Source organism: Mesoplodon mirus (genome assembly GCF_964341445.2).
Source record: "Mesoplodon mirus genome assembly, chromosome: 3".
Classification (NCBI taxonomy): Eukaryota; Metazoa; Chordata; class Mammalia; order Artiodactyla; family Ziphiidae; genus Mesoplodon; species Mesoplodon mirus.
In genome coordinates this window covers 141,500,722-141,561,669 of record NC_138978.1, presented here as the reverse complement: position 1 = coordinate 141,561,669, position 60,948 = coordinate 141,500,722, and the positions used below count along the sequence as shown (strand labels likewise).

General features: G+C 49.9%; 6 pseudogenes across 6 annotated transcripts in view; all 6 read right to left on the bottom strand.

The window, feature by feature from the left end:
* Positions 1–272: 272 nt before the first annotated feature.
* On the bottom strand, positions 273–1,943 carry LOC309799273 (dipeptidase 2-like; annotated as a pseudogene). The gene is made up of 5 exons: positions 1,832–1,943; positions 1,467–1,608; positions 1,096–1,165; positions 799–975; positions 273–419 (listed from the first exon to the last, which is right to left on the bottom strand). The product of its transcript is annotated as a dipeptidase 2-like (transcript).
* Positions 1,944–12,325: 10,382 nt separating this feature from the next.
* On the bottom strand, positions 12,326–15,174 carry LOC309799272 (dipeptidase 2-like; annotated as a pseudogene). Its single transcript has 8 exons — positions 15,050–15,174; positions 14,762–14,945; positions 14,266–14,435; positions 13,885–14,004; positions 13,520–13,661; positions 13,149–13,218; positions 12,852–13,028; positions 12,326–12,472 (listed from the first exon to the last, which is right to left on the bottom strand). The product of its transcript is annotated as a dipeptidase 2-like (transcript).
* A 124-nt stretch (positions 15,175–15,298) lies between these two features.
* Positions 15,299–27,238, bottom strand: LOC309799271 (dipeptidase 2-like; annotated as a pseudogene). Its single transcript has 10 exons — positions 27,114–27,238; positions 26,826–27,009; positions 26,330–26,499; positions 25,949–26,068; positions 25,584–25,725; positions 25,213–25,282; positions 24,916–25,092; positions 24,402–24,536; positions 19,555–19,577; positions 15,299–15,461 (listed from the first exon to the last, which is right to left on the bottom strand). The product of its transcript is annotated as a dipeptidase 2-like (transcript).
* A 124-nt stretch (positions 27,239–27,362) lies between these two features.
* On the bottom strand, positions 27,363–39,285 carry LOC309799270 (dipeptidase 2-like; annotated as a pseudogene). The gene is made up of 10 exons: positions 39,161–39,285; positions 38,873–39,056; positions 38,377–38,546; positions 37,996–38,115; positions 37,631–37,772; positions 37,260–37,329; positions 36,963–37,139; positions 36,449–36,583; positions 31,602–31,624; positions 27,363–27,525 (listed from the first exon to the last, which is right to left on the bottom strand). The product of its transcript is annotated as a dipeptidase 2-like (transcript).
* A 124-nt stretch (positions 39,286–39,409) lies between these two features.
* LOC309799269 (dipeptidase 2-like) lies at positions 39,410–51,055 on the bottom strand (annotated as a pseudogene). The gene is made up of 9 exons: positions 50,900–51,055; positions 50,447–50,573; positions 50,014–50,143; positions 49,649–49,790; positions 49,278–49,347; positions 48,981–49,157; positions 48,467–48,601; positions 43,619–43,641; positions 39,410–39,572 (listed from the first exon to the last, which is right to left on the bottom strand). The product of its transcript is annotated as a dipeptidase 2-like (transcript).
* Positions 51,056–60,497: 9,442 nt separating this feature from the next.
* Positions 60,498–60,948, bottom strand: part of LOC309799267 (dipeptidase 2-like) — a 2,858-nt pseudogene continuing 2,407 nt past the window's right edge. The window contains exon 8 of the transcript in view: positions 60,498–60,644. The product of the transcript in view is annotated as a dipeptidase 2-like (transcript). The remainder of the gene's footprint in view (positions 60,645–60,948) is intronic.

Below are 60,948 nucleotides of genomic sequence, written 5' to 3'. Positions count from 1 at the left end.
TTGTGGTACTCACAACTTCACGAATTTTGTCAGAAAGATGTGAAAAAAAGTCAGTCAACCAACGGTTCTGATAGTGGATATTTTCTTTATGTGTTTGACATAAAGCAGTGTCTGACAGCCTCCCTGATACCCATCCGTATCGCAGTTTTGATTCTGTGGCTCCAGTTCCACATGGCACCAAGGTGCTGTGTACTGTCCATTCTTGGGTTTTTGGGTGCTGTACCTATTGCCAATAGGTGGGTCAAACCACTGGGGCTCTTCTGAAGTCCTCCCTAAATTTGGACCAGCTTCAGCTCCAAATCCGAGTTTTCAGAGAGCCCAGGGTGAGGCTCGCCTGCCACAGTAGACACGTTGGCTAACGGGTTGCACTGCAGCACCCACTCGGACAAGGGCACCATCACGATGCCACCGTTCTTCCTCTGCAGGGGCGGACCCGTGGACAGTCAGCTTGGCCCCCAGCACAGCCAGCTGCCTGTTCACTCTCTCGGCCCCTGTGAGGAAGGTGTTCAGCCCTGGCTTTGAGGTCAGAGTCATCTCCTCTCTGGGTTTGTGTGAATGGAGGAGCCGCAGCCCTGGTCTGGGTGGTGTGTTGGCCCTGGGTTTCCGGGTTTGGAGGAGTATCTTACCACCTAGACCCCCACCTAGGGCTGAAGAGTTCAGGGGCTGTGGACCGTGGGTTTTGGGGGCAGAAGATATTTAACCTGGCGTTTGAGGAAATGGAGGGAGAAGAGGCTCAGGTTCAAGGGCTCCTGGTTTGAATCTCTTGCTTTAGGTTTGAGGGCCAGGGCAGTCTCTCACCAGAAGCTGCAGGATATCATCAGGAACATTGCGAGTGTTCTTGCACATACCCCGGGCAGCTGAGTGGGAGAAGATGACAGGTGCCTGTGACACTTGGAGGGCTCGCCGTGCCGCAGCATCCGAGACATGGGCCAAGTCCACCATCATGCCCAGGCGGTTCATTTCTGCCACCACCTTCTGCAGGGACAGGATGGGGAGAGGGCATGAGGGCTGCATTTATCTTGTGTGTATTTATCTGTAGGGAACAGGCAGGGCTGTACATTCATGTGGGGCAGGGTATGGAAGCCGGGTCCTTACCTCGCCAAAGCTGGTGAGCCGACTGACATTGCTGTAGAAGGGGTGGATACCCTTTGCTGAGCTCTGTGCTCTGCAGGATGGCCAGGAGGCAGTCTGACTGGTGGCCATGACTTGGCTACAAGAGCGTAGAAAGAGGTTGTGTCGAACCGTCTACACCTGCAACTCCCTGATGCAAGAGGAGGGACCCAAACTGGGCTGTGCCTGGCAGTAGGAGGGCCCTTCTGGGGATTCAGTCTTGTTCTGCAAACCTCCATTCCCCTCCCAACCCCAGGTTCAGGGCTGGATCCCAGGGATAAACTTGCTTTGGGCCCCAGCGTGATCTTGGGCAGATCCCTGCCTCACTGGGCCCTTACCATCTGCACTGTGCTCACCAGGGCGTGTTGCAGGTGTGGGTGAGTGTCACGTAGCGCACACCCAGCGCATAGAAGGTACGCAAGATGGAGAGGCTCCTGTCCAGTGAGTGGCCGCCCTCCACACCAATGAGGCTAGCCAACTTCCGGGTATTGTTGAGAGCTGGGGGCAGGTAGGTCAGATGATCATTTTCAGAGGCAGGGGTAGCTAACTGAAGTCCCTAACACCTACCACGACCAGTCTCTTTACCATTTTGTTTTGTTTTTTTGGCCGTGCCACGCAGCATGAGGGCTCTTAGTTCCCCCACCGGGGATCCAACCCGAGGCCCCTGCAGTGGAAGCGTGGAGTCTTCACCTCTGGACTACCAGGGAAGTCCCCCGGCTACCTTTAACTGAGGTCACAAGCTCCAGCTCAGAATAGGAGGCACACATGGGGCAGATGAGGTGAACTTGCTCCAGGGTGAGGCGCACAGCATCGCGTTCGTGGGTCCGGCATGGGACGTAGGCTCACCAGAACTGAGGGAAGGCAAGGGCTTAGTTTGGGCTTTGGAGCTCCTTGGGCTTCTCATAGCCTCCTCAGCTGGCACAACACTCAGTGTGCCCAGAAGTCCCATGTAATGCGTTGCTTTTTCTGTGGTACTTGGATGCCCGTCAGGTTGGCTCACTGTGACCCCTGTTCCCCCAGCATCCATGGCATGGCACTTTCTAGGTCACTATGGTAACTTAGTTCCAATGTGACTAACCTGTGGTCTCTGAGGCCCCCAAACTGCCCCACATTCCCCAGCAGCCATGGTGGCACCTTGTGTGTCCCTGGGCACCCACGAGATCATTTTTCAGCCCGTCCACGCTGGTCTGGCCATGGCTGAAATTGCGCAGATTAACATCCTGTAGCCCGTGGTGGTAAAACAGCCTCAGGACCAGGGGCATGTCGTTGTGGCTGGAGGGAGGTCAAGGCAAATAGGTGGGCTCCTTAGGTCTTGGGATGAGGCAGGACACATTGCCTGGCCTGGGCCAGCCTGTGGGTCCCCCACCTCCCACTGTCACACAGACTATACTAGGAGCAGCTGAGGCCTGGGCTGAGGGGTTCCCACCAGGGAGGGGATGACAGAGAAGGGGAAGGGCATCCATAGATGATGGAGAGGACATCCAGGGGTGGTGGGAGGGAGCCTCCCCACTAGCTCTGCATGCTCCGGACCTCCTGCCCTGCCCGGGGCCAGGCTAGGCCCCCAGCGGCCCCCAGCAGCCGCCACACACTGCAGCCACCCGTCCACAAGCGGGAAGTCCTGCATCAGGGCCCGCGTGCGCTCCCGCGGACTTGGGGTTCTGGAGGTGCCCGGCGTGGTCTTCACGGGTAACCGGCCGCAGCAGCAGACCCAGCGGGAGCAGCAGACACAGCAGAGGCCGCTGGCTGAGTGCGCGGGGACCATCGAGGCGGGCAGAGGCGGGTCTGAGAGGGGCGGGCAGTGGGGTTCTGCCTGTCGACACAGGGCACCCAGCGTCGCGGCCTCGCGAGGGGGGCGGTTTGAGGGAGGGGATACAGAGTCTCAGGACCCTCGCAGAGAGCCGCGATCCGGGAAGCCCAGAAGCCACAGGGCAGCAGTGCCCTCCCGCCCCCTGCTCACAGGCAGCTCCTGCGGGCTAAGCTGGCCTCTGCGGAGAGCCCACTCGCCTCCCATCGTGGGTTCCCTCCACCCCTGCCCCTCTTCCCACTCCCACTGCTCCGAGGGGGCGCCCTAGGTTGCTCTCCCCGGCCTGTAACCTTCCTGTCCAAGCTGGGGTGCTTCTCTCAGAGGGCCACCTTCAGCCCGAGGCCTCCCGGGAGCACACCTCATCCCCATCTGCCTGCAGCCGGCCCCACCCACCCTGAGGGCTGCGTGCCAGTGCCTCTGTGGCCACAAGTGCTCTGGGCTCCCGGTTTCCCGGGACTGGGCCATGAGGGCTTGTGTGGGGGAAGAGATAGTTTCTGGAAATGGGGGGGTGGGGGGTAACCATGTGAGCTCTGGATTCAGGAAGGGGTCCTCTGCCCCCGACCTTCTCTCTCCACCTACTTGACTCCCCAACCTGCATGACCATTCTCTGGGGACTTCAACTAGCGCCTGGGAACTATCAGGAACCTCCCCCACTTCTGTCAGCCAGCCTCAGGAAAGAGCGCCCTCAGGAGTCGCTACACCTCCCCAGGGCCTGAATAGAGGGACTTTGGGGATGTGAACTGAACGACCTTCTGGGGAGAGTCAGCGACCCTTTTACTCAACAGAGCAGGAAGCCAGTCAGCAGGCTATTTGAGTGGAAGGAAATGAAGTGATTTCCATGGCAGCAGAGTCCCCACCGCAGCAATCTTCCTCCCAGAGCTGCTGGCTGACCTTCTGGCCAGGATCCCTCCTACCTCAGCGTGGAAGGCCCGGCCTCGTGGAGAAGTATAGGTTCTGAGGAAAGACCTGGCACCTGGGTTCTGCTGCTACACTTGCCTTATCTCGTGGCCCTTGTGGCTCTAGCTTTCCCAGAAACCTCAAGGGCTTAAGTGCCTGTGCTTACTCAGAGGCTGCACGCCATTCCCCATTGCCAGCCTCAGGCCCTCCCCCTAGCTGCCTCCTCTAGAGACCCCCTCTCCTCAACACACACACACACACACACACACACACACACACACACACACACACACACTCACTCTCTCTCTCTCTCTCTCTCTCTCTCTCTCTCTGGGGATGTGCCTTCTCACAGAAGCTCAACCACAGAGATGCTTTAGGGACTGTGCCCAAACTCCTTCATCCCCAGCCTCTCAAGTTTTTGCTGTGATCCCTGGCACCCCCTGGAGCTGTTCCACCTTTGGAACCTTTCCCAGGTGGCAGGAGTGCCTAGCACAGGGCTAGTGACCTAAGTCTGAGCACTGGCGACCCTAGAAATGTGTTACACACAAACATTTTATTGAGCAGTAAGGGACCCCACTGGGGACAGAAAGGGCTGGCAGTAAAGGAGCATGTGAACCTCGGGGCAGGGTGCATGCTGCTTGACTCTCCATCCTGTTCTTGCTTCAGGGAGCAGGTCCACCATGCTCCAATCGCCGGTTTTTGGGTCTGGAGCAGCCCAGCTCTTCGTCCGAACTTTCTGAAGAGTGCTTTCGTTTGGGCGCACGTCTGGGGACTGGCTTCACTGCTTCCACCTTTGCTGGTGGGGCCAAAGGAACATCCCCGTAGGCCCGGTAGCCACCAACCAGGCAGTATGTCTCCCCATGCCAGCCCAACTGCGTTTCTCCACACCCTCGGTAGAGGACATGGTAGTGCCCGGGTGTGGGAGGACAAACGGGAGCCACTGCTGCTGCAAAGAAAATCAGAACTGATCAGTCACTTGTGCTGTGCACAGTCTCCTGCCACAATTTCCCCCTCTCATGTCTCTCCCAGTTTCTGGCTGAAGACCTTTAATCTACTTGACATCCAAAACACAGCCTTGGCCCATCACCTCTATGAGTCCCTAGAGAAGGGACACTGGCTGCAAAAGCAATCCCTAGCGCCTACGGCTGCAGCAGATGAGGAAGTCTCTTCACCGTTTCCAGGGAAAACAGTAGAACCCGAAAGAAATTGCACTCATGATCCTCTCCATCTCTCCCTTCCACAACAGAGAAAACATTTCTTGCAGTCTGTCACTTCTGAGGCTTTAATGGAAATGTCTTTCAAGTTTTGGAAAGAAATAATCTAATACAAATTTGTTAAGAACCCCTCTCACCTTGGCAACCCCTCTTGGGCCCCAGTTATACCGCCTGTTTCAACCACACTGAACTCTAGCCCTCTGGTACTTTTATCTAGATTAGAACAAGGCTAAATACTGAGGCAGAGTGATCAGGAGACTCAGAACCGGGGTCTGGGTACCAAGTCTAGGCTCACATCAACGCAGCCTCCTGGGACACCATCTCCTCAGCCCTCCCGTCTCATTAGCACTTCATCACCACCCCCTTCATTCTTCCGGTCTTCCCATCAATATGGCACCACCCTGTCCCCGAGTACTCAGCAACTCAGTATGGGATGTGTCTGAGAGGACCGATAGAGATGTCTGCATGACAGCACAGAGGTGCCTGGGTTTGAAGGTGTGCTTCTAATTGTGGCCCTGTTCCTCAAACTGCTCCATTTACCGTTTGCCAACAAAAATGCACTTGTCTTTTGCTAAGAGGCCATTCAGGAAAGGGTCTGAATGGAAGCATCCTGTAGCCCAAAGGGGAAGGCTACATTATAAAGCTTAGAACCGTCCTGCACACTTGTCCAGGGATGACCTTTCACTTGTCCTCAGCAGTGAGCCCTGTGGGTCCCTGAAGGTGTCCCAGGTCACTGGTATTACTTACATGTGGGAGTGTGCTCAGTTGTACATAGTTGGCAGGCCCCACAAAAACATGTGCCAGCCAGGTGAGGTGGATTGTATCCCATACCTCCTGTGGAGGTGGCCGGTCTGGGTGTACCTGCTGCACTGCCCAGCCAGGGAACAGAGCACAGGGTTGAGTATATATAGCCTATGAAGTCAGACATTGTCTCTGATAGTCAGAGAAACTTCCCTACCAGTCCTCCACCAGATACGAATCTGTTTGGTTGTCAGTTACCATGGAATCTGTTACCGTGGAATCTGTGAGAAGGCCTGTGAGGGCATCACTACCCAGTGAGGTCATATATGGAACCTGTGACTTGAGGGGCAGGCTTCAGGAGGAGGGGCAGTTTTTTGGAGGAGAACAGGGTAGAGGCAGAGGTACTCTGCCTGGCCCCTCACAGCTGGGCCTCCCCACCAATGCTGTAGTCTAGTAGACACCCCAGGTGGGGCGTGCTGGTGGTCTGGCACAGCCCCAGGGGCCACAGGAGGGCAAGAGAGACCCACATTCTGTGATTGGCTTGAGAGGCAAGATTAAGGTAAGAGACAGCTAGGTTGTATGGCACTTAGCCTAAGAGGCAGAGATTTGTGTGGACAGGGGAATCAGGGAAGGCTCCTTTGCAGTGGGCCTGAAGGACAAGTGAGATTTGGACCCATGGGGAAGAGAGGGAAGACATTCCAGTTTGGAAGAATAAAAGCAAAGACACACTCTTCTCGACCTTGTCCTGCCCCCAATATAAATTCATCGCACCCTGAAATTTTTACAACTGAGGACTTAAAGAAACCAAGAGGTTAAGGGGCCTTCGCAGTGGTACACAGGTAGTGGAGAGGTGTTCTGCTCAATGGTTAGGTTCATGTCGGGGCTCCGGGTTTACAGCTGATAGGAATATGAGGACAAGCTCCTGCCATTTCAAACATTTCCAAGTGATACTGAGAGAGATGTTAAAGGTGCAAAATGCGGGTGCTGAATGACCTCACAAAGTGGGAATGGTGGGCCCATTTGAACATGAAATTGAAAACAAATTCATGACAAAAGGACATAATACAAAATGACAACATAATCACTCCAGGCCCCTCTCCCCTAGAAGTAAAAGTCATTAGAATCCTCTGTCTCTCCACCATGAAAGGATGAGATAAAGACTCAGCAGCAGCCCCCGTGAGAAACATGGTCAACAGTGTGAAGAGGTGTTACTCAGACGATTTGGTCCGCCTCAGAGAAGGAAAGAGACAACTCTGCCCTTAGCCTGATCAGGCCCACAGGAAGCAAGCACATTTGGGGCAGCCTCTGATAGTGTGGCAATGAGAGAGAACCTTCTTTAGGAGGGGGACTCCCTGTTGCCCGACCCCCACCCTGAAAAAGCAAAGATGGGACATTCGTTTAATGGGGCTGTTGCAGAGGCGTTGTTCCCAGGAGGTAGAGACTGCTTCGACTACCATTTTAGAGGTTGGGCCACCGTGGTTGAGAAGCACAGCACCTTCTCTTCCTAAACTGCTTGAATCAGCGGGTACACGTTAGGACAGACGAAGTCAGGCCTCATTGGAGCGGACTGCCTTTGGGAGTGGTAGAATGTAAACTGTGAAAGGGAATGCTCTGGAGGAGGTTTGTCATGGCAGGTGGGCCAGCATGAGACCATTCAGATTCTCCACGGCTCCAGAGATTACTTGACTGGGAGCATCCCTGTGATGTGGCGGGGGGACTCCTACCTTAACAGGACCTGGCTGGGCATCTGGGGAAGGCGGAATAAACGGTTTATTAACTTACGAGAGCGAGAGACTCACAAAAGCACCGAGAAAGACTTGTACCTGGATTCTTGAGCCAACCCTAAGAAAACTTATCTAGATCTGGAGTAGGGCTCGGGAGGCTGCACTTTTAAGCTTCCTGGGCAGTCCCACCACAGTGGTCCATGGATAGAGTGACCAAATTATTGTGAGTTCTTGGTTGCTTTGGGGAGTCAAAGTGGGCAATATTAAAAACTGCAGCAGGCATACGTATAAACAGGGAATATTCAAGGCAAACAGAGGTGTATAGTTATTCTGTGCATGAATCAGGTTTGGGAAAAGCTAGCCTGGTGGTTAAAGAACACAACCCTTATGACAGACAGACCAGATTCTGTCCTACTTACTTGTGTGATTTTTGACCAAGTTCTTTTATCCTTCTGACTGTTTCTTCATATGGAAAAGAGCGATGGCTGTACATTTAGCACAATATTCTCTTTTGGCAAAAGTTGCTCTGGGTCCATTTGTGTTCTCCGCAACTGAATCCTTTCCAGTGTGCAAGCATTTTTAAGTTGTTTGGTGAAGTATTACATTGGACTTTCAACTGTTCATTACTTTGGGCAAAGCTTATGTAGTGCTGCAGAGACTAGAACCCAGGCAGAGGTAGTGAGAGGATGTTATAAGCTTATTCTGCCGGTTGATACAAAAGTTTAACCTTTTCTCCTCTTCCTCCACCTGCCGCCAAGACATGAGAAAGAAGGCAGAGCCTGGAAATGCACACCAGGCAATACTTCTGTGTCAGTTTGCCTTTTATTCCTCTGCCAGTACTTCCCAGAGAGATTTCACCAAAAGTGCCTAAGCTTGCCATGGCCATTGTTGTGAAGGAAGTTTCTCTCTATTGCTAGTCACATCCCCTTTTCCTTCTCCTGGGGGCTTAATGGATGTTTGGGGGCAGGAACTAAAATTTAAACTAAAAGGTAAAAAACAAAAAAACAAAAAACAAAACAAAAGAAAAAACAAGTGTTCTTTTTGTAACATCTTTATTGGAGTATAATGGCTTTACAATGGTGTGTTAGTTTCTGCTTTATACCAAAGTGAATCAGTTATACATAAGTTCCTATATCTTTCCCTCTTGCATCTCCCTCACTCCCACCCTCCCTATCCCACCCCTCTAGGTGGTCACAAAGCACCGAGCTGATCTCTCTGTGCTATGCGGCTGCTTCCCACTAGCTATCCATTTTACGTTTGGTAGTGTATATATGTCCATGCCACTCTCTCACTTTGTCATGGCTTACCCTTCGCCCTCCCCATATCCCCAAGTCCATTCTCTAGTAGGTCTGTGTCTTTATTCCTGTCTTACCCCTAGGTTCTTCATGACATTTTTTTTCTTAAATTCCATATATATATATGTGTTAGCATACGGTATTTGTCTTTGTCTTTCTGACTTCCTTCACTCTGTATGACAGACTCTAGGTCCATCCGCCTCATTACAAATAGCTCAATTTCGTTTCTTTTTATGGCTGAGTAATATTCCACTGAATATGTGTGTCACATCTTCTTTATCCATTCATCTGACGATGGACACTGAGGTTGTTTCCATCTCCTGGCTATTGTAAATAGAGCTGCAATGAACATTTTGGTACATGACTCCTTTTGAATTCTGGTTTTCTCAGGGTATAGGCCCAGTAGTGGGATTGCTGGGTCATATGGTAGTTCTATTTGTAGTTTTTTAAAGGAACCTCCATACTGCTCTCCCTAGTGGCTGTACCAATTTCCACTCCCACCAACAGTGTAGGAGCGTTCCGTTTTCTCCTCATCCTCTCCAGCATTTATTGTTTGTAGATTTTTTGATGATGGCCATTCTGACCGGTGTGAGGTGATACCTCCTTGTAGTGTTGATTTGCATTTCTCTCATAATTCGTGATGTTGAGCATCTTTTCACGTGTTTGTTGGCCATCTTTGGAGAAATGTCTGTTTAGGTCTTCCGTCCATTGTTTCATTGGGTTGTTTTTTTTGATATTGATCTGCATGAGTTGCTTATATAGTTTACAAATTTATTTATGTTTATATTTTTTGGAGATGAATCCCTTGTCAGTTGCTTCGTTTGCAACTATTTTCTCCCATTCTGAGGGTTGTCAGAGTCCAGAGTCTTGAGTGTTCCCCCAGTATCCAACTTGGACAAGTGTACAAATAGTGGTGGTCTAAATGATGTAGAGAGATGAATAGTGGAAGTAAGTATTGAAGGTAAAATTAATCGTTCAGTAACATCACATAATTAATTTTAAGTGTCCATGTTATACTTGGGCAGAGTTGTTCAGTTGGCAATTAGTTAAGTTTGTAAGAGACTCAGGAGAGAGAGATGTAAGTTTTAGGTCAAGATCTGTGATATATATGGTGGCTGGAATCACAAGAGTAGATGAGACCATCTATCAAGGGCAGAAGAGAGCTTCTGAGAAATACACATCTCTTGGCAGAGGGCAGAGTGAGAGTGCCCAGTGAAAGAGATAAGGATGTCCAGAGGCAGGAGGAAGAAGTAGCAGGTTAAGATGCTACTGTTGTGAAGGTGAAAGATTTTTCTGAGATGCCAAGTTTGATCAACAAAATCAACTATTGCTGAAAGGTGACAGAATGACCAAACAATATTCACTCAGTTTAATCACAAACTAAATGTTGGTGAATGCAATTCCAGTGCAGATAAGTAAGAAGAAAAGAGCAAAATTGTGTGAGTCACGAGGTACATAAAGATAAGAAAATACAGACAATGAGAATAAATACAAGTTTTGATAAACTGCACTGTGAAATTAGGAAGAGAGAAAAGGTAACTAGAGAATTACTTGGCATCAAGCAAGAGTAATTTTTAATGGGAGGGAGGCAGCTTTTTAATGGGAGGGGGCCAAAATACAATCGCTAAAGAGGAAAACCTTAACAATACCAATGAGGTGGGAAAATGAATGGAAGATACTGAGGAAGTGAGACTAGGTATTTATACACTATGTCGAAAAGCTCTTCTTGGACGTAAAGAGAAGAAGGTAGTTTGGGGTGTTTTTGCTTTATAGTCTGTGTTTTCTCTGTGAAATAAAAGTTTGATGGGAGGTGATGTCACCTCGAGATAGCACTCATCAAATATCCTATGTGCTTATCTACATTTTTCATCCTCCTTTGTAGTTCAACTGTTTTCCTTTGATTCGTTGTGGCCAGTGGCAAAGAAGCAGAATCAAGTGTATCACTTCTGAGCTGAGGTCATTAGGAGCCAGTGTCCCTCTTGTCTGGTCCTCTGCTATTGTGACATGGGAGGTCAAATAGTCCAGATGAGGTGGCTGCAAGATGGATCAGGACCATGTGATCTGTAAGGGCTTTACTCAGTAGAGAAATAACGTACTCGTATTTTCCACTGAGATTCCTGTGTTCAATAGATCTGCCTGTGAGAGCTCAGAGAGCATAGCGAAGGCTGAAATGACAAAGAGGGAGAGATGTTGGTAACAGATGGAAGGCGCCTGGCAGATAATATATTAAATGGTAAACAAAGCTGCTGGAGTAAGAGAGAGAGTATATAAGAGATGAGAAGAAGGCCAACTGTATGTAGTATCTGACGCTAAGGAGTGAGGAGAGAAACAACTGAAAACTAAAAATAAAAAGAATGATCAGAAAGAAGCTAGGTGGTATGCCAACAGAAATCATAAGATTGCTATAAAACATAAAGGAAGGTAGTTTTAAAAGAAGCACCATCTAATGGAGTCAGTTGTTTCCCAAAGGCAAAATGCTATGGGAACTGAAAATAAAGCATCTGATTGGATGGCTAAACTTTTATGAACAAAAGTGGAACCACTTCAGGAAAGTCATGGGAGAAGACGCTGTGTTACAGTGGGGAGAGTAATCAATATATTGTGAGGAAAGGTGCCTTCATTTGCAAGAAATGCCAATTAAGAAGTGAAGACAGCATTTAAAGGGAAGGGATAATGTAAGAAAATTAAAAAAAAAATTTAAGGAAACTTGAATAACTCGTAGACAAAGAGGGAGGTATTAGTGAAAGACTGAAAATCAGAGAAAGCTATCTTAAGTTGTTGTTATGGACTGAATTGTGTCCCCCGAAAAATTATATGTTGAAGCCCCTCCTAAGTTGACTGTAGAAGATAGGAGATAGGTCCTTTAGGGAGGTAACTGAAGTTAACTGAAGTCATAAGGGTGAGGTAATAATCTGACAGGGACTGATGGTGTCCTTATAAGAAGGGGAATAGATTCCAGAGATCTCTCTCCCTCTGCTCGTAGAGGAAAGGCCGTGTGAGGACACTGCAAGAAGACAGCCGTCAGCAAGCCAGGAAGATTGTTCTCACCAGAAACCAATTCTTATGGTATTCAGTACCTTAATCTTGGACTTCCACCCTCCAGAACTGTGAGAAAATAAATTTCTGCTGTGGAAGTCGTTCAGTCTATAGTATTTCACTATAACAGCCCAACCAGACTAATACAGACCTTTATGTACACTGCAATATACAGAAGCTAAACAGTGATTGTGAGCCTGAGATTACATCTTGAACAGAAGTGTAATGACCCTTGTGGTACTCACAACTTCACGAATTTTGTCAGAAAGATGTGAAAAAAAGTCAGTCAACCAACGGTTCTGATAGTGGATATTTTCTTTATGTGTTTGACATAAAGCAGTGTCTGACAGCCTCCCTGATACCCATCCGTATCGCAGTTTTGATTCTGTGGCTCCAGTTCCACATGGCACCAAGGTGCTGTGTACTGTCCATTCTTGGGTTTTTGGGTGCTGTACCTATTGCCAATAGGTGGGTCAAACCACTGGGGCTCTTCTGAAGTCCTCCCTAAATTTGGACCAGCTTCAGCTCCAAATCCGAGTTTTCAGAGAGCCCAGGGTGAGGCTCGCCTGCCACAGTAGACACGTTGGCTAACGGGTTGCACTGCAGCACCCACTCGGACAAGGGCACCATCACGATGCCACCGTTCTTCCTCTGCAGGGGCGGACCCGTGGACAGTCAGCTTGGCCCCCAGCACAGCCAGCTGCCTGTTCACTCTCTCGGCCCCTGTGAGGAAGGTGTTCAGCCCTGGCTTTGAGGTCAGAGTCATCTCCTCTCTGGGTTTGTGTGAATGGAGGAGCCGCAGCCCTGGTCTGGGTGGTGTGTTGGCCCTGGGTTTCCGGGTTTGGAGGAGTATCTTACCACCTAGACCCCCACCTAGGGCTGAAGAGTTCAGGGGCTGTGGACCGTGGGTTTTGGGGGCAGAAGATATTTAACCTGGCGTTTGAGGAAATGGAGGGAGAAGAGGCTCAGGTTCAAGGGCTCCTGGTTTGAATCTCTTGCTTTAGGTTTGAGGGCCAGGGCAGTCTCTCACCAGAAGCTGCAGGATATCATCAGGAACATTGCGAGTGTTCTTGCACATACCCCGGGCAGCTGAGTGGGAGAAGATGACAGGTGCCTGTGACACTTGGAGGGCTCGCCGTGCCGCAGCATCCGAGACATGGGCCAAGTCCACCATCATGCCCAGGCGGTTCATTTCTGCCACCACCTTCTGCAGGGACAGGATGGGGAGAGGGCATGAGGGCTGCATTTATCTTGTGTGTATTTATCTGTAGGGAACAGGCAGGGCTGTACATTCATGTGGGGCAGGGTATGGAAGCCGGGTCCTTACCTCGCCAAAGCTGGTGAGCCGACTGACATTGCTGTAGAAGGGGTGGATACCCTTTGCTGAGCTCTGTGCTCTGCAGGATGGCCAGGAGGCAGTCTGACTGGTGGCCATGACTTGGCTACAAGAGCGTAGAAAGAGGTTGTGTCGAACCGTCTACACCTGCAACTCCCTGATGCAAGAGGAGGGACCCAAACTGGGCTGTGCCTGGCAGTAGGAGGGCCCTTCTGGGGATTCAGTCTTGTTCTGCAAACCTCCATTCCCCTCCCAACCCCAGGTTCAGGGCTGGATCCCAGGGATAAACTTGCTTTGGGCCCCAGCGTGATCTTGGGCAGATCCCTGCCTCACTGGGCCCTTACCATCTGCACTGTGCTCACCAGGGCGTGTTGCAGGTGTGGGTGAGTGTCACGTAGCGCACACCCAGCGCATAGAAGGTACGCAAGATGGAGAGGCTCCTGTCCAGTGAGTGGCCGCCCTCCACACCAATGAGGCTAGCCAACTTCCGGGTATTGTTGAGAGCTGGGGGCAGGTAGGTCAGATGATCATTTTCAGAGGCAGGGGTAGCTAACTGAAGTCCCTAACACCTACCACGACCAGTCTCTTTACCATTTTGTTTTGTTTTTTTGGCCGTGCCACGCAGCATGAGGGCTCTTAGTTCCCCCACCGGGGATCCAACCCGAGGCCCCTGCAGTGGAAGCGTGGAGTCTTCACCTCTGGACTACCAGGGAAGTCCCCCGGCTACCTTTAACTGAGGTCACAAGCTCCAGCTCAGAATAGGAGGCACACATGGGGCAGATGAGGTGAACTTGCTCCAGGGTGAGGCGCACAGCATCGCGTTCGTGGGTCCGGCATGGGACGTAGGCTCACCAGAACTGAGGGAAGGCAAGGGCTTAGTTTGGGCTTTGGAGCTCCTTGGGCTTCTCATAGCCTCCTCAGCTGGCACAACACTCAGTGTGCCCAGAAGTCCCATGTAATGCGTTGCTTTTTCTGTGGTACTTGGATGCCCGTCAGGTTGGCTCACTGTGACCCCTGTTCCCCCAGCATCCATGGCATGGCACTTTCTAGGTCACTATGGTAACTTAGTTCCAATGTGACTAACCTGTGGTCTCTGAGGCCCCCAAACTGCCCCACATTCCCCAGCAGCCATGGTGGCACCTTGTGTGTCCCTGGGCACCCACGAGATCATTTTTCAGCCTGTCCACGCTGGTCTGGCCATGGCTGAAATTGCGCAGATTAACATCCTGTAGCCCGTGGTGGTAAAACAGCCTCAGGACCAGGGGCATGTCGTTGTGGCTGGAGGGAGGTCAAGGCAAATAGGTGGGCTCCTTAGGTCTTGGGATGAGGCAGGACACATTGCCTGGCCTGGGCCAGCCTGTGGGTCCCCCACCTCCCACTGTCACACAGACTATACTAGGAGCAGCTGAGGCCTGGGCTGAGGGGTTCCCACCAGGGAGGGGATGACAGAGAAGGGGAAGGGCATCCATAGATGATGGAGAGGACATCCAGGGGTGGTGGGAGGGAGCCTCCCCACTAGCTCTGCATGCTCCGGACCTCCTGCCCTGCCCGGGGCCAGGCTAGGCCCCCAGCGGCCCCCAGCAGCCGGCACACACTGCAGCCACCCGTCCACGAGCGGGAAGTCCCGCATCAGGGCCCGCGTGCGCTCCCGCGGACTTGGGGTTCTGGAGGTGCCCGGCGTGGTCTTCACGGGTAACCGGCCGCAGCAGCAGACCCAGCGGGAGCAGCAGACACAGCAGAGGCCGCTGGCTGAGTGCGCGGGGACCATCGAGGCGGGCAGAGGCGGGTCTGCGAGGGGCGGGCAGTGGGGTTCTGCCTGTCGACACAGGGCACCCAGCGTCGTGGCCTCGCGAGGGGGGCGGTTTGAGGGAGGGGATACAGAGTCACAGGACCCTCGCAGAGAGCCGCGATCCGGGAAGCCCAGCAGCCACAGGGCAGCAGTGCCCTCCCGCCCCCTGCTCACAGGCAGCTCCTGCGGGCTAAGCTGGCCTCTGCGGAGAGCCCACTCGCCTCCCATCGCGGGTTCCCTCCACCCCTGCCCCTCTTCCCACTCCCACTGCTCCGAGGGGGCGCCCTAGGTTGCTCTCCCCGGCCTGTAACCTTCCTGTCCAAGCTGGGGTGCTTCTCTCAGAGGGCCACCTTCAGCCCGAGGCCTCCCGGGAGCACACCTCATCCCCATCTGCCTGCAGCCGGCCCCGCCCACCCTGAGGGCTGCGTGCCAGTGCCTCTGTGGCCACAAGTGCTCTGGGCTCCCGGTTTCCCGGGACTGGGCCATGAGGGCTTGTGTGGGGGAAGAGATAGTTTCTGGAAATGGGGGGGTGGGGGGTAACCATGTGAGCTCTGGATTCAGGAAGGGGTCCTCTGCCCCCGACCTTCTCTCTCCACCTACTTGACTCCCCAACCTGCATGACCATTCTCTGGGGACTTCAACTAGCGCCTGGGAACTATCAGGAACCTCCCCCACTTCTGTCAGCCAGCCTCAGGAAAGAGCGCCCTCAGGAGTCGCTACACCTCCCCAGGGCCTGAATAGAGGGACTTTGGGGATGTGAACTGAACGACCTTCTGGGGAGAGTCAGCGACCCTTTTACTCAACAGAGCAGGAAGCCAGTCAGCAGGCTATTTGAGTGGAAGGAAATGAAGTGATTTCCATGGCAGCAGAGTCCCCACCGCAGCAATCTTCCTCCCAGAGCTGCTGGCTGACCTTCTGGCCAGGATCCCTCCTACCTCAGCGTGGAAGGCCCGGCCTCGTGGAGAAGTATAGGTTCTGAGGAAAGACCTGGCACCTGGGTTCTGCTGCTACACTTGCCTTATCTCGTGGCCCTTGTGGCTCTAGCTTTCCCAGAAACCTCAAGGGCTTAAGTGCCTGTGCTTACTCAGAGGCTGCACGCCATTCCCCATTGCCAGCCTCAGGCCCTCCCCCTAGCTGCCTCCTCTAGAGACCCCCTCTCCTCAACACACACACACACACACACACACAGACACACACACACACACACACACACACACACACACACTCACTCTCTCTCTCTCTCTCTCTCTCTCTCTCTCTGGGGATGTGCCTTCTCACAGAAGCTCAACCACAGAGATGCTTTAGGGACTGTGCCCAAACTCCTTCATCCCCAGCCTCTCAAGTTTTTGCTGTGATCCCTGGCACCCCCTGGAGCTGTTCCACCTTTGGAACCTTTCCCAGGTGGCAGGAGTGCCTAGCACAGGGGTAGTGACCTAAGTCTGAGCACTGGCGACCCTAGAAATGTGTTACACACAAACATTTTATTGAGCAGTAAGGGACCCCACTGGGGACAGAAAGGGCTGGCAGTAAAGGAGCATGTGAACCTCGGGGCAGGGTGCATGCTGCTTGACTCTCCATCCTGTTCTTGCTTCAGGGAGCAGGTCCACCATGCTCCAATCGCCGGTTTTTGGGTCTGGAGCAGCCCAGCTCTTCGTCCGAACTTTCTGAAGAGTGCTTTCGTTTGGGCGCACGTCTGGGGACTGGCTTCACTGCTTCCACCTTTGCTGGTGGGGCCAAAGGAACATCCCCGTAGGCCCGGTAGCCACCAACCAGGCAGTATGTCTCCCCATGCCAGCCCAACTGCGTTTCTCCACACCCTCGGTAGAGGACATGGTAGTGCCCGGGTGTGGGAGGACAAACGGGAGCCACTGCTGCTGCAAAGAAAATCAGAACTGATCAGTCACTTGTGCTGTGCACAGTCTCCTGCCACAATTTCCCCCTCTCATGTCTCTCCCAGTTTCTGGCTGAAGACCTTTAATCTACTTGACATCCAAAACACAGCCTTGGCCCATCACCTCTATGAGTCCCTAGAGAAGGGACACTGGCTGCAAAAGCAATCCCTAGCGCCTACGGCTGCAGCAGATGAGGAAGTCTCTTCACCGTTTCCAGGGAAAACAGTAGAACCCGAAAGAAATTGCACTCATGATCCTCTCCATCTCTCCCTTCCACAACAGAGAAAACATTTCTTGCAGTCTGTCACTTCTGAGGCTTTAATGGAAATGTCTTTCAAGTTTTGGAAAGAAATAATCTAATACAAATTTGTTAAGAACCCCTCTCACCTTGGCAACCCCTCTTGGGCCCCAGTTATACCGCCTGTTTCAACCACACTGAACTCTAGCCCTCTGGTACTTTTATCTAGATTAGAACAAGGCTAAATACTGAGGCAGAGTGATCAGGAGACTCAGAACCGGGGTCTGGGTACCAAGTCTAGGCTCACATCAACGCAGCCTCCTGGGACACCATCTCCTCAGCCCTCCCGTCTCATTAGCACTTCATCACCCCCCCCCTTCATTCTTCCGGTCTTCCCATCAATATGGCACCACCCTGTCCCCGAGTACTCAGCAACTCAGTATGGGATGTGTCTGAGAGGACCGATAGAGATGTCTGCATGACAGCACAGAGGTGCCTGGGTTTGAAGGTGTGCTTCTAATTGTGGCCCTGTTCCTCAAACTGCTCCATTTACCGTTTGCCAACAAAAATGCACTTGTCTTTTGCTAAGAGGCCATTCAGGAAAGGGTCTGAATGGAAGCATCCTGTAGCCCAAAGGGGAAGGCTACATTATAAAGCTTAGAACCGTCCTGCACACTTGTCCAGGGATGACCTTTCACTTGTCCTCAGCAGTGAGCCCTGTGGGTCCCTGAAGGTGTCCCAGGTCACTGGTATTACTTACATGTGGGAGTGTGCTCAGTTGTACATAGTTGGCAGGCCCCACAAAAACATGTGCCAGCCAGGTGAGGTGGATTGTATCCCATACCTCCTGTGGAGGTGGCCGGTCTGGGTGTACCTGCTGCACTGCCCAGCCAGGGAACAGAGCACAGGGTTGAGTATATATAGCCTATGAAGTCAGACATTGTCTCTGATAGTCAGAGAAACTTCCCTACCAGTCCTCCACCAGATACGAATCTGTTTGGTTGTCAGTTACCATGGAATCTGTTACCGTGGAATCTGTGAGAAGGCCTGTGAGGGCATCACTACCCAGTGAGGTCATATATGGAACCTGTGACTTGAGGGGCAGGCTTCAGGAGGAGGGGCAGTTTTTTGGAGGAGAACAGGGTAGAGGCAGAGGTACTCTGCCTGGCCCCTCACAGCTGGGCCTCCCCACCAATGCTGTAGTCTAGTAGACACCCCAGGTGGGGCGTGCTGGTGGTCTGGCACAGCCCCAGGGGCCACAGGAGGGCAAGAGAGACCCACATTCTGTGATTGGCTTGAGAGGCAAGATTAAGGTAAGAGACAGCTAGGTTGTATGGCACTTAGCCTAAGAGGCAGAGATTTGTGTGGACAGGGGAATCAGGGAAGGCTCCTTTGCAGTGGGCCTGAAGGACAAGTGAGATTTGGACCCATGGGGAAGAGAGGGAAGACATTCCAGTTTGGAAGAATAAAAGCAAAGACACACTCTTCTCGACCTTGTCCTGCCCCCAATATAAATTCATCGCACCCTGAAATTTTTACAACTGAGGACTTAAAGAAACCAAGAGGTTAAGGGGCCTTCGCAGTGGTACACAGGTAGTGGAGAGGTGTTCTGCTCAATGGTTAGGTTCATGTCGGGGCTCCGGGTTTACAGCTGATAGGAATATGAGGACAAGCTCCTGCCATTTCAAACATTTCCAAGTGATACTGAGAGAGATGTTAAAGGTGCAAAATGCGGGTGCTGAATGACCTCACAAAGTGGGAATGGTGGGCCCATTTGAACATGAAATTGAAAACAAATTCATGACAAAAGGACATAATACAAAATGACAACATAATCACTCCAGGCCCCTCTCCCCTAGAAGTAAAAGTCATTAGAATCCTCTGTCTCTCCACCATGAAAGGATGAGATAAAGACTCAGCAGCAGCCCCCGTGAGAAACATGGTCAACAGTGTGAAGAGGTGTTACTCAGACGATTTGGTCCGCCTCAGAGAAGGAAAGAGACAACTCTGCCCTTAGCCTGATCAGGCCCACAGGAAGCAAGCACATTTGGGGCAGCCTCTGATAGTGTGGCAATGAGAGAGAACCTTCTTTAGGAGGGGGACTCCCTGTTGCCCGACCCCCACCCTGAAAAAGCAAAGATGGGACATTCGTTTAATGGGGCTGTTGCAGAGGCGTTGTTCCCAGGAGGTAGAGACTGCTTCGACTACCATTTTAGAGGTTGGGCCACCGTGGTTGAGAAGCACAGCACCTTCTCTTCCTAAACTGCTTGAATCAGCGGGTACACGTTAGGACAGACGAAGTCAGGCCTCATTGGAGCGGACTGCCTTTGGGAGTGGTAGAATGTAAACTGTGAAAGGGAATGCTCTGGAGGAGGTTTGTCATGGCAGGTGGGCCAGCATGAGACCATTCAGATTCTCCACGGCTCCAGAGATTACTTGACTGGGAGCATCCCTGTGATGTGGCGGGGGGACTCCTACCTTAACAGGACCTGGCTGGGCATCTGGGGAAGGCGGAATAAACGGTTTATTAACTTACGAGAGCGAGAGACTCACAAAAGCACCGAGAAAGACTTGTACCTGGATTCTTGAGCCAACCCTAAGAAAACTTATCTAGATCTGGAGTAGGGCTCGGGAGGCTGCACTTTTAAGCTTCCTGGGCAGTCCCACCACAGTGGTCCATGGATAGAGTGACCAAATTATTGTGAGTTCTTGGTTGCTTTGGGGAGTCAAAGTGGGCAATATTAAAAACTGCAGCAGGCATACGTATAAACAGGGAATATTCAAGGCAAACAGAGGTGTATAGTTATTCTGTGCATGAATCAGGTTTGGGAAAAGCTAGCCTGGTGGTTAAAGAACACAACCCTTATGACAGACAGACCAGATTCTGTCCTACTTACTTGTGTGATTTTTGACCAAGTTCTTTTATCCTTCTGACTGTTTCTTCATATGGAAAAGAGCGATGGCTGTACATTTAGCACAATATTCTCTTTTGGCAAAAGTTGCTCTGGGTCCATTTGTGTTCTCCGCAACTGAATCCTTTCCAGTGTGCAAGCATTTTTAAGTTGTTTGGTGAAGTATTACATTGGACTTTCAACTGTTCATTACTTTGGGCAAAGCTTATGTAGTGCTGCAGAGACTAGAACCCAGGCAGAGGTAGTGAGAGGATGTTATAAGCTTATTCTGCCGGTTGATACAAAAGTTTAACCTTTTCTCCTCTTCCTCCACCTGCCGCCAAGACATGAGAAAGAAGGCAGAGCCTGGAAATGCACACCAGGCAATACTTCTGTGTCAGTTTGCCTTTTATTCCTCTGCCAGTACTTCCCAGAGAGATTTCACCAAAAGTGCCTAAGCTTGCCATGGCCATTGTTGTGAAGGAAGTTTCTCTCTATTGCTAGTCACATCCCCTTTTCCTTCTCCTGGGGGCTTAATGGATGTTTGGGGGCAGGAACTAAAATTTAAACTAAAAGGTAAAAAACAAAAAAACAAAAAACAAAACAAAAGAAAAAACAAGTGTTCTTTTTGTAACATCTTTATTGGAGTATAATGGCTTTACAATGGTGTGTTAGTTTCTGCTTTATACCAAAGTGAATCAGTTATACATAAGTTCCTATATCTTTCCCTCTTGCATCTCCCTCCCTCCCACCCTCCCTATCCCACCCCTCTAGGTGGTCACAAAGCACCGAGCTGATCTCTCTGTGCTATGCGGCTGCTTCCCACTAGCTATCCATTTTACGTTTGGTAGTGTATATATGTCCATGCCACTCTCTCACTTTGTCATGGCTTACCCTTCGCCCTCCCCATATCCCCAAGTCCATTCTCTAGTAGGTCTGTGTCTTTATTCCTGTCTTACCCCTAGGTTCTTCATGACATTTTTTTTCTTAAATTCCATATATATATATGTGTTAGCATACGGTATTTGTCTTTGTCTTTCTGACTTCCTTCACTCTGTATGACAGACTCTAGGTCCATCCGCCTCATTACAAATAGCTCAATTTCGTTTCTTTTTATGGCTGAGTAATATTCCACTGAATATGTGTGTCACATCTTCTTTATCCATTCATCTGACGATGGACACTGAGGTTGTTTCCATCTCCTGGCTATTGTAAATAGAGCTGCAATGAACATTTTGGTACATGACTCCTTTTGAATTCTGGTTTTCTCAGGGTATAGGCCCAGTAGTGGGATTGCTGGGTCATATGGTAGTTCTATTTGTAGTTTTTTTAAGGAACCTCCATACTGCTCTCCCTAGTGGCTGTACCAATTTCCACTCCCACCAACAGTGTAGGAGCGTTCCGTTTTCTCCACATCCTCTCCAGCATTTATTGTTTGTAGATTTTTTGATGATGGCCATTCTGACCGGTGTGAGGTGATACCTCCTTGTAGTGTTGATTTGCATTTCTCTCATAATTCGTGATGTTGAGCATCTTTTCATGTGTTTGTTGGCCATCTTTGGAGAAATGTCTGTTTAGGTCTTCCGTCCATTGTTTCATTGGGTTGTTTTTTTTGATATTGATCTGCATGAGTTGCTTATATAGTTTACAAATTTATTTATGTTTATATTTTTTGGAGATGAATCCCTTGTCAGTTGCTTCGTTTGCAACTATTTTCTCCCATTCTGAGGGTTGTCAGAGTCCAGAGTCTTGAGTGTTCCCCCAGTATCCAACTTGGACAAGTGTACAAATAGTGGTGGTCTAAATGATGTAGAGAGATGAATAGTGGAAGTAAGTATTGAAGGTAAAATTAATCGTTCAGTAACATCACATAATTAATTTTAAGTGTCCATGTTATACTTGGGCAGAGTTGTTCAGTTGGCAATTAGTTAAGTTTGTAAGAGACTCAGGAGAGAGAGATGTAAGTTTTAGGTCAAGATCTGTGATATATATGGTGGCTGGAATCACAAGAGTAGATGAGACCATCTATCAAGGGCAGAAGAGAGCTTCTGAGAAATACACATCTCTTGGCAGAGGGCAGAGTGAGAGTGCCCAGTGAAAGAGATAAGGATGTCCAGAGGCAGGAGGAAGAAGTAGCAGGTTAAGATGCTACTGTTGTGAAGGTGAAAGATTTTTCTGAGATGCCAAGTTTGATCAACAAAATCAACTATTGCTGAAAGGTGACAGAATGACCAAACAATATTCACTCAGTTTAATCACAAACTAAATGTTGGTGAATGCAATTCCAGTGCAGATAAGTAAGAAGAAAAGAGCAAAATTGTGTGAGTCACGAGGTACATAAAGATAAGAAAATACAGACAATGAGAATAAATACAAGTTTTGATAAACTGCACTGTGAAATTAGGAAGAGAGAAAAGGTAACTAGAGAATTACTTGGCATCAAGCAAGAGTAATTTTTAATGGGAGGGAGGCAGCTTTTTAATGGGAGGGGGCCAAAATACAATCGCTAAAGAGGAAAACCTTAACAATACCAATGAGGTGGGAAAATGAATGGAAGATACTGAGGAAGTGAGACTAGGTATTTATACACTATGTCGAAAAGCTCTTCTTGGACGTAAAGAGAAGAAGGTAGTTTGGGGTGTTTTTGCTTTATAGTCTGTGTTTTCTCTGTGAAATAAAAGTTTGATGGGAGGTGATGTCACCTCGAGATAGCACTCATCAAATATCCTATGTGCTTATCTACATTTTTCATCCTCCTTTGTAGTTCAACTGTTTTCCTTTGATTCGTTGTGGCCAGTGGCAAAGAAGCAGAATCAAGTGTATCACTTCTGAGCTGAGGTCATTAGGAGCCAGTGTCCCTCTTGTCTGGTCCTCTGCTATTGTGACATGGGAGGTCAAATAGTCCAGATGAGGTGGCTGCAAGATGGAACAGGACCATGTGATCTGTAAGTGCTTTACTCAGTAGAGAAATAACGTACTCGTATTTTCCACTGAGATTCCTGTGTTCAATAGATCTGCCTGTGAGAGCTCAGAGAGCATAGCGAAGGCTGAAATGACAAAGAGGGAGAGATGTTGGTAACAGATGGAAGGCGCCTGGCAGATAATATATTAAATGGTAAACAAAGCTGCTGGAGTAAGAGAGAGAGTATATAAGAGATGAGAAGAAGGCCAACTGTATGTAGTATCTGACGCTAAGGAGTGAGGAGAGAAACAACTGAAAACTAAAAATAAAAAGAATGATCAGAAAGAAGCTAGGTGGTATGCCAACAGAAATCATAAGATTGCTATAAAACATAAAGGAAGGTAGTTTTAAAAGAAGCACCATCTAATGGAGTCAGTTGTTTCCCAAAGGCAAAATGCTATGGGAACTGAAAATAAAGCATCTGATTGGATGGCTAAACTTTTATGAACAAAAGTGGAACCACTTCAGGAAAGTCATGGGAGAAGACGCTGTGTTACAGTGGGGAGAGTAATCAATATATTGTGAGGAAAGGTGCCTTCATTTGCAAGAAATGCCAATTAAGAAGTGAAGACAGCATTTAAAGGGAAGGGATAATGTAAGAAAATTAAAAAAAAAATTTAAGGAAACTTGAATAACTCGTAGACAAAGAGGGAGGTATTAGTGAAAGACTGAAAATCAGAGAAAGCTATCTTAAGTTGTTGTTATGGACTGAATTGTGTCCCCCGAAAAATTATATGTTGAAGCCCCTCCTAAGTTGACTGTAGAAGATAGGAGATAGGTCCTTTAGGGAGGTAACTGAAGTTAACTGAAGTCATAAGGGTGAGGTAATAATCTGACAGGGACTGATGGTGTCCTTATAAGAAGGGGAATAGATTCCAGAGATCTCTCTCCCTCTGCTCGTAGAGGAAAGGCCGTGTGAGGACACTGCAAGAAGACAGCCGTCAGCAAGCCAGGAAGATTGTTCTCACCAGAAACCAATTCTTATGGTATTCAGTACCTTAATCTTGGACTTCCACCCTCCAGAACTGTGAGAAAATAAATTTCTGCTGTGGAAGTCGTTCAGTCTATAGTATTTCACTATAACAGCCCAACCAGACTAATACAGACCTTTATGTACACTGCAATATACAGAAGCTAAACAGTGATTGTGAGCCTGAGATTACATCTTGAACAGAAGTGTAATGACCCTTGTGGTACTCACAACTTCACGAATTTTGTCAGAAAGATGTGAAAAAAAGTCAGTCAACCAACGGTTCTGATAGTGGATATTTTCTTTATGTGTTTGACATAAAGCAGTGTCTGACAGCCTCCCTGATACCCATCCGTATCGCAGTTTTGATTCTGTGGCTCCAGTTCCACATGGCACCAAGGTGCTGTGTACTGTCCATTCTTGGGTTTTTGGGTGCTGTACCTATTGCCAATAGGTGGGTCAAACCACTGGGGCTCTTCTGAAGTCCTCCCTAAATTTGGACCAGCTTCAGCTCCAAATCCGAGTTTTCAGAGAGCCCAGGGTGAGGCTCGCCTGCCACAGTAGACACGTTGGCTAACGGGTTGCACTGCAGCACCCACTCGGACAAGGGCACCATCACGATGCCACCGTTCTTCCTCTGCAGGGGCGGACCCGTGGACAGTCAGCTTGGCCCCCAGCACAGCCAGCTGCCTGTTCACTCTCTCGGCCCCTGTGAGGAAGGTGTTCAGCCCTGGCTTTGAGGTCAGAGTCATCTCCTCTCTGGGTTTGTGTGAATGGAGGAGCCGCAGCCCTGGTCTGGGTGGTGTGTTGGCCCTGGGTTTCCGGGTTTGGAGGAGTATCTTACCACCTAGACCCCCACCTAGGGCTGAAGAGTTCAGGGGCTGTGGACCGTGGGTTTTGGGGGCAGAAGATATTTAACCTGGCGTTTGAGGAAATGGAGGGAGAAGAGGCTCAGGTTCAAGGGCTCCTGGTTTGAATCTCTTGCTTTAGGTTTGAGGGCCAGGGCAGTCTCTCACCAGAAGCTGCAGGATATCATCAGGAACATTGCGAGTGTTCTTGCACATACCCCGGGCAGCTGAGTGGGAGAAGATGACAGGTGCCTGTGACACTTGGAGGGCTCGCCGTGCCGCAGCATCCGAGACATGGGCCAAGTCCACCATCATGCCCAGGCGGTTCATTTCTGCCACCACCTTCTGCAGGGACAGGATGGGGAGAGGGCATGAGGGCTGCATTTATCTTGTGTGTATTTATCTGTAGGGAACAGGCAGGGCTGTACATTCATGTGGGGCAGGGTATGGAAGCCGGGTCCTTACCTCGCCAAAGCTGGTGAGCCGACTGACATTGCTGTAGAAGGGGTGGATACCCTTTGCTGAGCTCTGTGCTCTGCAGGATGGCCAGGAGGCAGTCTGACTGGTGGCCATGACTTGGCTACAAGAGCGTAGAAAGAGGTTGTGTCGAACCGTCTACACCTGCAACTCCCTGATGCAAGAGGAGGGACCCAAACTGGGCTGTGCCTGGCAGTAGGAGGGCCCTTCTGGGGATTCAGTCTTGTTCTGCAAACCTCCATTCCCCTCCCAACCCCAGGTTCAGGGCTGGATCCCAGGGATAAACTTGCTTTGGGCCCCAGCGTGATCTTGGGCAGATCCCTGCCTCACTGGGCCCTTACCATCTGCACTGTGCTCACCAGGGCGTGTTGCAGGTGTGGGTGAGTGTCACGTAGCGCACACCCAGCGCATAGAAGGTACGCAAGATGGAGAGGCTCCTGTCCAGTGAGTGGCCGCCCTCCACACCAATGAGGCTAGCCAACTTCCGGGTATTGTTGAGAGCTGGGGGCAGGTAGGTCAGATGATCATTTTCAGAGGCAGGGGTAGCTAACTGAAGTCCCTAACACCTACCACGACCAGTCTCTTTACCATTTTGTTTTGTTTTTTTGGCCGTGCCACGCAGCATGAGGGCTCTTAGTTCCCCCACCGGGGATCCAACCCGAGGCCCCTGCAGTGGAAGCGTGGAGTCTTCACCTCTGGACTACCAGGGAAGTCCCCCGGCTACCTTTAACTGAGGTCACAAGCTCCAGCTCAGAATAGGAGGCACACATGGGGCAGATGAGGTGAACTTGCTCCAGGGTGAGGCGCACAGCATCGCGTTCGTGGGTCCGGCATGGGACGTAGGCTCACCAGAACTGAGGGAAGGCAAGGGCTTAGTTTGGGCTTTGGAGCTCCTTGGGCTTCTCATAGCCTCCTCAGCTGGCACAACACTCAGTGTGCCCAGAAGTCCCATGTAATGCGTTGCTTTTTCTGTGGTACTTGGATGCCCGTCAGGTTGGCTCACTGTGACCCCTGTTCCCCCAGCATCCATGGCATGGCACTTTCTAGGTCACTATGGTAACTTAGTTCCAATGTGACTAACCTGTGGTCTCTGAGGCCCCCAAACTGCCCCACATTCCCCAGCAGCCATGGTGGCACCTTGTGTGTCCCTGGGCACCCACGAGATCATTTTTCAGCCTGTCCACGCTGGTCTGGCCATGGCTGAAATTGCGCAGATTAACATCCTGTAGCCCGTGGTGGTAAAACAGCCTCAGGACCAGGGGCATGTCGTTGTGGCTGGAGGGAGGTCAAGGCAAATAGGTGGGCTCCTTAGGTCTTGGGATGAGGCAGGACACATTGCCTGGCCTGGGCCAGCCTGTGGGTCCCCCACCTCCCACTGTCACACAGACTATACTAGGAGCAGCTGAGGCCTGGGCTGAGGGGTTCCCACCAGGGAGGGGATGACAGAGAAGGGGAAGGGCATCCATAGATGATGGAGAGGACATCCAGGGGTGGTGGGAGGGAGCCTCCCCACTAGCTCTGCATGCTCCGGACCTCCTGCCCTGCCCGGGGCCAGGCTAGGCCCCCAGCGGCCCCCAGCAGCCGGCACACACTGCAGCCACCCGTCCACGAGCGGGAAGTCCCGCATCAGGGCCCGCGTGCGCTCCCGCGGACTTGGGGTTCTGGAGGTGCCCGGCGTGGTCTTCACGGGTAACCGGCCGCAGCAGCAGACCCAGCGGGAGCAGCAGACACAGCAGAGGCCGCTGGCTGAGTGCGCGGGGACCATCGAGGCGGGCAGAGGCGGGTCTGCGAGGGGCGGGCAGTGGGGTTCTGCCTGTCGACACAGGGCACCCAGCGTCGTGGCCTCGCGAGGGGGGCGGTTTGAGGGAGGGGATACAGAGTCACAGGACCCTCGCAGAGAGCCGCGATCCGGGAAGCCCAGCAGCCACAGGGCAGCAGTGCCCTCCCGCCCCCTGCTCACAGGCAGCTCCTGCGGGCTAAGCTGGCCTCTGCGGAGAGCCCACTCGCCTCCCATCGCGGGTTCCCTCCACCCCTGCCCCTCTTCCCACTCCCACTGCTCCGAGGGGGCGCCCTAGGTTGCTCTCCCCGGCCTGTAACCTTCCTGTCCAAGCTGGGGTGCTTCTCTCAGAGGGCCACCTTCAGCCCGAGGCCTCCCGGGAGCACACCTCATCCCCATCTGCCTGCAGCCGGCCCCGCCCACCCTGAGGGCTGCGTGCCAGTGCCTCTGTGGCCACAAGTGCTCTGGGCTCCCGGTTTCCCGGGACTGGGCCATGAGGGCTTGTGTGGGGGAAGAGATAGTTTCTGGAAATGGGGGGGTGGGGGGTAACCATGTGAGCTCTGGATTCAGGAAGGGGTCCTCTGCCCCCGACCTTCTCTCTCCACCTACTTGACTCCCCAACCTGCATGACCATTCTCTGGGGACTTCAACTAGCGCCTGGGAACTATCAGGAACCTCCCCCACTTCTGTCAGCCAGCCTCAGGAAAGAGCGCCCTCAGGAGTCGCTACACCTCCCCAGGGCCTGAATAGAGGGACTTTGGGGATGTGAACTGAACGACCTTCTGGGGAGAGTCAGCGACCCTTTTACTCAACAGAGCAGGAAGCCAGTCAGCAGGCTATTTGAGTGGAAGGAAATGAAGTGATTTCCATGGCAGCAGAGTCCCCACCGCAGCAATCTTCCTCCCAGAGCTGCTGGCTGACCTTCTGGCCAGGATCCCTCCTACCTCAGCGTGGAAGGCCCGGCCTCGTGGAGAAGTATAGGTTCTGAGGAAAGACCTGGCACCTGGGTTCTGCTGCTACACTTGCCTTATCTCGTGGCCCTTGTGGCTCTAGCTTTCCCAGAAACCTCAAGGGCTTAAGTGCCTGTGCTTACTCAGAGGCTGCACGCCATTCCCCATTGCCAGCCTCAGGCCCTCCCCCTAGCTGCCTCCTCTAGAGACCCCCTCTCCTCAACACACACACACACACACACACACACACACACACACACACACACTCACTCTCTCTCTCTCTCTCTCTCTCTCTCTCTCTCTGGGGATGTGCCTTCTCACAGAAGCTCAACCACAGAGATGCTTTAGGGACTGTGCCCAAACTCCTTCATCCCCAGCCTCTCAAGTTTTTGCTGTGATCCCTGGCACCCCCTGGAGCTGTTCCACCTTTGGAACCTTTCCCAGGTGGCAGGAGTGCCTAGCACAGGGCTAGTGACCTAAGTCTGAGCACTGGCGACCCTAGAAATGTGTTACACACAAACATTTTATTGAGCAGTAAGGGACCCCACTGGGGACAGAAAGGGCTGGCAGTAAAGGAGCATGTGAACCTCGGGGCAGGGTGCATGCTGCTTGACTCTCCATCCTGTTCTTGCTTCAGGGAGCAGGTCCACCATGCTCCAATCGCCGGTTTTTGGGTCTGGAGCAGCCCAGCTCTTCGTCCGAACTTTCTGAAGAGTGCTTTCGTTTGGGCGCACGTCTGGGGACTGGCTTCACTGCTTCCACCTTTGCTGGTGGGGCCAAAGGAACATCCCCGTAGGCCCGGTAGCCACCAACCAGGCAGTATGTCTCCCCATGCCAGCCCAACTGCGTTTCTCCACACCCTCGGTAGAGGACATGGTAATGCCCGGGTGTGGGAGGACAAACGGGAGCCACTGCTGCTGCAAAGAAAATCAGAACTGATCAGTCACTTGTGCTGTGCACAGTCTCCTGCCACAATTTCCCCCTCTCATGTCTCTCCCAGTTTCTGGCTGAAGACCTTTAATCTACTTGACATCCAAAACACAGCCTTGGCCCATCACCTCTATGAGTCCCTAGAGAAGGGACACTGGCTGCAAAAGCAATCCCTAGCGCCTACGGCTGCAGCAGATGAGGAAGTCTCTTCACCGTTTCCAGGGAAAACAGTAGAACCCGAAAGAAATTGCACTCATGATCCTCTCCATCTCTCCCTTCCACAACAGAGAAAACATTTCTTGCAGTCTGTCACTTCTGAGGCTTTAATGGAAATGTCTTTCAAGTTTTGGAAAGAAATAATCTAATACAAATTTGTTAAGAACCCCTCTCACCTTGGCAACCCCTCTTGGGCCCCAGTTATACCGCCTGTTTCAACCACACTGAACTCTAGCCCTCTGGTACTTTTATCTAGATTAGAACAAGGCTAAATACTGAGGCAGAGTGATCAGGAGACTCAGAACCGGGGTCTGGGTACCAAGTCTAGGCTCACATCAACGCAGCCTCCTGGGACACCATCTCCTCAGCCCTCCCGTCTCATTAGCACTTCATCACCCCCCCCTTCATTCTTCCGGTCTTCCCATCAATATGGCACCACCCTGTCCCCGAGTACTCAGCAACTCAGTATGGGATGTGTCTGAGAGGACCGATAGAGATGTCTGCATGACAGCACAGAGGTGCCTGGGTTTGAAGGTGTGCTTCTAATTGTGGCCCTGTTCCTCAAACTGCTCCATTTACCGTTTGCCAACAAAAATGCACTTGTCTTTTGCTAAGAGGCCATTCAGGAAAGGGTCTGAATGGAAGCATCCTGTAGCCCAAAGGGGAAGGCTACATTATAAAGCTTAGAACCGTCCTGCACACTTGTCCAGGGATGACCTTTCACTTGTCCTCAGCAGTGAGCCCTGTGGGTCCCTGAAGGTGTCCCAGGTCACTGGTATTACTTACATGTGGGAGTGTGCTCAGTTGTACATAGTTGGCAGGCCCCACAAAAACATGTGCCAGCCAGGTGAGGTGGATTGTATCCCATACCTCCTGTGGAGGTGGCCGGTCTGGGTGTACCTGCTGCACTGCCCAGCCAGGGAACAGAGCACAGGGTTGAGTATATATAGCCTATGAAGTCAGACATTGTCTCTGATAGTCAGAGAAACTTCCCTACCAGTCCTCCACCAGATACGAATCTGTTTGGTTGTCAGTTACCATGGAATCTGTTACCGTGGAATCTGTGAGAAGGCCTGTGAGGGCATCACTACCCAGTGAGGTCATATATGGAACCTGTGACTTGAGGGGCAGGCTTCAGGAGGAGGGGCAGTTTTTTGGAGGAGAACAGGGTAGAGGCAGAGGTACTCTGCCTGGCCCCTCACAGCTGGGCCTCCCCACCAATGCTGTAGTCTAGTAGACACCCCAGGTGGGGCGTGCTGGTGGTCTGGCACAGCCCCAGGGGCCACAGGAGGGCAAGAGAGACCCACATTCTGTGATTGGCTTGAGAGGCAAGATTAAGGTAAGAGACAGCTAGGTTGTATGGCACTTAGCCTAAGAGGCAGAGATTTGTGTGGACAGGGGAATCAGGGAAGGCTCCTTTGCAGTGGGCCTGAAGGACAAGTGAGATTTGGACCCATGGGGAAGAGAGGGAAGACATTCCAGTTTGGAAGAATAAAAGCAAAGACACACTCTTCTCGACCTTGTCCTGCCCCCAATATAAATTCATCGCACCCTGAAATTTTTACAACTGAGGACTTAAAGAAACCAAGAGGTTAAGGGGCCTTCGCAGTGGTACACAGGTAGTGGAGAGGTGTTCTGCTCAATGGTTAGGTTCATGTCGGGGCTCCGGGTTTACAGCTGATAGGAATATGAGGACAAGCTCCTGCCATTTCAAACATTTCCAAGTGATACTGAGAGAGATGTTAAAGGTGCAAAATGCGGGTGCTGAATGACCTCACAAAGTGGGAATGGTGGGCCCATTTGAACATGAAATTGAAAACAAATTCATGACAAAAGGACATAATACAAAATGACAACATAATCACTCCAGGCCCCTCTCCCCTAGAAGTAAAAGTCATTAGAATCCTCTGTCTCTCCACCATGAAAGGATGAGATAAAGACTCAGCAGCAGCCCCCGTGAGAAACATGGTCAACAGTGTGAAGAGGTGTTACTCAGACGATTTGGTCCGCCTCAGAGAAGGAAAGAGACAACTCTGCCCTTAGCCTGATCAGGCCCACAGGAAGCAAGCACATTTGGGGCAGCCTCTGATAGTGTGGCAATGAGAGAGAACCTTCTTTAGGAGGGGGACTCCCTGTTGCCCGACCCCCACCCTGAAAAAGCAAAGATGGGACATTCGTTTAATGGGGCTGTTGCAGAGGCGTTGTTCCCAGGAGGTAGAGACTGCTTCGACTACCATTTTAGAGGTTGGGCCACCGTGGTTGAGAAGCACAGCACCTTCTCTTCCTAAACTGCTTGAATCAGCGGGTACACGTTAGGACAGACAAAGTCAGGCCTCATTGGAGCGGACTGCCTTTGGGAGTGGTAGAATGTAAACTGTGAAAGGGAATGCTCTGGAGGAGGTTTGTCATGGCAGGTGGGCCAGCATGAGACCATTCAGATTCTCCACGGCTCCAGAGATTACTTGACTGGGAGCATCCCTGTGATGTGGCGGGGGGACTCCTACCTTAACAGGACCTGGCTGGGCATCTGGGGAAGGCGGAATAAACGGTTTATTAACTTACGAGAGCGAGAGACTCACAAAAGCACCGAGAAAGACTTGTACCTGGATTCTTGAGCCAACCCTAAGAAAACTTATCTAGATCTGGAGTAGGGCTCGGGAGGCTGCACTTTTAAGCTTCCTGGGCAGTCCCACCACAGTGGTCCATGGATAGAGTGACCAAATTATTGTGAGTTCTTGGTTGCTTTGGGGAGTCAAAGTGGGCAATATTAAAAACTGCAGCAGGCATACGTATAAACAGGGAATATTCAAGGCAAACAGAGGTGTATAGTTATTCTGTGCATGAATCAGGTTTGGGAAAAGCTAGCCTGGTGGTTAAAGAACACAACCCTTATGACAGACAGACCAGATTCTGTCCTACTTACTTGTGTGATTTTTGACCAAGTTCTTTTATCCTTCTGACTGTTTCTTCATATGGAAAAGAGCGATGGCTGTACATTTAGCACAATATTCTCTTTTGGCAAAAGTTGCTCTGGGTCCATTTGTGTTCTCCGCAACTGAATCCTTTCCAGTGTGCAAGCATTTTTAAGTTGTTTGGTGAAGTATTACATGGGACTTTCAACTGTTCATTACTTTGGGCAAAGCTTATGTAGTGCTGCAGAGACTAGAACCCAGGCAGAGGTAGTGAGAGGATGTTATAAGCTTATTCTGCCGGTTGATACAAAAGTTTAACCTTTTCTCCTCTTCCTCCACCTGCCGCCAAGACATGAGAAAGAAGGCAGAGCCTGGAAATGCACACCAGGCAATACTTCTGTGTCAGTTTGCCTTTTATTCCTCTGCCAGTACTTCCCAGAGAGATTTCACCAAAAGTGCCTAAGCTTGCCATGGCCATTGTTGTGAAGGAAGTTTCTCTCTATTGCTAGTCACATCCCCTTTTCCTTCTCCTGGGGGCTTAATGGATGTTTGGGGGCAGGAACTAAAATTTAAACTAAAAGGTAAAAAACAAAAAAACAAAAAACAAAACAAAAGAAAAAACAAGTGTTCTTTTTGTAACATCTTTATTGGAGTATAATGGCTTTACAATGGTGTGTTAGTTTCTGCTTTATACCAAAGTGAATCAGTTATACATAAGTTCCTATATCTTTCCCTCTTGCATCTCCCTCACTCCCACCCTCCCTATCCCACCCCTCTAGGTGGTCACAAAGCACCGAGCTGATCTCTCTGTGCTATGCGGCTGCTTCCCACTAGCTATCCATTTTACGTTTGGTAGTGTATATATGTCCATGCCACTCTCTCACTTTGTCATGGCTTACCCTTCGCCCTCCCCATATCCCCAAGTCCATTCTCTAGTAGGTCTGTGTCTTTATTCCTGTCTTACCCCTAGGTTCTTCATGACATTTTTTTTCTTAAATTCCATATATATATATGTGTTAGCATACGGTATTTGTCTTTGTCTTTCTGACTTCCTTCACTCTGTATGACAGACTCTAGGTCCATCCGCCTCATTACAAATAGCTCAATTTCGTTTCTTTTTATGGCTGAGTAATATTCCAGTGTATATGTGTGCCACATCTTCTTTATCCATTCATCTGACGATGGACACTGAGGTTGTTTCCATCTCCTGGCTATTGTAAATAGAGCTGCAATGAACATTTTGGTACATGACTCCTTTTGAATTCTGGTTTTCTCAGGGTATAGGCCCAGTAGTGGGATTGCTGGGTCATATGGTAGTTCTATTTGTAGTTTTTTAAAGGAACCTCCATACTGCTCTCCCTAGTGGCTGTACCAATTTCCACTCCCACCAACAGTGTAGGAGCGTTCCGTTTTCTCCTCATCCTCTCCAGCATTTATTGTTTGTAGATTTTTTGATGATGGCCATTCTGACCGGTGTGAGGTGATACCTCCTTGTAGTGTTGATTTGCATTTCTCTCATAATTCGTGATGTTGAGCATCTTTTCACGTGTTTGTTGGCCATCTTTGGAGAAATGTCTGTTTAGGTCTTCCGTCCATTGTTTCATTGGGTTGTTTTTTTTGATATTGATCTGCATGAGTTGCTTATATAGTTTACAAATTTATTTATGTTTATATTTTTTGGAGATGAATCCCTTGTCAGTTGCTTCGTTTGCAACTATTTTCTCCCATTCTGAGGGTTGTCAGAGTCCAGAGTCTTGAGTGTTCCCCCAGTATCCAACTTGGACAAGTGTACAAATAGTGGTGGTCTAAATGATGTAGAGAGATGAATAGTGGAAGTAAGTATTGAAGGTAAAATTAATCGTTCAGTAACATCACATAATTAATTTTAAGTGTCCATGTTATACTTGGGCAGAGTTGTTCAGTTGGCAATTAGTTAAGTTTGTAAGAGACTCAGGAGAGAGAGATGTAAGTTTTAGGTCAAGATCTGTGATATATATGGTGGCTGGAATCACAAGAGTAGATGAGACCATCTATCAAGGGCAGAAGAGAGCTTCTGAGAAATACACATCTCTTGGCAGAGGGCAGAGTGAGAGTGCCCAGTGAAAGAGATAAGGATGTCCAGAGGCAGGAGGAAGAAGTAGCAGGTTAAGATGCTACTGTTGTGAAGGTGAAAGATTTTTCTGAGATGCCAAGTTTGATCAACAAAATCAACTATTGCTGAAAGGTGACAGAATGACCAAACAATATTCACTCAGTTTAATCACAAACTAAATGTTGGTGAATGCAATTCCAGTGCAGATAAGTAAGAAGAAAAGAGCAAAATTGTGTGAGTCACGAGGTACATAAAGATAAGAAAATACAGACAATGAGAATAAATACAAGTTTTGATAAACTGCACTGTGAAATTAGGAAGAGAGAAAAGGTAACTAGAGAATTACTTGGCATCAAGCAAGAGTAATTTTTAATGGGAGGGAGGCAGCTTTTTAATGGGAGGGGGCCAAAATACAATCGCTAAAGAGGAAAACCTTAACAATACCAATGAGGTGGGAAAATGAATGGAAGATACTGAGGAAGTGAGACTAGGTATTTATACACTATGTCGAAAAGCTCTTCTTGGACGTAAAGAGAAGAAGGTAGTTTGGGGTGTTTTTGCTTTATAGTCTGTGTTTTCTCTGTGAAATAAAAGTTTGATGGGAGGTGATGTCACCTCGAGATAGCACTCATCAAATATCCTATGTGCTTATCTACATTTTTCATCCTCCTTTGTAGTTCAACTGTTTTCCTTTGATTCGTTGTGGCCAGTGGCAAAGAAGCAGAATCAAGTGTATCACTTCTGAGCTGAGGTCATTAGGAGCCAGTGTCCCTCTTGTCTGGTCCTCTGCTATTGTGACATGGGAGGTCAAATAGTCCAGATGAGGTGGCTGCAAGATGGATCAGGACCATGTGATCTGTAAGGGCTTTACTCAGTAGAGAAATAACGTACTCGTATTTTCCACTGAGATTCCTGTGTTCAATAGATCTGCCTGTGAGAGCTCAGAGAGCATAGCGAAGGCTGAAATGACAAAGAGGGAGAGATGTTGGTAACAGATGGAAGGCGCCTGGCAGATAATATATTAAATGGTAAACAAAGCTGCTGGAGTAAGAGAGAGAGTATATAAGAGATGAGAAGAAGGCCAACTGTATGTAGTATCTGACGCTAAGGAGTGAGGAGAGAAACAACTGAAAACTAAAAATAAAAAGAATGATCAGAAAGAAGCTAGGTGGTATGCCAACAGAAATCATAAGATTGCTATAAAACATAAAGGAAGGTAGTTTTAAAAGAAGCACCATCTAATGGAGTCAGTTGTTTCCCAAAGGCAAAATGCTATGGGAACTGAAAATAAAGCATCTGATTGGATGGCTAAACTTTTATGAACAAAAGTGGAACCACTTCAGGAAAGTCATGGGAGAAGACGCTGTGTTACAGTGGGGAGAGTAATCAATATATTGTGAGGAAAGGTGCCTTCATTTGCAAGAAATGCCAATTAAGAAGTGAAGACAGCATTTAAAGGGAAGGGATAATGTAAGAAAATTAAAAAAAAAATTTAAGGAAACTTGAATAACTCGTAGACAAAGAGGGAGGTATTAGTGAAAGACTGAAAATCAGAGAAAGCTATCTTAAGTTGTTGTTATGGACTGAATTGTGTCCCCCGAAAAATTATATGTTGAAGCCCCTCCTAAGTTGACTGTAGAAGATAGGAGATAGGTCCTTTAGGGAGGTAACTGAAGTTAACTGAAGTCATAAGGGTGAGGTAATAATCTGACAGGGACTGATGGTGTCCTTATAAGAAGGGGAATAGATTCCAGAGATCTCTCTCCCTCTGCTCGTAGAGGAAAGGCCGTGTGAGGACACTGCAAGAAGACAGCCGTCAGCAAGCCAGGAAGATTGTTCTCACCAGAAACCAATTCTTATGGTATTCAGTACCTTAATCTTGGACTTCCACCCTCCAGAACTGTGAGAAAATAAATTTCTGCTGTGGAAGTCGTTCAGTCTATAGTATTTCACTATAACAGCCCAACCAGACTAATACAGACCTTTATGTACACTGCAATATACAGAAGCTAAACAGTGATTGTGAGCCTGAGATTACATCTTGAACAGAAGTGTAATGACCCTTGTGGTACTCACAACTTCACGAATTTTGTCAGAAAGATGTGAAAAAAAGTCAGTCAACCAACGGTTCTGATAGTGGATATTTTCTTTATGTGTTTGACATAAAGCAGTGTCTGACAGCCTCCCTGATACCCATCCGTATCGCAGTTTTGATTCTGTGGCTCCAGTTCCACATGGCACCAAGGTGCTGTGTACTGTCCATTCTTGGGTTTTTGGGTGCTGTACCTATTGCCAATAGGTGGGTCAAACCACTGGGGCTCTTCTGAAGTCCTCCCTAAATTTGGACCAGCTTCAGCTCCAAATCCGAGTTTTCAGAGAGCCCAGGGTGAGGCTCGCCTGCCACAGTAGACACGTTGGCTAACGGGTTGCACTGCAGCACCCACTCGGACAAGGGCACCATCACGATGCCACCGTTCTTCCTCTGCAGGGGCGGACCCGTGGACAGTCAGCTTGGCCCCCAGCACAGCCAGCTGCCTGTTCACTCTCTCGGCCCCTGTGAGGAAGGTGTTCAGCCCTGGCTTTGAGGTCAGAGTCATCTCCTCTCTGGGTTTGTGTGAATGGAGGAGCCGCAGCCCTGGTCTGGGTGGTGTGTTGGCCCTGGGTTTCCGGGTTTGGAGGAGTATCTTACCACCTAGACCCCCACCTAGGGCTGAAGAGTTCAGGGGCTGTGGACCGTGGGTTTTGGGGGCAGAAGATATTTAACCTGGCGTTTGAGGAAATGGAGGGAGAAGAGGCTCAGGTTCAAGGGCTCCTGGTTTGAATCTCTTGCTTTAGGTTTGAGGGCCAGGGCAGTCTCTCACCAGAAGCTGCAGGATATCATCAGGAACATTGCGAGTGTTCTTGCACATACCCCGGGCAGCTGAGTGGGAGAAGATGACAGGTGCCTGTGACACTTGGAGGGCTCGCCGTGCCGCAGCATCCGAGACATGGGCCAAGTCCACCATCATGCCCAGGCGGTTCATTTCTGCCACCACCTTCTGCAGGGACAGGATGGGGAGAGGGCATGAGGGCTGCATTTATCTTGTGTGTATTTATCTGTAGGGAACAGGCAGGGCTGTACATTCATGTGGGGCAGGGTATGGAAGCCGGGTCCTTACCTCGCCAAAGCTGGTGAGCCGACTGACATTGCTGTAGAAGGGGTGGATACCCTTTGCTGAGCTCTGTGCTCTGCAGGATGGCCAGGAGGCAGTCTGACTGGTGGCCATGACTTGGCTACAAGAGCGTAGAAAGAGGTTGTGTCGAACCGTCTACACCTGCAACTCCCTGATGCAAGAGGAGGGACCCAAACTGGGCTGTGCCTGGCAGTAGGAGGGCCCTTCTGGGGATTCAGTCTTGTTCTGCAAACCTCCATTCCCCTCCCAACCCCAGGTTCAGGGCTGGATCCCAGGGATAAACTTGCTTTGGGCCCCAGCGTGATCTTGGGCAGATCCCTGCCTCACTGGGCCCTTACCATCTGCACTGTGCTCACCAGGGCGTGTTGCAGGTGTGGGTGAGTGTCACGTAGCGCACACCCAGCGCATAGAAGGTACGCAAGATGGAGAGGCTCCTGTCCAGTGAGTGGCCGCCCTCCACACCAATGAGGCTAGCCAACTTCCGGGTATTGTTGAGAGCTGGGGGCAGGTAGGTCAGATGATCATTTTCAGAGGCAGGGGTAGCTAACTGAAGTCCCTAACACCTACCACGACCAGTCTCTTTACCATTTTGTTTTGTTTTTTTGGCCGTGCCACGCAGCATGAGGGCTCTTAGTTCCCCCACCGGGGATCCAACCCGAGGCCCTTGCAGTGGAAGCGTGGAGTCTTCACCTCTGGACTACCAGGGAAGTCCCCCGGCTACCTTTAACTGAGGTCACAAGCTCCAGCTCAGAATAGGAGGCACACATGGGGCAGATGAGGTGAACTTGCTCCAGGGTGAGGCGCACAGCATCGCGTTCGTGGGTCCGGCATGGGACGTAGGCTCACCAGAACTGAGGGAAGGCAAGGGCTTAGTTTGGGCTTTGGAGCTCCTTGGGCTTCTCATAGCCTCCTCAGCTGGCACAACACTCAGTGTGCCCAGAAGTCCCATGTAATGCGTTGCTTTTTCTGTGGTACTTGGATGCCCGTCAGGTTGGCTCACTGTGACCCCTGTTCCCCCAGCATCCATGGCATGGCACTTTCTAGGTCACTATGGTAACTTAGTTCCAATGTGACTAACCTGTGGTCTCTGAGGCCCCCAAACTGCCCCACATTCCCCAGCAGCCATGGTGGCACCTTGTGTGTCCCTGGGCACCCACGAGATCATTTTTCAGCCTGTCCACGCTGGTCTGGCCATGGCTGAAATTGCGCAGATTAACATCCTGTAGCCCGTGGTGGTAAAACAGCCTCAGGACCAGGGGCATGTCGTTGTGGCTGGAGGGAGGTCAAGGCAAATAGGTGGGCTCCTTAGGTCTTGGGATGAGGCAGGACACATTGCCTGGCCTGGGCCAGCCTGTGGGTCCCCCACCTCCCACTGTCACACAGACTATACTAGGAGCAGCTGAGGCCTGGGCTGAGGGGTTCCCACCAGGGAGGGGATGACAGAGAAGGGGAAGGGCATCCATAGATGATGGAGAGGACATCCAGGGGTGGTGGGAGGGAGCCTCCCCACTAGCTCTGCATGCTCCGGACCTCCTGCCCTGCCCGGGGCCAGGCTAGGCCCCCAGCGGCCCCCAGCAGCCGGCACACACTGCAGCCACCCGTCCACGAGCGGGAAGTCCCGCATCAGGGCCCGCGTGCGCTCCCGCGGACTTGGGGTTCTGGAGGTGCCCGGCGTGGTCTTCACGGGTAACCGGCCGCAGCAGCAGACCCAGCGGGAGCAGCAGACACAGCAGAGGCCGCTGGCTGAGTGCGCGGGGACCATCGAGGCGGGCAGAGGCGGGTCTGCGAGGGGCGGGCAGTGGGGTTCTGCCTGTCGACACAGGGCACCCAGCGTCGTGGCCTCGCGAGGGGGGCGGTTTGAGGGAGGGGATACAGAGTCACAGGACCCTCGCAGAGAGCCGCGATCCGGGAAGCCCAGCAGCCACAGGGCAGCAGTGCCCTCCCGCCCCCTGCTCACAGGCAGCTCCTGCGGGCTAAGCTGGCCTCTGCGGAGAGCCCACTCGCCTCCCATCGCGGGTTCCCTCCACCCCTGCCCCTCTTCCCACTCCCACTGCTCCGAGGGGGCGCCCTAGGTTGCTCTCCCCGGCCTGTAACCTTCCTGTCCAAGCTGGGGTGCTTCTCTCAGAGGGCCACCTTCAGCCCGAGGCCTCCCGGGAGCACACCTCATCCCCATCTGCCTGCAGCCGGCCCCGCCCACCCTGAGGGCTGCGTGCCAGTGCCTCTGTGGCCACAAGTGCTCTGGGCTCCCGGTTTCCCGGGACTGGGCCATGAGGGCTTGTGTGGGGGAAGAGATAGTTTCTGGAAATGGGGGGGTGGGGGGTAACCATGTGAGCTCTGGATTCAGGAAGGGGTCCTCTGCCCCCGACCTTCTCTCTCCACCTACTTGACTCCCCAACCTGCATGACCATTCTCTGGGGACTTCAACTAGCGCCTGGGAACTATCAGGAACCTCCCCCACTTCTGTCAGCCAGCCTCAGGAAAGAGCGCCCTCAGGAGTCGCTACACCTCCCCAGGGCCTGAATAGAGGGACTTTGGGGATGTGAACTGAACGACCTTCTGGGGAGAGTCAGCGACCCTTTTACTCAACAGAGCAGGAAGCCAGTCAGCAGGCTATTTGAGTGGAAGGAAATGAAGTGATTTCCATGGCAGCAGAGTCCCCACCGCAGCAATCTTCCTCCCAGAGCTGCTGGCTGACCTTCTGGCCAGGATCCCTCCTACCTCAGCGTGGAAGGCCCGGCCTCGTGGAGAAGTATAGGTTCTGAGGAAAGACCTGGCACCTGGGTTCTGCTGCTACACTTGCCTTATCTCGTGGCCCTTGTGGCTCTAGCTTTCCCAGAAACCTCAAGGGCTTAAGTGCCTGTGCTTACTCAGAGGCTGCACGCCATTCCCCATTGCCAGCCTCAGGCCCTCCCCCTAGCTGCCTCCTCTAGAGACCCCCTCTCCTCAACACACACACACACACACACACACACACACTCTCTCTCTCTCTCTCTCTCTGGGGATGTGCCTTCTCACAGAAGCTCAACCACAGAGATGCTTTAGGGACTGTGCCCAAACTCCTTCATCCCCAGCCTCTCAAGTTTTTGCTGTGATCCCTGGCACCCCCTGGAGCTGTTCCACCTTTGGAACCTTTCCCAGGTGGCAGGAGTGCCTAGCACAGGGCTAGTGACCTAAGTCTGAGCACTGGCGACCCTAGAAATGTGTTACACACAAACATTTTATTGAGCAGTAAGGGACCCCACTGGGGACAGAAAGGGCTGGCAGTAAAGGAGCATGTGAACCTCGGGGCAGGGTGCATGCTGCTTGACTCTCCATCCTGTTCTTGCTTCAGGGAGCAGGTCCACCATGCTCCAATCGCCGGTTTTTGGGTCTGGAGCAGCCCAGCTCTTCGTCCGAACTTTCTGAAGAGTGCTTTCGTTTGGGCGCACGTCTGGGGACTGGCTTCACTGCTTCCACCTTTGCTGGTGGGGCCAAAGGAACATCCCCGTAGGCCCGGTAGCCACCAACCAGGCAGTATGTCTCCCCATGCCAGCCCAACTGCGTTTCTCCACACCCTCGGTAGAGGACATGGTAGTGCCCGGGTGTGGGAGGACAAACGGGAGCCACTGCTGCTGCAAAGAAAATCAGAACTGATCAGTCACTTGTGCTGTGCACAGTCTCCTGCCACAATTTCCCCCTCTCATGTCTCTCCCAGTTTCTGGCTGAAGACCTTTAATCTACTTGACATCCAAAACACAGCCTTGGCCCATCACCTCTATGAGTCCCTAGAGAAGGGACACTGGCTGCAAAAGCAATCCCTAGCGCCTACGGCTGCAGCAGATGAGGAAGTCTCTTCACCGTTTCCAGGGAAAACAGTAGAACCCGAAAGAAATTGCACTCATGATCCTCTCCATCTCTCCCTTCCACAACAGAGAAAACATTTCTTGCAGTCTGTCACTTCTGAGGCTTTAATGGAAATGTCTTTCAAGTTTTGGAAAGAAATAATCTAATACAAATTTGTTAAGAACCCCTCTCACCTTGGCAACCCCTCTTGGGCCCCAGTTATACCGCCTGTTTCAACCACACTGAACTCTAGCCCTCTGGTACTTTTATCTAGATTAGAACAAGGCTAAATACTGAGGCAGAGTGATCAGGAGACTCAGAACCGGGGTCTGGGTACCAAGTCTAGGCTCACATCAACGCAGCCTCCTGGGACACCATCTCCTCAGCCCTCCCGTCTCATTAGCACTTCATCACCACCCCCTTCATTCTTCCGGTCTTCCCATCAATATGGCACCACCCTGTCCCCGAGTACTCAGCAACTCAGTATGGGATGTGTCTGAGAGGACCGATAGAGATGTCTGCATGACAGCACAGAGGTGCCTGGGTTTGAAGGTGTGCTTCTAATTGTGGCCCTGTTCCTCAAACTGCTCCATTTACCGTTTGCCAACAAAAATGCACTTGTCTTTTGCTAAGAGGCCATTCAGGAAAGGGTCTGAATGGAAGCATCCTGTAGCCCAAAGGGGAAGGCTACATTATAAAGCTTAGAACCGTCCTGCACACTTGTCCAGGGATGACCTTTCACTTGTCCTCAGCAGTGAGCCCTGTGGGTCCCTGAAGGTGTCCCAGGTCACTGGTATTACTTACATGTGGGAGTGTGCTCAGTTGTACATAGTTGGCAGGCCCCACAAAAACATGTGCCAGCCAGGTGAGGTGGATTGTATCCCATACCTCCTGTGGAGGTGGCCGGTCTGGGTGTACCTGCTGCACTGCCCAGCCAGGGAACAGAGCACAGGGTTGAGTATATATAGCCTATGAAGTCAGACATTGTCTCTGATAGTCAGAGAAACTTCCCTACCAGTCCTCCACCAGATACGAATCTGTTTGGTTGTCAGTTACCATGGAATCTGTTACCGTGGAATCTGTGAGAAGGCCTGTGAGGGCATCACTACCCAGTGAGGTCATATATGGAACCTGTGACTTGAGGGGCAGGCTTCAGGAGGAGGGGCAGTTTTTTGGAGGAGAACAGGGTAGAGGCAGAGGTACTCTGCCTGGCCCCTCACAGCTGGGCCTCCCCACCAATGCTGTAGTCTAGTAGACACCCCAGGTGGGGCGTGCTGGTGGTCTGGCACAGCCCCAGGGGCCACAGGAGGGCAAGAGAGACCCACATTCTGTGATTGGCTTGAGAGGCAAGATTAAGGTAAGAGACAGCTAGGTTGTATGGCACTTAGCCTAAGAGGCAGAGATTTGTGTGGACAGGGGAATCAGGGAAGGCTCCTTTGCAGTGGGCCTGAAGGACAAGTGAGATTTGGACCCATGGGGAAGAGAGGGAAGACATTCCAGTTTGGAAGAATAAAAGCAAAGACACACTCTTCTCGACCTTGTCCTGCCCCCAATATAAATTCATCGCACCCTGAAATTTTTACAACTGAGGACTTAAAGAAACCAAGAGGTTAAGGGGCCTTCGCAGTGGTACACAGGTAGTGGAGAGGTGTTCTGCTCAATGGTTAGGTTCATGTCGGGGCTCCGGGTTTACAGCTGATAGGAATATGAGGACAAGCTCCTGCCATTTCAAACATTTCCAAGTGATACTGAGAGAGATGTTAAAGGTGCAAAATGCGGGTGCTGAATGACCTCACAAAGTGGGAATGGTGGGCCCATTTGAACATGAAATTGAAAACAAATTCATGACAAAAGGACATAATACAAAATGACAACATAATCACTCCAGGCCCCTCTCCCCTAGAAGTAAAAGTCATTAGAATCCTCTGTCTCTCCACCATGAAAGGATGAGATAAAGACTCAGCAGCAGCCCCCGTGAGAAACATGGTCAACAGTGTGAAGAGGTGTTACTCAGACGATTTGGTCCGCCTCAGAGAAGGAAAGAGACAACTCTGCCCTTAGCCTGATCAGGCCCACAGGAAGCAAGCACATTTGGGGCAGCCTCTGATAGTGTGGCAATGAGAGAGAACCTTCTTTAGGAGGGGGACTCCCTGTTGCCCGACCCCCACCCTGAAAAAGCAAAGATGGGACATTCGTTTAATGGGGCTGTTGCAGAGGCGTTGTTCCCAGGAGGTAGAGACTGCTTCGACTACCATTTTAGAGGTTGGGCCACCGTGGTTGAGAAGCACAGCACCTTCTCTTCCTAAACTGCTTGAATCAGCGGGTACACGTTAGGACAGACGAAGTCAGGCCTCATTGGAGCGGACTGCCTTTGGGAGTGGTAGAATGTAAACTGTGAAAGGGAATGCTCTGGAGGAGGTTTGTCATGGCAGGTGGGCCAGCATGAGACCATTCAGATTCTCCACGGCTCCAGAGATTACTTGACTGGGAGCATCCCTGTGATGTGGCGGGGGGACTCCTACCTTAACAGGACCTGGCTGGGCATCTGGGGAAGGCGGAATAAACGGTTTATTAACTTACGAGAGCGAGAGACTCACAAAAGCACCGAGAAAGACTTGTACCTGGATTCTTGAGCCAACCCTAAGAAAACTTATCTAGATCTGGAGTAGGGCTCGGGAGGCTGCACTTTTAAGCTTCCTGGGCAGTCCCACCACAGTGGTCCATGGATAGAGTGACCAAATTATTGTGAGTTCTTGGTTGCTTTGGGGAGTCAAAGTGGGCAATATTAAAAACTGCAGCAGGCATACGTATAAACAGGGAATATTCAAGGCAAACAGAGGTGTATAGTTATTCTGTGCATGAATCAGGTTTGGGAAAAGCTAGCCTGGTGGTTAAAGAACACAACCCTTACGACAGACAGACCAGATTCTGTCCTACTTACTTGTGTGATTTTTGACCAAGTTCTTTTATCCTTCTGACTGTTTCTTCATATGGAAAAGAGCGATGGCTGTACATTTAGCACAATATTCTCTTTTGGCAAAAGTTGCTCTGGGTCCATTTGTGTTCTCCACAACTGAATCCTTTCCAGTGTGCAAGCATTTTTAAGTTGTTTGGTGAAGTATTACATTGGACTTTCAACTGTTCATTACTTTGGGCAAAGCTTATGTAGTGCTGCAGAGACTAGAACCCAGGCAGAGGTAGTGAGAGGATGTTATAAGCTTATTCTGCCGGTTGATACAAAAGTTTAACCTTTTCTCCTCTTCCTCCACCTGCCGCCAAGACATGAGAAAGAAGGCAGAGCCTGGAAATGCACACCAGGCAATACTTCTGTGTCAGTTTGCCTTTTATTCCTCTGCCAGTACTTCCCAGAGAGATTTCACCAAAAGTGCCTAAGCTTGCCATGGCCATTGTTGTGAAGGAAGTTTCTCTCTATTGCTAGTCACATCCCCTTTTCCTTCTCCTGGGGGCTTAATGGATGTTTGGGGGCAGGAACTAAAATTTAAACTAAAAGGTAAAAAACGAAAGAAACAAAAAACAAAAAAAAAGAAAAAACAAGTGTTCTTTTTGTAACATCTTTATTGGAGTATAATGGCTTTACAATGGTGTGTTAGTTTCTGCTTTATACCAAAGTGAATCAGTTATACATAAGTTCCCATATCTTTCCCTCTTGCATCTCCCTCCCTCCCACCCTCCCTATCCCACCCCTCTAGGTGGTCACAAAGCACCGAGCTGATCTCTCTGTGCTATGCGGCTGCTTCCCACTAGCTATCCATTTTACGTTTGGTAGTGTATATATGTCCATGCCACTCTCTCACTTTGTCATGGCTTACCCTTCGCCCTCCCCATATCCCCAAGTCCATTCTCTAGTAGGTCTGTGTCTTTATTCCTGTCTTACCCCTAGGTTCTTCATGACATTTTTTTTCTTAAATTCCATATATATATATGTGTTAGCATACGGTATTTGTCTTTGTCTTTCTGACTTCCTTCACTCTGTATGACAGACTCTAGGTCCATCCACCTCATTACAAATAGCTCAATTTCGTTTCTTTTTATGGCTGAGTAATATTCCAGTGTATATGTGTGCCACATCTTCTTTATCCATTCATCTGACGATGGACACTGAGGTTGTTTCCATCTCCTGGCTATTGTAAATAGAGCTGCAATGAACATTTTGGTACATGACTCCTTTTGAATTCTGGTTTTCTCAGGGTATAGGCCCAGTAGTGGGATTGCTGGGTCATATGGTAGTTCTATTTGTAGTTTTTTTAAGGAACCTCCATACTGCTCTCCCTAGTGGCTGTACCAATTTCCACTCCCACCAACAGTGTAGGAGCGTTCCGTTTTCTCCACATCCTCTCCAGCATTTATTGTTTGTAGATTTTTTGATGATGGCCATTCTGACCGGTGTGAGGTGATACCTCCTTGTAGTGTTGATTTGCATTTCTCTCATAATTCGTGATGTTGAGCACCTTTTCACGTGTTTGTTGGCCATCTTTGGAGAAATGTCTATTTAGGTCTTCCGTCCATTGTTTCATTGGGTTGTTTTTTTTGATATTGATCTGCATGAGTTGCTTATATAGTTTACAAATTTATTTATGTTTATATTTTTTGGAGATGAATCCCTTGTCAGTTGCTTCGTTTGCAACTATTTTCTCCCATTCTGAGGGTTGTCAGAGTCCAGAGTCTTGAGTGTTCCCCCAGTATCCAACTTGGACAAGTGTACAAATAGTGGTGGTCTAAATGATGTAGAGAGATGAATAGTGGAAGTAAGTATTGAAGGTAAAATTAATCGTTCAGTAACATCACATAATTAATTTTAAGTGTCCATGTTATACTTGGGCAGAGTTGTTCAGTTGGCAATTAGTTAAGTTTGTAAGAGACTCAGGAGAGAGAGATGTAAGTTTTAGGTCAAGATCTGAGATATATATGGTGGCTGGAATCACAAGAGTAGATGAGACCATCTATCAAGGGCAGAAGAGAGCTTCTGAGAAATACACATCTCTTGGCAGAGGGCAGAGTGAGAGTGCCCAGTGAAAGAGATAAGGATGTCCAGAGGCAGGAGGAAGAAGTAGCAGGTTAAGATGCTACTGTTGTGAAGGTGAAAGATTTTTCTGAGATGCCAAGTTTGATCAACAAAATCAACTATTGCTGAAAGGTGACAGAATGACCAAACAATATTCACTCAGTTTAATCACAAACTAAATGTTGGTGAATGCAATTCCAGTGCAGATAAGTAAGAAGAAAAGAGCAAAATTGTGTGAGTCACGAGGTACATAAAGATAAGAAAATACAGACAATGAGAATAAATACAAGTTTTGATAAACTGCACTGTGAAATTAGGAAGAGAGAAAAGGTAACTAGAGAATTACTTGGCATCAAGCAAGAGTAATTTTTAATGGGAGGGAGGCAGCTTTTTAATGGGAGGGGGCCAAAATACAATCGCTAAAGAGGAAAACCTTAACAATACCAATGAGGTGGGAAAATGAATGGAAGATACTGAGGAAGTGAGACTAGGTATTTATACACTATGTCGAAAAGCTCTTCTTGGACGTAAAGAGAAGAAGGTAGTTTGGGGTGTTTTTGCTTTATAGTCTGTGTTTTCTCTGTGAAATAAAAGTTTGATGGGAGGTGATGTCACCTCGAGATAGCACTCATCAAATATCCTATGTGCTTATCTACATTTTTCATCCTCCTTTGTAGTTCAACTGTTTTCCTTTGATTCGTTGTGGCCAGTGGCAAAGAAGCAGAATCAAGTGTATCACTTCTGGGCTGAGGTCATTAGGAGCCAGTGTCCCTCTTGTCTGGTCCTCTGCTATTGTGACATGGGAGGTCAAATAGTCCAGATGAGGTGGCTGCAAGATGGATCAGGACCATGTGATCTGTAAGGGCTTTACTCAGTAGAGAAATAACGTACTCGTATTTTCCACTGAGATTCCTGTGTTCAATAGATCTGCCTGTGAGAGCTCAGAGAGCATAGCGAAGGCTGAAATGACAAAGAGGGAGAGATGTTGGTAACAGATGGAAGGCGCCTGGCAGATAATATATTAAATGGTAAACAAAGCTGCTGGAGTAAGAGAGAGAGTATATAAGAGATGAGAAGAAGGCCAACTGTATGTAGTATCTGACGCTAAGGAGTGAGGAGAGAAACAACTGAAAACTAAAAATAAAAAGAATGATCAGAAAGAAGCTAGGTGGTAGGCCAACAGAAATCATAAGATTGCTATAAAACATAAAGGAAGGTAGTTTTAAAAGAAGCACCATCTAATGGAGTCAGTTGTTTCCCAAAGGCAAAATGCTATGGGAACTGAAAATAAAGCATCTGATTGGATGGCTAAACTTTTATGAACAAAAGTGGAACCACTTCAGGAAAGTCATGGGAGAAGACGCTGTGTTACAGTGGGGAGAGTAATCAATATATTGTGAGGAAAGGTGCCTTCATTTGCAAGAAATGCCAATTAAGAAGTGAAGACAGCATTTAAAGGGAAGGGATAATGTAAGAAAATTAAAAAAAAAATTTAAGGAAACTTGAATAACTCGTAGACAAAGAGGGAGGTATTAGTGAAAGACTGAAAATCAGAGAAAGCTATCTTAAGTTGTTGTTATGGACTGAATTGTGTCCCCCGAAAAATTATATGTTGAAGCCCCTCCTAAGTTGACTGTAGAAGATAGGAGATAGGTCCTTTAGGGAGGTAACTGAAGTTAACTGAAGTCATAAGGGTGAGGTAATAATCTGACAGGGACTGATGGTGTCCTTATAAGAAGGGGAATAGATTCCAGAGATCTCTCTCCCTCTGCTCGTAGAGGAAAGGCCGTGTGAGGACACTGCAAGAAGACAGCCGTCAGCAAGCCAGGAAGATTGTTCTCACCAGAAACCAATTCTTATGGTATTCAGTACCTTAATCTTGGACTTCCACCCTCCAGAACTGTGAGAAAATAAATTTCTGCTGTGGAAGTCGTTCAGTCTATAGTATTTCACTATAACAGCCCAACCAGACTAATACAGACCTTTATGTACACTGCAATATACAGAAGCTAAACAGTGATTGTGAGCCTGAGATTACATCTTGAACAGAAGTGTAATGACCCTTGTGGTACTCACAACTTCACGAATTTTGTCAGAAAGATGTGAAAAAAAGTCAGTCAACCAACGGTTCTGATAGTGGATATTTTCTTTATGTGTTTGACATAAAGCAGTGTCTGACAGCCTCCCTGATACCCATCCGTATCGCAGTTTTGATTCTGTGGCTCCAGTTCCACATGGCACCAAGGTGCTGTGTACTGTCCATTCTTGGGTTTTTGGGTGCTGTACCTATTGCCAATAGGTGGGTCAAACCACTGGGGCTCTTCTGAAGTCCTCCCTAAATTTGGACCAGCTTCAGCTCCAAATCCGAGTTTTCAGAGAGCCCAGGGTGAGGCTCGCCTGCCACAGTAGACACGTTGGCTAACGGGTTGCACTGCAGCACCCACTCGGACAAGGGCACCATCACGATGCCACCGTTCTTCCTCTGCAGGGGCGGACCCGTGGACAGTCAGCTTGGCCCCCAGCACAGCCAGCTGCCTGTTCACTCTCTCGGCCCCTGTGAGGAAGGTGTTCAGCCCTGGCTTTGAGGTCAGAGTCATCTCCTCTCTGGGTTTGTGTGAATGGAGGAGCCGCAGCCCTGGTCTGGGTGGTGTGTTGGCCCTGGGTTTCCGGGTTTGGAGGAGTATCTTACCACCTAGACCCCCACCTAGGGCTGAAGAGTTCAGGGGCTGTGGACCGTGGGTTTTGGGGGCAGAAGATATTTAACCTGGCGTTTGAGGAAATGGAGGGAGAAGAGGCTCAGGTTCAAGGGCTCCTGGTTTGAATCTCTTGCTTTAGGTTTGAGGGCCAGGGCAGTCTCTCACCAGAAGCTGCAGGATATCATCAGGAACATTGCGAGTGTTCTTGCACATACCCCGGGCAGCTGAGTGGGAGAAGATGACAGGTGCCTGTGACACTTGGAGGGCTCGCCGTGCCGCAGCATCCGAGACATGGGCCAAGTCCACCATCATGCCCAGGCGGTTCATTTCTGCCACCACCTTCTGCAGGGACAGGATGGGGAGAGGGCATGAGGGCTGCATTTATCTTGTGTGTATTTATCTGTAGGGAACAGGCAGGGCTGTACATTCATGTGGGGCAGGGTATGGAAGCCGGGTCCTTACCTCGCCAAAGCTGGTGAGCCGACTGACATTGCTGTAGAAGGGGTGGATACCCTTTGCTGAGCTCTGTGCTCTGCAGGATGGCCAGGAGGCAGTCTGACTGGTGGCCATGACTTGGCTACAAGAGCGTAGAAAGAGGTTGTGTCGAACCGTCTACACCTGCAACTCCCTGATGCAAGAGGAGGGACCCAAACTGGGCTGTGCCTGGCAGTAGGAGGGCCCTTCTGGGGATTCAGTCTTGTTCTGCAAACCTCCATTCCCCTCCCAACCCCAGGTTCAGGGCTGGATCCCAGGGATAAACTTGCTTTGGGCCCCAGCGTGATCTTGGGCAGATCCCTGCCTCACTGGGCCCTTACCATCTGCACTGTGCTCACCAGGGCGTGTTGCAGGTGTGGGTGAGTGTCACGTAGCGCACACCCAGCGCATAGAAGGTACGCAAGATGGAGAGGCTCCTGTCCAGTGAGTGGCCGCCCTCCACACCAATGAGGCTAGCCAACTTCCGGGTATTGTTGAGAGCTGGGGGCAGGTAGGTCAGATGATCATTTTCAGAGGCAGGGGTAGCTAACTGAAGTCCCTAACACCTACCACGACCAGTCTCTTTACCATTTTGTTTTGTTTTTTTGGCCGTGCCACGCAGCATGAGGGCTCTTAGTTCCCCCACCGGGGATCCAACCCGAGGCCCCTGCAGTGGAAGCGTGGAGTCTTCACCTCTGGACTACCAGGGAAGTCCCCCGGCTACCTTTAACTGAGGTCACAAGCTCCAGCTCAGAATAGGAGGCACACATGGGGCAGATGAGGTGAACTTGCTCCAGGGTGAGGCGCACAGCATCGCGTTCGTGGGTCCGGCATGGGACGCAGGCTCACCAGAACTGAGGGAAGGCAAGGGCTTAGTTTGGGCTTTGGAGCTCCTTGGGCTTCTCATAGCCTCCTCAGCTGGCACAACACTCAGTGTGCCCAGAAGTCCCATGTAATGCGTTGCTTTTTCTGTGGTACTTGGATGCCCGTCAGGTTGGCTCACTGTGACCCCTGTTCCCCCAGCATCCATGGCATGGCACTTTCTAGGTCACTATGGTAACTTAGTTCCAATGTGACTAACCTGTGGTCTCTGAGGCCCCCAAACTGCCCCACATTCCCCAGCAGCCATGGTGGCACCTTGTGTGTCCCTTTGGTACCTGGGCACCCACGAGATCATTTTTCAGCCTGTCCACGCTGGTCTGGCCATGGCTGAAATTGCGCAGATTAACATCCTGTAGCCTGTGGTGGTAAAACAGCCTCAGGACCAGGGGCATGTCGTTGTGGCTGGAGGGAGGTCAAGGCAAATAGGTGGGCTCCTTAGGTCTTGGGATGAGGCAGGACACATTGCCTGGCCTGGGCCAGCCTGTGGGTCCTCCACATCCCACTGTCACACAGACTATACTAGGAGCAGCTGAGGCCTGGGCTGAGGGGTTCCCACCAGGGAGGGGATGACAGAGAAGGGGAAGGGCATCCATAGATGATGGAGAGGACATCCAGGGGTGGTGTGAGGGAGCCTCCGCACTAGCTCTGCATGCTCCGGACCTCTTGCCCTGCCCGGGGCCAGGCTAGGCCCCCAGCGGCCCCCAGCAGCCGGCACACACTGCAGCCACCCGTCCACGAGCGGGAAGTCCCGCATCAGGGCCCGCGTGCGCTCCCGCGGACTTGGGGTTCTGGAGGTGCCCGGCGTGGTCTTCACGGGTAACCGGCCGCAGCAGCAGACCCAGCGGGAGCAGCAGACACAGCAGAGGCCGCTGGCTGAGTGCGCGGGGACCATCGAGGCGGGCAGAGGCGGGTCTGCGAGGGGCGGGCAGTGGGGTTCTGCCTGTCGACACAGGGCACCCAGCGGCGCGGCCTCGCGAGGGGGGCGGTTTGAGGGAGGGGATACAGAGTCACAGGACCCTCGCAGAGAGCCGCGATCCGGAAAGCCCAGCAGCCACAGGGCAGCAGTGCCCTCCCGCCCCCTGCTCACAGGCAGCTCCTGCGGGCTAAGCTGGCCTCTGCGGAGAGCGCACTCGCCTCCCATCGCGGGTTCCCTCCACCCCTGCCCCTCTTCCCACTCCCACTGCTCCGAGGGGGCGCCCTAGGTTGCTCTCCCCGGCCTGTAACCTTCCTGTCCAAGCTGGGGTGCTTCTCTCAGAGGGCCACCTTCAGCCCGAGGCCTCCCAGGAGCACACCTCATCCCCATCTGCCTGCAGCCCGCCCCGCCCACCCTGAGGGCTGCGTGCCAGTGCCTCTGTGGCCACAAGTGCTCTGGGCTCCCGGTTTCCCGGGACTGGGCCATGAGGGCTTGTGTGGGGGAAGAGATAGTTTCTGGAAATGGGGGGGGGGTAACCATGTGAGCTCTGGTTTCAGGAAGGGGTCCTCTGCCCCCGACCTTCTCTCTCCACCTACTTGACTCCCCAACCTGCATGACCATTCTCTGGGGACTTCAACTAGCGCCTGGGAACTATCAGGAACCTCCTCCACTTCTGTCAGCCAGCCTCAGGAAAGAGCGCCCTCAGGAGTCGCTACACCTCCCCAGGGCCTGAATAGAGGGACTTTGGGGATGTGAACTGAACGACCTTCTGGGGAGAGTCAGCGACCCTTTTACTCAACAGAGCAGGAAGCCAGTCAGCAGGCTATTTGAGTGGAAGGAAATGAAGTGATTTCCATGGCAGCAGAGTCCCCACCGCAGCAATCTTCCTCCCAGAGCTGCTGGCTGACCTTCTGGCCAGGATCCCTCCTACCTCAGCGTGGAAGGCCCGGCCTCGTGGAGAAGTATAGGTTCTGAGGAAAGACCTGGCACCTGGGTTCTGCTGCTACACTTGCCTTATCTCGTGGCCCTTGTGGCTCTAGCTTTCCCAGAAACCTCAAGGGCTTAAGTGCCTGTGCTTACTCAGAGGCTGCACGCCATTCCCCATTGCCAGCCTCAGGCCCTCCCCCTAGCTGCCTCCTCTAGAGACCCCCTCTCCTCAACACACACACACACACACACACAACACTCTCTCTCTCTCTCTCTCTCTCTCTCTCTCTCTCTCTCTCTGGGGATGTGCCTTCTCACAGAAGCTCAACCACAGAGATGCTTTAGGGACTGTGCCCAAACTCCTTCATCCCCAGCCTCTCAAGTTTTTGCTGTGATCCCTGGCACCCCCTGGAGCTGTTCCACCTTTGGAACCTTTCCCAGGTGGCAGGAGTGCCTAGCACAGGGCTAGTGACCTAAGTCTGAGCACTGGCGACCCTAGAAATGTGTTACACACAAACATTTTATTGAGCAGTAAGGGACCCCACTGGGGACAGAAAGGGCTGGCAGTAAAGGAGCATGTGAACCTCGGGGCAGGGTGCATGCTGCTTGACTCTCCATCCTGTTCTTGCTTCAGGGAGCAGGTCCACCATGCTCCAATCGCCGGTTTTTGGGTCTGGAGCAGCCCAGCTCTTCGTCCGAACTTTCTGAAGAGTGCTTTCGTTTGGGCGCACGTCTGGGGACTGGCTTCACTGCTTCCACCTTTGCTGGTGGGGCCAAAGGAACATCCCCGTAGGCCCGGTAGCCACCAACCAGGCAGTATGTCTCCCCATGCCAGCCCAACTGCGTTTCTCCACACCCTCGGTAGAGGACATGGTAGTGCCCGGGTGTGGGAGGACAAACGGGAGCCACTGCTGCTGCAAAGAAAATCAGAACTGATCAGTCACTTGTGCTGTGCACAGTCTCCTGCCACAATTTCCCCCTCTCATGTCTCTCCCAGTTTCTGGCTGAAGACCTTTAATCTACTTGACATCCAAAACACAGCCTTGGCCCATCACCTCTATGAGTCCCTAGAGAAGGGACACTGGCTGCAAAAGCAATCCCTAGCGCCTACGGCTGCAGCAGATGAGGAAGTCTCTTCACCGTTTCCAGGGAAAACAGTAGAACCCGAAAGAAATTGCACTCATGATCCTCTCCATCTCTCCCTTCCACAACAGAGAAAACATTTCTTGCAGTCTGTCACTTCTGAGGCTTTAATGGAAATGTCTTTCAAGTTTTGGAAAGAAATAATCTAATACAAATTTGTTAAGAACCCCTCTCACCTTGGCAACCCCTCTTGGGCCCCAGTTATACCGCCTGTTTCAACCACACTGAACTCTAGCCCTCTGGTACTTTTATCTAGATTAGAACAAGGCTAAATACTGAGGCAGAGTGATCAGGAGACTCAGAACCGGGGTCTGGGTACCAAGTCTAGGCTCACATCAACGCAGCCTCCTGGGACACCATCTCCTCAGCCCTCCCGTCTCATTAGCACTTCATCACCCCCCCCCCCTTCATTCTTCCGGTCTTCCCATCAATATGGCACCACCCTGTCCCCGAGTACTCAGCAACTCAGTATGGGATGTGTCTGAGAGGACCGATAGAGATGTCTGCATGACAGCACAGAGGTGCCTGGGTTTGAAGGTGTGCTTCTAATTGTGGCCCTGTTCCTCAAACTGCTCCATTTACCGTTTGCCAACAAAAATGCACTTGTCTTTTGCTAAGAGGCCATTCAGGAAAGGGTCTGAATGGAAGCATCCTGTAGCCCAAAGGGGAAGGCTACATTATAAAGCTTAGAACCGTCCTGCACACTTGTCCAGGGATGACCTTTCACTTGTCCTCAGCAGTGAGCCCTGTGGGTCCCTGAAGGTGTCCCAGGTCACTGGTATTACTTACATGTGGGAGTGTGCTCAGTTGTACATAGTTGGCAGGCCCCACAAAAACATGTGCCAGCCAGGTGAGGTGGATTGTATCCCATACCTCCTGTGGAGGTGGCCGGTCTGGGTGTACCTGCTGCACTGCCCAGCCAGGGAACAGAGCACAGGGTTGAGTATATATAGCCTATGAAGTCAGACATTGTCTCTGATAGTCAGAGAAACTTCCCTACCAGTCCTCCACCAGATACGAATCTGTTTGGTTGTCAGTTACCATGGAATCTGTTACCGTGGAATCTGTGAGAAGGCCTGTGAGGGCATCACTACCCAGTGAGGTCATATATGGAACCTGTGACTTGAGGGGCAGGCTTCAGGAGGAGGGGCAGTTTTTTGGAGGAGAACAGGGTAGAGGCAGAGGTACTCTGCCTGGCCCCTCACAGCTGGGCCTCCCCACCAATGCCGTAGTCTAGTAGACACCCCAGGTGGGGCGTGCTGGTGGTCTGGCACAGCCCCAGGGGCCACAGGAGGGCAAGAGAGACCCACATTCTGTGATTGGCTTGAGAGGCAAGATTAAGGTAAGAGACAGCTAGGTTGTATGGCACTTAGCCTAAGAGGCAGAGATTTGTGTGGACAGGGGAATCAGGGAAGGCTCCTTTGCAGTGGGCCTGAAGGACAAGTGAGATTTGGACCCATGGGGAAGAGAGGGAAGACATTCCAGTTTGGAAGAATAAAAGCAAAGACACACTCTTCTCGACCTTGTCCTGCCCCCAATATAAATTCATCGCACCCTGAAATTTTTACAACTGAGGACTTAAAGAAACCAAGAGGTTAAGGGGCCTTCGCAGTGGTACACAGGTAGTGGAGAGGTGTTCTGCTCAATGGTTAGGTTCATGTCGGGGCTCCGGGTTTACAGCTGATAGGAATATGAGGACAAGCTCCTGCCATTTCAAACATTTCCAAGTGATACTGAGAGAGATGTTAAAGGTGCAAAATGCGGGTGCTGAATGACCTCACAAAGTGGGAATGGTGGGCCCATTTGAACATGAAATTGAAAACAAATTCATGACAAAAGGACATAATACAAAATGACAACATAATCACTCCAGGCCCCTCTCCCCTAGAAGTAAAAGTCATTAGAATCCTCTGTCTCTCCACCATGAAAGGATGAGATAAAGACTCAGCAGCAGCCCCCGTGAGAAACATGGTCAACAGTGTGAAGAGGTGTTACTCAGACGATTTGGTCCGCCTCAGAGAAGGAAAGAGACAACTCTGCCCTTAGCCTGATCAGGCCCACAGGAAGCAAGCACATTTGGGGCAGCCTCTGATAGTGTGGCAATGAGAGAGAACCTTCTTTAGGAGGGGGACTCCCTGTTGCCCGACCCCCACCCTGAAAAAGCAAAGATGGGACATTCGTTTAATGGGGCTGTTGCAGAGGCGTTGTTCCCAGGAGGTAGAGACTGCTTCGACTACCATTTTAGAGGTTGGGCCACCGTGGTTGAGAAGCACAGCACCTTCTCTTCCTAAACTGCTTGAATCAGCGGGTACACGTTAGGACAGACGAAGTCAGGCCTCATTGGAGCGGACTGCCTTTGGGAGTGGTAGAATGTAAACTGTGAAAGGGAATGCTCTGGAGGAGGTTTGTCATGGCAGGTGGGCCAGCATGAGACCATTCAGATTCTCCACGGCTCCAGAGATTACTTGACTGGGAGCATCCCTGTGATGTGGCGGGGGGACTCCTACCTTAACAGGACCTGGCTGGGCATCTGGGGAAGGCGGAATAAACGGTTTATTAACTTACGAGAGCGAGAGACTCACAAAAGCACCGAGAAAGACTTGTACCTGGATTCTTGAGCCAACCCTAAGAAAACTTATCTAGATCTGGAGTAGGGCTCGGGAGGCTGCACTTTTAAGCTTCCTGGGCAGTCCCACCACAGTGGTCCATGGATAGAGTGACCAAATTATTGTGAGTTCTTGGTTGCTTTGGGGAGTCAAAGTGGGCAATATTAAAAACTGCAGCAGGCATACGTATAAACAGGGAATATTCAAGGCAAACAGAGGTGTATAGTTATTCTGTGCATGAATCAGGTTTGGGAAAAGCTAGCCTGGTGGTTAAAGAACACAACCCTTACGACAGACAGACCAGATTCTGTCCTACTTACTTGTGTGATTTTTGACCAAGTTCTTTTATCCTTCTGACTGTTTCTTCATATGGAAAAGAGCGATGGCTGTACATTTAGCACAATATTCTCTTTTGGCAAAAGTTGCTCTGGGTCCATTTGTGTTCTCCACAACTGAATCCTTTCCAGTGTGCAAGCATTTTTAAGTTGTTTGGTGAAGTATTACATTGGACTTTCAACTGTTCATTACTTTGGGCAAAGCTTATGTAGTGCTGCAGAGACTAGAACCCAGGCAGAGGTAGTGAGAGGATGTTATAAGCTTATTCTGCCGGTTGATACAAAAGTTTAACCTTTTCTCCTCTTCCTCCACCTGCCGCCAAGACATGAGAAAGAAGGCAGAGCCTGGAAATGCACACCAGGCAATACTTCTGTGTCAGTTTGCCTTTTATTCCTCTGCCAGTACTTCCCAGAGAGATTTCACCAAAAGTGCCTAAGCTTGCCATGGCCATTGTTGTGAAGGAAGTTTCTCTCTATTGCTAGTCACATCCCCTTTTCCTTCTCCTGGGGGCTTAATGGATGTTTGGGGGCAGGAACTAAAATTTAAACTAAAAGGTAAAAAACGAAAGAAACAAAAAACAAAAAAAAAGAAAAAACAAGTGTTCTTTTTGTAACATCTTTATTGGAGTATAATGGCTTTACAATGGTGTGTTAGTTTCTGCTTTATACCAAAGTGAATCAGTTATACATAAGTTCCCATATCTTTCCCTCTTGCATCTCCCTCCCTCCCACCCTCCCTATCCCACCCCTCTAGGTGGTCACAAAGCACCGAGCTGATCTCTCTGTGCTATGCGGCTGCTTCCCACTAGCTATCCATTTTACGTTTGGTAGTGTATATATGTCCATGCCACTCTCTCACTTTGTCATGGCTTACCCTTCGCCCTCCCCATATCCCCAAGTCCATTCTCTAGTAGGTCTGTGTCTTTATTCCTGTCTTACCCCTAGGTTCTTCATGACATTTTTTTTCTTAAATTCCATATATATATATGTGTTAGCATACGGTATTTGTCTTTGTCTTTCTGACTTCCTTCACTCTGTATGACAGACTCTAGGTCCATCCACCTCATTACAAATAGCTCAATTTCGTTTCTTTTTATGGCTGAGTAATATTCCAGTGTATATGTGTGCCACATCTTCTTTATCCATTCATCTGACGATGGACACTGAGGTTGTTTCCATCTCCTGGCTATTGTAAATAGAGCTGCAATGAACATTTTGGTACATGACTCCTTTTGAATTCTGGTTTTCTCAGGGTATAGGCCCAGTAGTGGGATTGCTGGGTCATATGGTAGTTCTATTTGTAGTTTTTTTAAGGAACCTCCATACTGCTCTCCCTAGTGGCTGTACCAATTTCCACTCCCACCAACAGTGTAGGAGCGTTCCGTTTTCTCCACATCCTCTCCAGCATTTATTGTTTGTAGATTTTTTGATGATGGCCATTCTGACCGGTGTGAGGTGATACCTCCTTGTAGTGTTGATTTGCATTTCTCTCATAATTCGTGATGTTGAGCACCTTTTCACGTGTTTGTTGGCCATCTTTGGAGAAATGTCTATTTAGGTCTTCCGTCCATTGTTTCATTGGGTTGTTTTTTTTGATATTGATCTGCATGAGTTGCTTATATAGTTTACAAATTTATTTATGTTTATATTTTTTGGAGATGAATCCCTTGTCAGTTGCTTCGTTTGCAACTATTTTCTCCCATTCTGAGGGTTGTCAGAGTCCAGAGTCTTGAGTGTTCCCCCAGTATCCAACTTGGACAAGTGTACAAATAGTGGTGGTCTAAATGATGTAGAGAGATGAATAGTGGAAGTAAGTATTGAAGGTAAAATTAATCGTTCAGTAACATCACATAATTAATTTTAAGTGTCCATGTTATACTTGGGCAGAGTTGTTCAGTTGGCAATTAGTTAAGTTTGTAAGAGACTCAGGAGAGAGAGATGTAAGTTTTAGGTCAAGATCTGAGATATATATGGTGGCTGGAATCACAAGAGTAGATGAGACCATCTATCAAGGGCAGAAGAGAGCTTCTGAGAAATACACATCTCTTGGCAGAGGGCAGAGTGAGAGTGCCCAGTGAAAGAGATAAGGATGTCCAGAGGCAGGAGGAAGAAGTAGCAGGTTAAGATGCTACTGTTGTGAAGGTGAAAGATTTTTCTGAGATGCCAAGTTTGATCAACAAAATCAACTATTGCTGAAAGGTGACAGAATGACCAAACAATATTCACTCAGTTTAATCACAAACTAAATGTTGGTGAATGCAATTCCAGTGCAGATAAGTAAGAAGAAAAGAGCAAAATTGTGTGAGTCACGAGGTACATAAAGATAAGAAAATACAGACAATGAGAATAAATACAAGTTTTGATAAACTGCACTGTGAAATTAGGAAGAGAGAAAAGGTAACTAGAGAATTACTTGGCATCAAGCAAGAGTAATTTTTAATGGGAGGGAGGCAGCTTTTTAATGGGAGGGGGCCAAAATACAATCGCTAAAGAGGAAAACCTTAACAATACCAATGAGGTGGGAAAATGAATGGAAGATACTGAGGAAGTGAGACTAGGTATTTATACACTATGTCGAAAAGCTCTTCTTGGACGTAAAGAGAAGAAGGTAGTTTGGGGTGTTTTTGCTTTATAGTCTGTGTTTTCTCTGTGAAATAAAAGTTTGATGGGAGGTGATGTCACCTCGAGATAGCACTCATCAAATATCCTATGTGCTTATCTACATTTTTCATCCTCCTTTGTAGTTCAACTGTTTTCCTTTGATTCGTTGTGGCCAGTGGCAAAGAAGCAGAATCAAGTGTATCACTTCTGGGCTGAGGTCATTAGGAGCCAGTGTCCCTCTTGTCTGGTCCTCTGCTATTGTGACATGGGAGGTCAAATAGTCCAGATGAGGTGGCTGCAAGATGGATCAGGACCATGTGATCTGTAAGGGCTTTACTCAGTAGAGAAATAACGTACTCGTATTTTCCACTGAGATTCCTGTGTTCAATAGATCTGCCTGTGAGAGCTCAGAGAGCATAGCGAAGGCTGAAATGACAAAGAGGGAGAGATGTTGGTAACAGATGGAAGGCGCCTGGCAGATAATATATTAAATGGTAAACAAAGCTGCTGGAGTAAGAGAGAGAGTATATAAGAGATGAGAAGAAGGCCAACTGTATGTAGTATCTGACGCTAAGGAGTGAGGAGAGAAACAACTGAAAACTAAAAATAAAAAGAATGATCAGAAAGAAGCTAGGTGGTAGGCCAACAGAAATCATAAGATTGCTATAAAACATAAAGGAAGGTAGTTTTAAAAGAAGCACCATCTAATGGAGTCAGTTGTTTCCCAAAGGCAAAATGCTATGGGAACTGAAAATAAAGCATCTGATTGGATGGCTAAACTTTTATGAACAAAAGTGGAACCACTTCAGGAAAGTCATGGGAGAAGACGCTGTGTTACAGTGGGGAGAGTAATCAATATATTGTGAGGAAAGGTGCCTTCATTTGCAAGAAATGCCAATTAAGAAGTGAAGACAGCATTTAAAGGGAAGGGATAATGTAAGAAAATTAAAAAAAAAATTTAAGGAAACTTGAATAACTCGTAGACAAAGAGGGAGGTATTAGTGAAAGACTGAAAATCAGAGAAAGCTATCTTAAGTTGTTGTTATGGACTGAATTGTGTCCCCCGAAAAATTATATGTTGAAGCCCCTCCTAAGTTGACTGTAGAAGATAGGAGATAGGTCCTTTAGGGAGGTAACTGAAGTTAACTGAAGTCATAAGGGTGAGGTAATAATCTGACAGGGACTGATGGTGTCCTTATAAGAAGGGGAATAGATTCCAGAGATCTCTCTCCCTCTGCTCGTAGAGGAAAGGCCGTGTGAGGACACTGCAAGAAGACAGCCGTCAGCAAGCCAGGAAGATTGTTCTCACCAGAAACCAATTCTTATGGTATTCAGTACCTTAATCTTGGACTTCCACCCTCCAGAACTGTGAGAAAATAAATTTCTGCTGTGGAAGTCGTTCAGTCTATAGTATTTCACTATAACAGCCCAACCAGACTAATACAGACCTTTATGTACACTGCAATATACAGAAGCTAAACAGTGATTGTGAGCCTGAGATTACATCTTGAACAGAAGTGTAATGACCCTTGTGGTACTCACAACTTCACGAATTTTGTCAGAAAGATGTGAAAAAAAGTCAGTCAACCAACGGTTCTGATAGTGGATATTTTCTTTATGTGTTTGACATAAAGCAGTGTCTGACAGCCTCCCTGATACCCATCCGTATCGCAGTTTTGATTCTGTGGCTCCAGTTCCACATGGCACCAAGGTGCTGTGTACTGTCCATTCTTGGGTTTTTGGGTGCTGTACCTATTGCCAATAGGTGGGTCAAACCACTGGGGCTCTTCTGAAGTCCTCCCTAAATTTGGACCAGCTTCAGCTCCAAATCCGAGTTTTCAGAGAGCCCAGGGTGAGGCTCGCCTGCCACAGTAGACACGTTGGCTAACGGGTTGCACTGCAGCACCCACTCGGACAAGGGCACCATCACGATGCCACCGTTCTTCCTCTGCAGGGGCGGACCCGTGGACAGTCAGCTTGGCCCCCAGCACAGCCAGCTGCCTGTTCACTCTCTCGGCCCCTGTGAGGAAGGTGTTCAGCCCTGGCTTTGAGGTCAGAGTCATCTCCTCTCTGGGTTTGTGTGAATGGAGGAGCCGCAGCCCTGGTCTGGGTGGTGTGTTGGCCCTGGGTTTCCGGGTTTGGAGGAGTATCTTACCACCTAGACCCCCACCTAGGGCTGAAGAGTTCAGGGGCTGTGGACCGTGGGTTTTGGGGGCAGAAGATATTTAACCTGGCGTTTGAGGAAATGGAGG